Source organism: Callorhinus ursinus, unplaced genomic scaffold (assembly GCF_003265705.2).
Source record: "Callorhinus ursinus isolate GAN/ISIS: 27379988/994484 unplaced genomic scaffold, GSC_fseal_2.0 scaffold21, whole genome shotgun sequence".
In the NCBI taxonomy this organism is placed as follows: domain Eukaryota; kingdom Metazoa; phylum Chordata; class Mammalia; order Carnivora; family Otariidae; genus Callorhinus; species Callorhinus ursinus.
Window position 1 is genome coordinate 1,612,575 of NW_027397083.1, and position 68,554 is coordinate 1,681,128.

At 53.5% G+C, this 68,554-nt stretch overlaps 3 protein-coding genes across 7 annotated transcripts in view; 2 read left to right on the forward strand and 1 right to left on the reverse strand.

Moving 5' to 3' along the window:
* The first annotated feature begins 6,163 nt into the window (after positions 1–6,163).
* SLC43A3 (solute carrier family 43 member 3) lies at positions 6,164–29,390 on the forward strand. 4 transcript variants are annotated; one of them, XM_073904592.1, is made up of 14 exons: positions 6,164–6,251; positions 7,922–8,055; positions 8,883–9,249; positions 9,482–9,611; positions 16,265–16,311; positions 17,483–17,559; positions 17,777–17,869; positions 20,014–20,153; positions 21,450–21,547; positions 22,478–22,651; positions 22,864–22,983; positions 26,715–26,901; positions 27,539–27,662; positions 28,742–29,390. In XM_073904592.1, the coding sequence occupies exons 3-14, from the start codon at positions 9,066–9,068 to the stop codon at positions 28,841–28,843; spliced, it is 1,476 nt and encodes a 491-aa protein (XP_073760693.1). In that variant the 5' UTR covers positions 6,164–6,251; positions 7,922–8,055; positions 8,883–9,065; the 3' UTR covers positions 28,844–29,390. The 4 variants fall into 4 exon arrangements, with proteins under 4 accessions (XP_073760693.1, XP_073760695.1, XP_025734607.1 ...); XM_073904594.1 differs by lacking the exons at positions 6,164–6,251; positions 7,922–8,055 and adding an exon at positions 8,187–8,243 and having other exon boundaries at positions 26,693–26,901; XM_025878822.2 differs by lacking the exons at positions 6,164–6,251; positions 7,922–8,055 and adding an exon at positions 8,187–8,243.
* Positions 29,391–40,912: 11,522 nt separating this feature from the next.
* On the forward strand, positions 40,913–45,041 carry LOC112829192 (bone marrow proteoglycan-like). 2 transcript variants are annotated; one of them, XM_025878642.2, is made up of 6 exons: positions 40,913–41,140; positions 41,674–41,744; positions 43,044–43,363; positions 43,668–43,799; positions 44,512–44,623; positions 44,870–45,041. In XM_025878642.2, exons 2-6 carry the CDS (start codon positions 41,687–41,689, stop codon positions 44,926–44,928), a joined length of 681 nt encoding a protein of 226 aa, XP_025734427.1. In that variant the 5' UTR covers positions 40,913–41,140; positions 41,674–41,686; the 3' UTR covers positions 44,929–45,041. The 2 variants fall into 2 exon arrangements, with proteins under 2 accessions (XP_025734427.1, XP_025734426.1); XM_025878641.2 differs by having other exon boundaries at positions 40,915–41,103.
* An 11,679-nt stretch (positions 45,042–56,720) lies between these two features.
* The window catches only part of P2RX3 (purinergic receptor P2X 3), a 29,500-nt gene continuing 17,666 nt past the window's right edge, over positions 56,721–68,554 (reverse strand). The window contains exons 9-12 of the mRNA XM_025879400.2: positions 60,442–60,535; positions 60,082–60,147; positions 59,367–59,444; positions 56,721–58,986 (exon numbers count right to left, since the gene is read on the reverse strand). Of these exons, the coding sequence (XP_025735185.1) occupies positions 58,873–58,986; positions 59,367–59,444; positions 60,082–60,147; positions 60,442–60,535 (352 nt within the window). The 3' untranslated portion in view covers positions 56,721–58,872. The remainder of the gene's footprint in view (positions 58,987–59,366; positions 59,445–60,081; positions 60,148–60,441; positions 60,536–68,554) is intronic.

Genomic DNA, 68,554 nt, shown 5'->3' on the forward strand with positions numbered 1-68,554 from the left:
GTGGGCGCGAGGGGGCTTCTTGAGGGGATTCAGAGGGTGAAAGGGAAGCAGCAGCCGTTCTGTTGCTCACACATGTTGTGGCTGATGGGCTGATAGACTTCAGGGACCAGAAGGAGCTATGGTTCCTCCTCCTGAGCTGGTTCCTCCTCCAGCTGGTTTAGCTGGTGGTGAAGGATTCTGGCTCCTGCAAAATACCCCCATCCTCAGTGACGGAGGCAACAAAACCCGGGACAACAAAACAGAGGCAACAAAACCCCACAAAGGCCATCCTTGTGGGGTTGCAGTTAGAGCTTATGGGGGCTCCAGCCTGTTCCTTGATCTCCCCCACCTTCCGTTCTTGGCTGCCTGACCTGGGCATTCAAGCTCCAACCTGAGAAGCAAAGACAAGAGTTTTACAAGAGTGCTTAACCAGCTGCCTCGCTGAGGAAGGCCAACTCCCTGTGGCAAATCCACACACACAGTGGTTCTCTTCCCTGGCTGACCCTGGCGGATTCCATCAGTGGGTTCTTGCTCCATTAGAAACAGCTGAACCCATTTTCAAAGTGATGGTTCCTACTTACTCCCTCCAGTTGTTCCAAGTCCTCGCCAGACCTTGTTATTTTCATCCTTCTAAATGTTGCCCATTCTGGTGGGTGGGTATCTGCATTTTTAACGAAGCTCCTCTTGGCATTCTTGTGCAGGACGAGGGATAAGAAGCCGGTTTGGGGCAAAACCTTCGCATTCAAAGGGAACCAGTTTGCTTTTGAATGATCGCTTTACCACTTACTGGCTGTATGATCTCAGTTGACCTTTTCTCTCTCTGGGCTTCGGTGTTTTCATCTATAAAATGAATTATTAAGCATCGCTAACAAGTATCGAGTGCTTACCAGATTCCAGACACTCTTCTAAGCACTTTATGTGTACTAACTCGTGGTGCTCTCTCAACAAATGATGAGGCGGAGGCTATTATTATTTCCAGCCTCGAGATGGGAAACCGACACACTGGGATTCAGACCCAGGCTGTCTGGTTTCCATGTTTTTTGCCATCGGCCGTCCTGCCGTTGCAAAGCTGCGTGAAGATGAACTCATGACATGGAGGTCAAGGCTCTGCAAAGGGCAGTGCAGTACTGATTCTTCTTCAGTGGGTCTCAATGGGAAGTTCCCTTTCAGTTCTCCCAAGTATGCAGAACTAATCTAAACAAACAAGGTCACAAGAAAGGTAGGCACAATCATGATAAATGCAGCCAGAAAGGTAGGCTCTTCTTAGGATCCAGAAAAATCCAGCACTCTCCAGAAAAGAGGACGCCCGTAGGGCTCCCTGCCTTGGGTGTTTTGGCCCCTTGGCAGTTAGGAAGCTTTAGAGGGGTGTGTCAGGCTTTATCTAAGTGTCAATCCATCAGTTCCGTTCACTCTGACACTGTATTGAACAAAGAACCTTCTGGTATTGATTTCCTTTCCCAAAAGTCTATCCTTCCTGAAAGAGATTGTGCTGACCAGTCAACCTCAGGATTCCTGTCTGCTGCGTGGTTTCATTTCTCAGTGTAAATTACTAAATTGCATTCCAGGTTTATCAATCTGTCTCTTGTGAGTCTGTTTAGTGTAGGTCGCTTCCCCCCCACACCTAATCACAACAACTAAACTCTCAGGGAGAGGCTGGGAAAGAAATAACTTCCAAATAGTATAAGAGAGGTGTCCAAGGAATGGTACCAAAAGGTATGCTGTGAGACTGCAGAGGACAGAGAGAGGACTTTTGTGTGGAGGAGGAGAGCATCAAGGAGGGCTTCCTGGAGGAGGGCGACATTGGCACAGGAAGAGGGACACTATAGCATCAAAGTGTAGTTAAAACACAGGCTCTGGGGCCTGCCAATCCAAGTTGGAAGTCTGTCTCTCCCACTTACTGGCTGTGTGATGTGGCCAAGTCACTTTATCTCCCTAGGCCTCAGATTCCTTATTTCTAAAGTGGGCAAAATGATAGCAGCCACCTTATGGGGTGGCTGCAAGGATGAAATGGTTATATATAACATGCATAGCTCTTAACACAACGCCTGGCCCATAAGCAACACTCTGGAAATGGCTGTCATTACACTTGCCAGTATTAATACCCAAAGTGATGTGTTCATTGAGGAGAATTCTAGGAGAAGGGTCACAGTGGAGACCTTTGTATCCCCAGAGGCAATTTTGTATCAAAGGGAGTTGAATCTGTGTTTGCTTTAAGACTCAGAGGGCAGAAAGCCCTTTGCAGTATATGGCTCTTTCCTTGAGAGTGGTCACAACCCATCCTGCGGTTTCACAGCCCGCGAAGAGAGCTTCTTGTACAATCTATATGAACCCATCAGCCTCAAGAACATCCGTGGTTTCTGAGTCACTCTCAGGCCATTTCAGCTTCCAAGCAGAAACTTCCAGGGCATGCGCACCTTCTAGGCCTTTTCTGCCCTCTGCTGTGTGGGGGGAGGGAGGGCAGTGTCAGGAGGCCGCCTGCTGCACCCCCAGCGGACCCCGGCTCACCTGCAGGCCCTGCCTGAGGCCCAGCGGGGCAGCCAGTGAGGGATGAGAGACATCAGCTCTTGCTCCATGATTGCCTGGCTCAGGTGCTCCAGACCCCAGGTCTCCTGCTTCTTTGTCCAGTGTTCTGTCTGTAGATTCTGATGGGCCTTCCTAGTCTCCCCACGAGTTTGATTCCGGCTGATGCAGGGAGGAGGGGGAGAGGGGCCCAGGGGGGCATCCTGGAGGAGCACCGGGGCTTCCATCATATATGTGGAGATCCCACTTGTCTTCAGTTCTCCCCTCTTCTCCCAGTGGATGTCTATGTCCCTGCACCCTACCCCTTTAGCACCAAGGAAACTTCCAGTTTTCTCTCTGTTTCTCTTTGCCTTTCCCCATAACTAGACACTAGAGTGTTCCATTGGCCCCAGCTATTTCTTGTTCTTTATATCCTGGGGAAGCTGGACATCGGAAAAATCCTGTTGCTTTCACACAGGACTCCTGTGCTCTCCTCCTGGGTCCATTTCCTCTTTCCCCCGAGTGTGCCTGTGTGCGTGTGGAGGTGGTTGGGTGAAGAGGCCTCGGAGACACAGACCCATTGCAGAGTAGAAACGAATGCTCCTCTCTTGTTTTAACCAGTGATGCCTTCTGAATGAGGTACCCGCCTCATTCCTATTACTAATAATTGATACTTACTCATAGCAACCCAATTCCAGAGCTCATGCTCTATCAGCGCTTGGGGGAGCCCACTCAGGGAGGCTGGGTGGGGTACTGGTTAAGGGCATGGGCCATAGAGCATCTGGGTTTATATTCTGGCCCTGCCACTTACTACTGGTGTGAGGTTGGGGGAGTTGCTTAATCCCTCTGGGCCTCAGTTGCCTGGATAATGGATGCTAATAACATCTATTCCCATGGGATTGTTTGATTCAGTGAGAGAATAAGTACAAGGCACTTAGAATAGTGCTCCACAGGTGGTCAATGCTCAGTGAACACTGGGTCCTATCGCTACTCACTCTTCTCAGGGGGTGAGGCAGCCCTCGGTGTGGACAGCATGCCCCAGCCGGGTCCTCAGCCCCGGAGATTCAGAGATGGTCAGTGCACCCAGGGTTCTCTGTTCTACCAAAGTCTGTGCAGGAAGTCGAGTTAGCAATCCACGGTGGTTGCTTCATAAGCATGGGATTAGAGCTGAGCGCAGTGCAGACTGGCAATGGGAGGCTCTTGGGGCTGAGTGTGGTGGGGCCCCGGGGCTCCCATTTCCATCACAGGGACTGGCCCCGAAACTCCCTGTTCTCTGCATGGTGGAAGGGAGGGCTGATCTGGCGGCAACATCTGCTGACTCCAGCATCCACCAGGGTCGAGCTGGCTGACCTGACAGGCTGGAGCAGCCCCCTCTCCCTGGCGCCTCTTGGGCGGCCTTTAGGATTCACCCTTGGTTAAAGAAAGGTCTTTCCAGAACAAGGAGGCCTCCTCCTCATTCAGGATTATGTAGTGGCTCCCCACCCTTATCAGAACTCTTTTGAAGGCACTAGGAGATACTCTGGAAGAACTTCTTCCTGTTTCTGTTTACTTTGGTTAGTGAATAGGCTTCCTTCCTGCAGCTCAGAGTATAATCAACCAGCAGCGCCCCCCCTCCCCGGCTATGGACAAGGCTGGTCAAGTGGGGGAGGGTAGCCGGATGACACCAATCTGCATTTGGGTGCTACCTGGAGATCAGTTCTCTGGGGCAGGGCTTCTGGAACAAATGACCAAGCTCGTCCATTATATGATGGTTTTTTTTTTTTTTCTCATTTATTTCTCTTTTAGGTTAGGAGCACTTTGTAATCCTCCTCAAATCTGACTTCATGATTTCCTCTTTGCTTTTCAGTACTTAAATCATTTTTGGTAACAACAATAGCTGCTATTTGTTAAATTTTATTTAGTTATTTTCAGTCATCTCTATAACCAACATGGGGCTGGAACTCATGACATCGAGATCAAGAGTTGCAGGCTCTTCCGACCAAGCCAGCCAGGCGCCCCTAGCTGCTATTTATTAATTAGCCAGTGTACTGACTGGGTGATTTCCTTACCTGATCTTTAATCCATACAACAACCTGATTCCAATTTCAAAGATGAGGAAACTGAAATCAGAGGAATTGGGAAGACCAGTAAGTGGCCCAATATCAGCTTGTGGGTTTTGTTTTGTTTTGGCATTGCCTCAAGATGTTTAGTATTTTTCAGGGCGCCTGGGTGGCTCGGTGGGTTGAGCATCTGACTCTTGGTTTCAGCTCAGGTCATGATCTCAGGGGTCGTGGGATCGAGCAGCGAGTCAGGCTCTGTGCACTGAAGGGAGTCTGCCTGAGATTCTCTCTCCCCATCTCTCTCCCCTCTCCACCGCACGCCCACTCTCTTTAAAATAAATACATAAATCTTAAAAAAATGATTAGTATTTTTCCCCTCAGTTGAAATGAAAGAGAAAATGTTTGCTTACTTTTGTCTTCCAAAACAAGCTCTTGAAACCTCATTCAAGACCCAAGCTGGGAAAACCAAACATTTTGAAATGCATGAACCCAGATCTTGAAAGGACAAGAAGTTTATGTTCTGTTTTGTTTGTTCATTTGGCATATCAACAATTAAAACCCTTTGTACGAATGGCTCACAGTGTATCCACATATAAAAACTTAGGAAGGGATGTGGAGCGGGACAGAGTATGTGGCTTCAGGAAAGAGCTCAGTGCCGGGGGTGGGGGATATGGGTTTGGGGGGTTGGGGGGTGAGGGGTGGGGGGGGCTTGCATTGGAAGGTGGCCCAGCTGAAGACTAGCCACTGCTTATGCCCCAGGGGATAGCTTGGGGCAGCTCCTTCGTACTGCCTTGTTTGGCAAACCATTCTTCCCTGACCTAAATAAATATGCCCCGTTGCCATAAAAACACCCATAGGGTGGAGCCTGGATATCCAGACATGGTCCTGGGAAGGAAAAGCCCCTCAGCACCAGTACTTGGGTGGGAGGCGAGAGATCCAGTTCAGTGCTCCAAAGCAGTAATGTCCCATGGCTAGTGTCCCAGGACCCCGACTGGCCCGCACCAGCTGGCTGACTGGAACTCTGGCCTCTCAGCGGTCAAGTAGTGTCACCAGCTGGGAACCATGGAAATCAAAGGCTGCAGCGGATCAGGGAGGGTGTGGAAGGAGGCAATGTCCGGGTGAGAGACGGTGAGCGTCTGAGCAGGGCAGTGGTCAAGGATGGATAGGAGGTGTATTATGGGGTAGGATCAATAGGACATGATTGATATGGGCCCAAGTCCAAATGCCTTCACTTAGCTTGGCCGCTCCAGCCTCAAGCACTGCCACTCCCGTGGCCAGTCTCCGCTCTCGCTGGTTCCTGAATGTTCTCCCTCCGTCAAGGCTCCATGCCTCTGAATGTGCTGGGCTTGCCTTCTGCTGGGGTTTTGTTGTCTGTCTCCTCAACTCAAGAATGAGATCCTTGAGGGAAGGCGCTGAATCTCTTCTCTCCAAACCTCACCCTGGGCACAAAGCCTAGTTGCACCACGTCTATTTGTCGAGTGAAATCAATCAATAAGAAAAAGACGCAGGGTGAAGGGGAAGGAAGGAAGCGAAGAGCAAAGGAATGAAGACATCGGGCGCCCCGTCAGACCTTGTTATAATCACTCCTCTCTCTGATGTTACACATTAATCCTCATCGGAGCAAGGCAGGGGAGGGAGGAGGGTAGCATCTGCCTCTGCTGGCTGCTGGAACTCGAACCGAATCAAACGGGAACGGTTCAGAGAACATTCTAATATTCTGTCCCAACAGTTTCAGTAAGTCTGCCGCATGGCTAGAGAGAGGCAGTGCCTCCTGCAGACATTGAGGTGGGTTTTGGGGGTGGGGGTGGGGACGCTGAGAACCATGACAGAGAGAACAAGATACAGGGGGACAAAGGCCCTGGCCACCTGTGCCAAGTCCCGAGCTCCAGTCCTGGATGTACAGACAGCTGTGAGCTGGGCCTTTCCGACTGCTCTTGCCGATTTACATTCTAAAATCTCTCTCTCTCTCTCTCTCTCTCTCTTTGCTTTGACTTTTTCTGTTCCTCCCTTGCTACTTCCACACTCACTGATCCCCCAGGTCCTTGGGAGACCAATATGTAAGCCAGAGCAGGAGAGAGGGCTTGAATTAATTTCAGTGTCTTTGTGTCTTGCAGTAAGATAGAAAAATCTGACATCTTAAGGCCTGTTTGTCCCAGGCTGCTCTATTTTCTTATGGTTTGTTCCCATCAATTCATTTTTTAAAGACAAGATTCCTTTTCTCTAATGTCCGAGTACCCGATGTTAAGACTGGGAGGGTTAAGAGCACAGGTTTGGGAGCCGGGCAGACACTGGCGACTTTGTGGAGTGACCTTGGTCAAATTCCTTTGAAGTCCCCGCTCAAAGCTGCTTCTCTGGCTGTTTTCATATCCGGAAACGGGGGAGCCCAGTACCGTCCGCAGTCTGGGGACTACCTACCATACCTGCAAGGACTTCATAAACTCACCTCATATTTCTTGACAAATATTGTAATTAAAGTACTGCAGTCCTCATCTTTCAGGTGGGGCAGCCAAAGAGCATGCCTGGGGCTTTGTGAGCGGTGAGTGCCTGGGTCCAGGCCCAGAGTGCCCCTACCCCATGCAGTCAGTCCCTTTGGTGGTCACACTTTCTTTATCCTTGGTGCTTTTATCTGGAAAATACTCTCTGGTTCTGGCTGCCCGTGGTTCTAACCTCTTATTTCTTTCTCATCCAAAAGAAGTGTGCACTTGGAATAGCTTGAGTCCCTGGTCCCAGGGGAAGTCCAGAAGGCTGGGCATGGAGGTCTGCAGACTGCATGGAATATGCAAGAAGCTCTCCTCCAAATTCAGCTTTTAATGGGGGCAATGGCTGCACAGGCCAAGGAAGCTGTCAGCTCACTTGCTCTGGGCCGGAATGATAGCAACACAGCTGGCTCAGCGGCCTTTCTCACGTTGATCACAAGCTCCAATGGCAATTATATATGTCTTTGATTAATAAAAAATGGAGCAATGAATGAATACTTAATTAACGCAGTCTGGCGGGTAAAATCTTTCAGAACCTGGGCTGGGGGTGAGGCAGGGAGTAATCAAAGGGATCCTTGGGGGTGAAAAGGCAAGGGCACCCCACCAGGGCGGGGGGTGGGGCTGGCTTCTGGAAAGCTGTTCAGTCCTGGTACTCGGCTCCCTGATTCTGTGCGGGGCGGGGGGCGGGAATTGCTGGCAGCCCTGGGAGCCTGAGATCAGGACCGAGGTTTGAGCTGGTGGGCAAATGGGCAAACATGTATTCTGTGGCCACTCAAGCGGGCAAGGTGAAGCACCTGGAATAGGGTGCGCGTGTGCGTCCGTGCCTCCGCAGGTAGCCAGGCGTCCTCCGTGTGTGCTGGGCGTTTGTGCTCTTTTCCGTGGGTCTGCCCGTGCGAGCCACGGTTTTGAAACGAATTTGGTTAGCAGAAGGAGAAGCGAAGGGGCCAGGAGGCTGAATGAGGATCAAGAGAGATGCGGCGATGCAAACAGGCGCGGCTGGGGCCGGAGGGAGGTAACGGAGCGAAGATCCCAGGCCTGGGCGGACAAGCGCTCGAGAGATGGTGAGCGGGGGGGAGAAAGGAACTGCTAGACAACGGGGCCGGTGGACCTCCCCAGACGCCGCCCCGCTGGTCAGGGCCCTTCCGGACGGGGCGGGGGGTGGGGTGGGGGCGGGGCTGGGAGGGGCGGTGAGAAGCGCGAATCCAAAAGGCGCGGGTGGCGCGGGAGTGCCAGCGAGGAGGCCTGCCGGGTAGGGCTCGGGGGCCGCGAGGCGCGGGGTGGGAGGCCGGGGATCCCCGCGGAGCCTGGGCCCGGGGCGGGGGTGGGGGGGCGGCGCCCGCGGGCCGGAGGGGGTGCGCGTGCAGGAGCAGGTGTGCACGGGGCTGCCGGCGCGCGGTGGGGGGGGGGGGGGGGGGGGGGGGGTGGGGGGGGGGGGCGGGGGCGCGGGCCCCGGGGAGCCCCTTGGGCAGAGGGTCACGGAAGGTCCTGTTGGAGTTGGGTATTTTGGGCTTTAGACTGGCCTATGTTGTGACTGACTAGCCCATGTGACCTTGGGCAAGTTGACAACATCCCATGGACCTTTTATTCTCTTGTCGGTAAACTGAAGACAAGACAGCTAACTTTGCTAGGTTGTTTTGAGCCTGCGAAGACCTCCGTGAAGTGTCACCACCGCCCCCCACCCCAGTCGCCCGCTGTTTCTATTTTTGTGGACAGTCTTTAGAACTGGGCTCAGTTTCTGCGTCCCCAGGTGCTGCCATTGTGGGGTATCGAGGCTTTTTGCAGCTGTTTCTAACAGTTGGCCCTTTCTGCACCCCTCCCAGCCCGCTTTGTCTACCTCTGCCTTTCCCACAAGCCCCCTGTACCAAGCAGCCTCTGCTTTCTTTCACAGGATCCAGAGAACTGCCCACCGCTGTTTCTTGCCCAGGCCTGAAAAAAGCCAGAACCAGAGCCTACTTGAACAGAAGGGCTTGCCAGAGGAATTTTCCAAGTGCCCAAAGGCCAGCCCTTGAAGCGCCTGTGGTCAGCCCGGGAGGCCCCCACTGAGATTTGGGGATCGGCTCCACCTCAGGCCATGCCAGGCCAGGGTCTGCCCCTTCGAGTGGCTACCCTGCTGACGGGGCTGCTGGAATGCCTTGGCTTTGCAGGAGTCCTCTTTGGCTGGGCATCACTGGTGTTTGTCTTCAAGACAGAGCATTACTTTGAGGAGCTATGCGAGCCGGACGCGGGGCCGATGGGCAATGTCACGGGGCAGGCTGGTAAGGGACTCCTCTAGGGAAGCAGAGTGTGGTTCCCATGTAGTAGGAAGGGGTGGGAGGGATTCCAACCCCCCACCCTCCACCCCCAGTGCCAGCCTCTCTGGGGTGAGAGGTGAGGAGTGTCAGCCTCCCCACCAACTCCCCAACCTTGGTCTAGGAGGTGGGGAGGGAAGTACCAGCCCCCGAGGCTGTCGCATTTCAGCTCCCTGAGACTTCCCTTTCTCTCCTCCAGACTGCAAAGCCCAGGATGAGAGGTTCTCACTCATCTTCACCCTGGGGTCCTTCATGAACAACTTCATGACGTTCCCCGCTGGCTTCATCTTTGATAGGTTCAAGACCACCGTGGCTCGTCTCATAGCCATGTAAGTCCCAAAGGCCCGGCCTGGGCAGACATAGGCAAGACGGATTCCTCCAGCAGTAGCCGTGCTTGGAGGAGACCCAGCTGGGCAACAGGGTGGCCCTGCCCGGCCCTGTCCCAGCAACTGTCAGAAACAGCACAGGATGTAGACTCTGTCTAAATCCACAAATTGAGCTGGAGCCCAGGCCGATTTCCTTTGAGGGCTGGGTTCTCGCCTGGGTTAAAATAGGGGAACTGAAAATTGTCACTCAGGGATCCTACCAGGCCTCACATCCCGGTCCCTCAGGCTTAATTGTCATCTCATCCGCCACCCCCCGTCATTCCCCAGAGACGTAGTAAGGTCTCCTGGGTATCCCCGACGGTGGGATTTCCTGACCCCCTCACTGGAGTGGAGACAGTGGGGGTTTCACGGAGGGGAAGGGACCTCCTCTTGCTCAGACAGAGTGCCACGGTAGCCAGCCAGCTTCAGCGATGAGCAGGGGCCTGCCAAGGCCTTGATAGGACCAAGAGCAGGAGGCTCCTGGCAGATGTATGGAAAATGAGTTATCAGACAGAGGGACTGGAGGGCTGGCTGATAAAGCAAGTTCCTGCTCTCTAAGCCGTTGGGTGTGTAATGACTTTATCTCAGTCTGTCCTTGGCTTGGCTCCCTGTCTCCTGTTCTTCCCACCCGTTCCTTTGTCCCCTGCCTCCTCTCCAGCCTTAGTATGTTAGGAAAAACTCGGTCTTCCCTGTGTTTCTCTTTTACTTTCACAGACAACCCCTCACTTCTGATACATCTGGTCACCAAATGTGTGGGTTTCTCCCCCACACTAAGCAATTCTTTGATTGTCCTACAATTTAACTCAGTTCTGACACCATCTCATTGGGGAGAGTGTCACATCCTGCATGTTGAGGGCTGGGTCCCACAAGACTGCCCCCCACTTCAGATGCCAATTGCAAGTTGGTGGGTCCCCCCCAAGGTTACCCACACTTCTGTCTGGCTTGGCTGCCAGTCACGGTTCCTATGACCTCCTCCCTCTTGGACTGGATTAGTTGCTAGAACAGCTCACAGAACTCAGGGAAACACTTGTGTTTACCAGTTTATTAAAGGATACAGATGAAAGCGTACAGGTTCGGAAGCTCTCTGAGCCCCATCCTAGTGGGATTTTATGGAGGCTTCTTCACGTAGGCTTGGTCAGTTACTAACCATTTCCAGCCCCTCTCCCCTCTCTAGAGAAGTGGGTCAGGGGAGAGGGGCTGCCAAAAAAATCCCAAACTTCTAATCCTAACCAATCCTTGGTCTTTCTGGTGACCAATCCCCATCTGGGAGCTATCCGGGAACCTACCAGTCACCCCACTGGAACAAAAAATGCTCATTTTGCTCTTATCATGGAGTTTACAAGGGTCTTAGGAGCCCTGTGTCAGGGACTCAGGACAAAGACAAAATATGTATTTCTTTGTGTAAACCACAATATTACAGTGCAGCCCCTGGTCTTCAGACATGGATCCCTTGTGGCAGAAACAATCATAAAGGTCGAAAGGCACTGGCACATTAACAGAAACACAGTCATTAGTAACTATCCAGTCCATCATCATACCATCTGAAAATGTCTCCCAGGGCCGCTTATGCTCATGGGCTTCCATTTGATCTTGTCAGGGTCCAAAAGCAGGAGGGGTCTCAGCAATATATCCCTTTACCCTTCAGGCAGCCGGTATAACTGAGCAAAGAGACAAGATCCTCTCTTGCACTGAGCCTCTTTTGGAGTGTTTACGTCATGCTGGATTTCCCTCCTTGTAGAACCTGCATATTCATCCCCTTACTCTCTGATCTTCCTTCTCTCCATTGACACCGTAACTTTTCCGCCTTTGGAAGGGATGTTGGGTTTGGCCACTGTGCTGGTCTGGAATACTCGTCCAGCAAGTGTCTTCCCTTTCAGGTAGGGCGAGGTTACCCCCGTCGCAGAACTAAGCGGGCTCTCTTTCCCACCAGGCAAGATGGCTGCCTTCCCTGTTTGTCCCAATTTTGGCAGATAGAGGGAAGGTACAGCCTGCCCCACCGGGCACTTAGGCATCATAACATAATGGTTAAGAACACAGTTAATTTCCTTGCTTAGGAATCATCTCTGCTTCCAGCCCTGGTAGTGGTAGCCCTGGTCCTGTGACCACAGCATGAGGGAAAGTTCCTCTAACCACAACACTGATGGGGGAACCATTCCCCACTCAGACACCATATCCATCCCTCATATACGGTCAGGTGAGAGAGAGAGAGAGGCAGCCACTTCACATACAGCCTGTTCGAACATACTAGTTCCTCCCATTTTGTGCCCCTCAAATGCCATAGGGATTTCCATAGGTCTATGCCCCGTATGGCCAAGTTTCCATTGCCTTCCTATAGGACCAAACAGCCAGGCCATTGGCCACTGCCCGTGGGTCCGTAAGAACCCGAGCGTAGGGGCCTTTTCCATGGAGGTTTCTTTCCTCTCTACTAGGACAGCAGCATGAGGTTCCTTCAGCCCACTGAGCTGATCTGTTTTTACTTTTTTGGATCAGAGTGATGGCCTTCCAAACAGGATGTGGTTGTCCCTTCACCTGGGAAGACAGCCAAGTAGCTCTGTGTTGGTCAGTCGGGGGCTCTTTATAGGGCACCATCCAAGTGACAGTAGAATCCAGCCACTCCCCACACATTCCAGAGTCAGTCCTTGGTGGCGGGAGCGGGGCCGGGGCGGGGCGGGGGGGGGCGAAGAGGTTCCTTGGTCGTGGTAGCTCATCCTTACAATTCCCCAGGCAACACGATCCTATCTTACCACTGCTATTTTTAGTATGGAATTCTTCTGGGCATTGCCATCCCCATTAGAGCATTTCTCCGATACCATCCTAGACATTGTGGGTCTTTCATGTTTGAAGATCATTTTATGTACTTCAGTTATCTGTGTGGATTCAATTAGTGTCTGATAGCAAGATGATAAATGCCCCAGAGATGGAAATTCTCTTGTCCAAGGTCCCAGTAGTTGTTTCTGGGAGGTGACCACAGACTTTTGCCATAAGCCCCAGTGTGGGCTCCCCAGAGGGTCACGGCACAGAGAATTCGTGCCTGACCAGCACTCTGCCTTCTCTCCCACACCGCATGGGCTCGAGCAGTCTTACTGGCTCCCAGTGCATATGTCCAGTTGGATTTAGACACCTTCCATCCCAGAGCGCTAGCCGGGGAAGCCAGTCACACGCAGGGTCCAGCCCCATGATCCAGTCACCTAAAGGACGCACAGCCTCTTCTTGGAAGCCTATTCAGACATACGGGTTCTCCTATAAACATTTCCCTTCTTCCAGTAACCCTGACCTTGCTCCCGGCAGCCTCCTTAGGACTTGGTCAGCAGGTGGTTTCCGCAGTTAGGTGGGGGAGGTGTTCCCAGCCAGACTAGTATCTAGTTGTGAAACAACAGGGAAAGGAGACAGCAACTTCTTTATGGAGTGCATGTTTCAACATTCCAGCTTTCATAAACTTACCGACTGGTATGTTATCATGTGCTCTCAGTCTAACTGAAGCCCGTGGCCCGGCTGACGCTGCCCTTACCAAGGAGCCCTGGGGCGCCTGAGTGGCTCAGTTGCTGGGCGTCTGCCTTCCGCTCAGGTCATGATCCCGGGGTCCTGGGATCGAGCCCCACATCGGGCTCCCTGCTCAGTGGGGAGTTTGCTTCTCTCTCCCCCTCTGATGCTTTCTCTCACTCTCTCTCTCATAAATGAATAAAAAAAAAAAAAAAGGAGCCCTGGAAACTTCTCTACTCCCTTCCCATTTGGGCCACTCCTGTGCAAAAGGCTTCGGGGCCAAGGCGAGGGGTAGAGTCAAGGGAGCCTGGCCCTTCTGTCCCTCTGGAACCCGATGAATCTGCTTAACCGTTGCCCCCAGCACTTGCTGGTTGGGTTTCTCATTGTGATCTCTCTGTCTTCTGGCTTTTAATGTTTTTTTTCAAACTGGGACAAACAGATTGGACTTGTTTGCAGGCACTTTAATGCCAGGGGCCGGCAGGGTTCCCTTTGGCCCGCTCAGCCTTTGGCAGTGCTGTATTAACACCTTTTTTTAACCCCAATAACTGTCTGTTTCATTTATCTTACATCTCTATAACCCTCTGGAGATTTCCCCCCAGCAGGGATGAACCCACGACTCTCCTGTACGACTCTCCTGTTTCCTCTTTGTTCCACTCCCATCAATATTTGCTTTATTCCCCTTATTCTTTCTTTCTTTATTTTTTTTAAAAGATTTTATTTATTTATTTGACAGAGAGAGACACAGCGAGAGAAGGAACACAAGCAGGGGGAGTGGGAGAGGGAGAAGCAGGCTTCCCGCCGAGCGGGGAGCCCTATGCGGGGCTCGATCCCAGGACCCTGGGACCATGACCTGAGCCGAAGGCAGACGCTTAGTGACTGAGCCACCCAGGCGCTCCTCCCCTTATTCTTTAGTAACCATTTAAAAATGTCTACCCTAAGACCAGTCTCTTGATTCTCCCCTCCACCTGTCCCCATTCTTCTGTTAATTAACCTAATATATTTATTAGCACTTATAAGACCCAGGAGGGGAAACTGAGCCAGCAAACTCAGTAAGCCTTCCCAAACTGGGTTTTCCCTTTTGCAGCAATGGGTTTTATGGGGTGCCCACGGGAAAGGGGTCCCCTTCATCACAGCATTTACCATGACCTGGACACAGGTCACTGTAAAGCCACACCCACATGGCTTGCATACAAAGCCTATGGGCGGCTCCCTCTGGGATGTTCCCTTTGTACGGGGCATGGGACCTTACAGTGGCCCCTATCTGTGCCCCCAGGAACAGCCTCCTGTGTGTGTGGATCACGCATGAGCTCTAGGTCCCGCGGCAACCCGGACATGCCCTTCCACTCTGCAGCATTCAAAACCAAAGACACCCCCAAATTAGTCACGCTCCCACTCCATCTCAGGAAAGGTTCTCTGGGAAGCTGAGGATACTCTTCCACAAAATGTAGCAGCTCCTTCGCATGGCACCATCCCGCCCTGTTGAGTTTTGTCCTCCTCCCACATTGACGACCTTCTTGGGAACCAGAGTTCTTAGAGGGACTTTTGGTTGTTCCTGCATCATTTTTCCCTTGGGGGTGATTTCGAGGCTAATGGCCAAAGCTCAGACTTCCCCCCATCTGACCCTGGTCTAGCATGCAGGGCTGACCCGGCACTCTCTTTTAATTTCGTGTTAGCTATTACGGATCACAATAACCGAGCGCTTGTATCTTTCAGCTTTCGCTTATTTCTTTGCACTTCCTGTGCATCCCGTGAACCCACTCCTCGGGAGCTGGATCCGTTTCTGAATCCCAAATTGGTAACTTCTCCCTTTAGTGGCTGATTGCAGGGCACCTGCTGTTCCACGCCATGGGTCACCCCGTGGTCACCCAGGAGCCAGGGGCTCTTTATCCCCTCTCTCTACTCGAAGCACATGTTTCTTTGAGCCTGGGCCGTTCTGGCAAATCCCACTTCAACACCAACTCTATTGGAAAATCCTACATACCTCCTCCTGCATTTCTCCTTGACTTTCAACAGAACAATTCACTTCTGACACATCCCATCATGACGTGTGTGTGTGGAGTCTCCCCATACCACGCAATTCTGTGATACCAGCTGAGTGTCCTACAGTGTAACTCAGTTCTGATACCGCCTCCCCGGAGAGCGCCTCACATCCTACAGGTTAAGGGCTGGGTCCCATGAGACTGCCCCCCACTTCAGATGCCAATCACAGGGGATAGGTCTCCAGTTTACCCACAACTCTGGTCTGATGTGGCTATAAACCAGAGGTTCCCATGACCTCCATTCCCTTGGATTGGATTATTTCTAGAACAGCTCACAGAACTCAAGGAAACATTTACATATGTTTACCAGTTTATTAAAAGGTATGATAAAGGATGCAGATAAATAGCCAGATGGGGAGATATGTAGGGTGAGGTCTGGGAAGGTCCCAAGCACGGGAACTTGGGTCTGGTGGTGTCTGGAGTGTGTCATCCTCCTGGCATGTGGTTGTATACACCAGCCCAGAAGTTCTCCTCCTGTAAGCTTGATCACTTACTAACCATTTCCAGCCCCTTTCCCCTTTTTGCAGAAGTGGGCGGGCCCGGCTGAAAATTCCAAGTATCTAATTATGGCTTGGTCTTTCTGGCGACCAGCTCCCACCGGGAGCCATCCAGGAACCCACCCAGAGTCACCTGATCAGAACAAAGATGCTCTTAGTACTCTTATCACTGAAGAATTTACAGGTGTTTTAGGAGCCCTGTGTCAGGCACTGGGGACAGGGACCAGATGTATATTTCCTATTATAAATCGGAACATCACACTTAGGCACTGCTTCTATTATCCCATGCTTTGCAAGATCCCCAAACTGCTAAGAGATCCCCATAACCTTGGGACTGTGGTCCTGAAATCATAGTGCCCTAGAACTTCTAAGTCAGTCATTTCCTTTTATAGTAAAGGCTGCTGAGGCCCAGAGAAGGACAGTGCCTTACCCAAGGTCACACAGCGAGGAGGAATTAGAACTCAGAAGTTTTGCTTTGTAGACCGGGCACTAATCCCTTTCTCCAAGGGATTGGGCTGTTGGGACCCCACGCGGGAGGACCTTGGCTCTTATCTACTCTGCCCTTTGGACAACACTTTCCATCTCCCATTGTACGTTTCAGATTTCTCTACACCAGCGCCACACTCACCGTAGCCTTCACCTCTGCAGGTGAGTGCTGTCAGGTGGGTGGGAGGGATGAAGCTCAGGGGCACCTGCTAGGTGGGGCAGGTGCAGAGGGTGATGAGGTCCACAGGCTTTGAGCTCGAGAGGATCTTTGAGGGGGTTATTGTTGGTCTATGAAACCAGTCTAGTCAACCAAGAAATGCAAAAAATAAGGCCAATGGAGGGACTGCTTCAGAGAGAATTTATTTGAAAGATTACGTTCTTCCTCTTGTGTATGTTAACGTGTTCTCTTCTTAAAAACAAAATGATAGTATGAAGGAGGGTTATTTTAAAAAATAACCTTTATTTAAAAAAATCCTATAATTTAAAAAATAATAATTTTTTTAACCTTTATTTATTTTTTTAAAACCTACATTTTAAAAAATATCCTTATTTAGTAGGGCAAAAGTTGACAGCCCTATTGTGGTCAGAAGTTTTTGCTTCACATTTTACCGATTGATGGACAGAGAAAACTCCTAAAGTCTGAGAATTTCAGTCTGGTTCATCCTCCTTGTCTCGCATTGTGTGGAGGAGAAGACGGGCGGCCGAGAGACGCCTTGCCAAGACTTGTAACAGGACACACTCTTTCCTGGTGTCTCGGTCCTGCTGGCTGAGCATGATGCCTGGCACCGAGGAAGTGCTCCGGGTTTAATGGACCGGGGAGCCACGATCCACGGCCGTTCGTGTTCAGCTCTCACAGCACCCCATGAGATGGGAAGAGCCAGGACTGTGATTCCCATTTAACGGATGAAGTGACTGAGTCACAGATCAGAATCCAGCTCCAAGTCCTGCAGTGAATTAGAGGCTGCACTTGGGGGCCGAATCCAGGTTTCTCTCCCCAACAGGGTCAAGCATGAATGGAGGGGCTGCTTGGGGTTTAATGAGCGAAGGGAGCAGTGGCTTCACTTAGAGTCTTGTCTCTGCCTGTGGACAGCCAGGCCTGCCACAGACCGAGGACCACCTTTGGGCCCAGGAGAGCTCCTCAGGGTCCCTCGGCAGGGACATTTGGGGGAGCCCTGACCACCATCTTAAGGTCCTCAAATGATGCTAGCAGCCTGGCTAGAACTGGGGCCCTGCCACCAGGATTGTTGGGAATTTGGAGCAGGTGGGAGCCAGAGTTTGGGGCTCTGTGTTTGGGTTACACTGTGACACCACCCCACCTCTGTCTTTGTTCCAGACTCAGCCCTGCTGCTCTTCCTGGCCATGCCCATGCTCACTGTGGGAGGAATCCTGTTTCTGATCACCAACCTGCAGGTGTGAGCCCGCCCTGACCCCAGGCACCTGGCCGGAGGTCGGCGAGGGCGGAGGGAGGGAAAAGAGCTGTTCTGCTCTGGCTACCTCCGGTGGGGCAGGCTGGAGCCAGGGCGGTAGCTCCCGGGATGGAGGCGGGTCTGGGTATAATGAGGGCCTGGCCCGCGTCCCGTGGCCGGGAAGAACCAGCTCAGAAATAAGTGACGCCTGTGTTCTTTAGGTTGGGAACCTCTTTGGCAAACACCGCTCAACCGTCATCACCCTCTACAACGGGGCATTTGACTCCTCCTCGGCAGTCTTCCTTGTCATCAAGGTAAAAAGTACCGATGAGCAACATGTATTGCACTCTTCCATGCGCCAGATGCTTATCCCGTGAACTTTGCATGATTTCTTTCCTTCAGCCCTCCTGCAGCCAGTAAATGTGGCCCTTGAACTTGGAGCCCAGACCTGTCTGGTTCTGGAGTGCCCCCTGGTAGTGATTAAGCTCTTTACACCTACCTAGGATTTCTGGGGCGACGCTGTGATGCACTTGGGCTGGTGTTGGGCAGAGGCTGGGAGCCCCATGGAGGGGGATGTTTGCGCCTGTGAGCTTCTGGTTTGGACTAGAAGGTGAGAGGAGGCCAATGGGAGCAACAGGGGCAGACACAGAGGCCTCTCCAGCTCTCCCAAAGGCTGGTGTTGGGGATCCGGGGGCTGGGCTGTTCCAGTGCTGTTAGCGGCCCCCACCTGACCTGACAGTCTTTCCACCTTCTTCATTGCTAATAATTCCACCTGGGCAGTGAGGTGCCCAGCCCAGAGGTTGAATCCTGATTGACCTAAGCCAACGGGGGCAACCCCTCTCCCCCTTGTTAGTGATGGGTAGAGGTGGTCATATTATCCAGTCCTTGTTAATGAGATGAAGGGTGTGTATCCTGGAAGAGTTTAGGGGACATTTCCCCTCCCTGATGGGAGGTGAGAGCAGAGCTGAAAAGCAAGCCTTTCTCCTTGGTCCCCCTGCCCAATTTTTCTTTTCAAATGTTGTGGTGGGATGATGTGGTAGCTGGAGTTGTGGCAGCCATGCTGTGATTATGAGGCCACCAGCTGGAGGACACGAAGGATGAGCGAGTGGAAGGAATGAGAGGAATGCGGGTCCTGCCCAACTTGGGACTTCCCTCCAGGCTTTGTGTTAGGCCAGAGGCAGTGGGTACAGCCCATGGGCTATGGGAGAAGAGAAGAGGATCTCTGGGAGTCACTACGAGACATGAGACTAGCTAGCTTAGTCCCGCGAGCACCTTGGCTTGGAGGGCCACCCAGAGGCTGAGCCCCAGGGGCACTTACTCAAGACTCTCAACCACTGGTACAAGAGCCAGTTTCCTGGTTCTCCCTCCTTCCCCTGGGTGTGCCTTCCTTTCTCTTTTGTCTCCTTAGAATTCGAAGGAGAGAGAGTGTCCGAGCAGGATCTGAGCTCTTAGTTTAATCTGACCTTGCTGCTTCTGACTCTGACCTTGAGCAGTTCATTGCACCTCTCTGGACCTCACTTTGACCCTCTGTAAAAGGAGGAGGGGGGCTAGATCAATGGTTTCCAAACTGGGTGTTGAGGAACCCTGAGGGGTTCTCTGCGGTGTTAGGTCGGTCATCAAGGAGAATGAGCGGGAAGATGATTGGGCCGCTTCCCGCTGATGTGTTTCATAAGTTGAATTTTTGTGTGAAGTTTTGTTTAAGAAAAAGAACTTTGCTGCTATTAAAAAAAAAAAAAAAAAAGGAGTGGGCTAGCAGATCTCTGAGAAGCCACTTTAGGAGAGTCTCCCAGCCTGTGGGGATGGGTGACCATGCCCCAGCTGGTCGAACCGTGGGGTGAGGGTGAGCCTATGTGTGCGTCAGGTGTCCTTGATCAGCGTTCAGGATGGGGGGCAAGAGCCTCTGACAGCCTGGGGTCCCAGCCCCTGCTGCTTACACTGACTTTTCTGTTTGGTAAAACACACAGAACATAAAATTTGCCCTCAACCATTCTGAAGTCTACAGTTCAATGACATTAAGTTCACTCATATTGTGCAACCGTGACCACCATCCATCTCCAGAACTCTTTGCAACCTTGCAAAACTGAAACTCTGTGCCAATTAAACAGTGACTTCCTGTCCCCCACCCCCCAGGTCCTGGCCCCAGCCCCTGGCGAGCACCATTATCTTTTCTGTTTCTGTGACTTGGATGGCTCTGGGCCCCTCGTGTGCGTGGCAGCATGCGGTATTGATCCCTTTGTGACTGGCTGATTTCCCTCAGCATGATGGCCTCAAGTTCACACTGTAGCCTGTGTCAGGGCTTTTTTGGGGTGAATGCTATCCTGTCGTATGTGTATGCCACAGTTCGTTGGCCCATTTATCTGCCAGTGGACATTTGGTTTGCTTCTACCGTTTGGATGTTGTGAATAATGTTGCCACGAATACGGGTGTCATGCTGACTCTTTTCCTCTTCCTTCTGCAGCTGCTTTATGAAAAGGGCGTCAGCCTCAGGGCCTCCTTCATCTTTCTCTCAGTTTGCAGTGCCTGGCACGTGGGGCGCACTTTCCTCCTGATGCCCCGAGGCCACATCCCCTATCCACTGCCCCCCAACTACAGCTACGGGTAAGGACTGTGGTCTGGCGACCGTGGGCCCGAGCCCTCCACCTGATCTGCAGCGGGAAGCCAGGGGTGGGACAGATGTGCTAGCAAGGCAGAGGAGACCTGTCCCAGGACAGCAAGACTGGGCCAGGGGTGTATCAGCTGTTGCTGTGTAACAAACTATTCCCAAACTCAGTGGTCTAAGCCATTCAGCATTTTTATTGTTTTTCATGAGTCTGTGGGTAGCTGGCTAGTTCTGCTGATCAGAGATGGGCCTGGATGGTGTTGGCAGGGCTCGCTCAGGCCTCTGGTCATCTGCTAGGCTAGCTGGGGTAGACGGCCTCACGTGGGGTTTGTCTGGCAGTCCTTCGGGGTGACAAAGATGTCTGGGTCACGTGGCTCTCCTCCTCCATCAGGCTAGTTCCAGGGTTCCAAGACACCATGCAGACGTGCACAGAGTTTCTCAGAATTGGCCCCACATCACTTCTGCTGTATTGTCTTGGTGGAAGCAGCTCCTGGGGCCAGCCCAGATACAGGGGCTGGGGACCCCGTCAGGGCTGCCAAGACCCATTGCAGAGGTTGGAGAACAGGGGAGGTGAAGAAATGTGACCGGTTTTGCAGGCAGCACCTCGGGTGGTGGTGGTGGGGGGGGCATTGATTTGTTGCTCACTTACTATTTGCCCGTGCGCCCTCTGATTTGCATTACACAATAATCCTCTCAGATAAATATCCTTATCTCTGTTTTCCAAGTGAGAAAAAAGGGGCTCAGAAAGGCTAAGTCTGAACCATAGTTCTGTAGTTAGGAGGAGGCAGCGCTGGGATTCGAACCCAGGCCTGTTCTTCCCACGCTTCCAGTGGTTCCCAAACTTTGCTGCATATTAGAATCACTAGAGATCTTTGAAAAAATATGGAAGCCTGGGGGGTGCCTGGGTGGCTCAGTCAGTTGAGCATCTGACTCTTGATTTGGGCTCAGGTCGTGATCTCGGGGTCGTGAGATTGAGCCCCTTGTCGGGCTCCCCACTCAGCGGGGAGTCTGCTTCTCTTTCCCTCTGCCTCTGCCCCTCCCCTTGCTCTTGCTCTCTCTCTCTCTAAAATAAATAAATAAATAAAATTTTTAAAAAAAATTTGGAAGCCTGGATCCCATGCCCAGACATTCTGATTTAACTGGCCTGGGCTGTGGCCTGGGTGGAAGGGCCGTTGAAAGGTGTCTCCAAAGTGTGGTGAACTTCGGGAGCCCCCGCACTGTTCCCTGCGGCCTGAATCTCAGGCTCGGCTCACAGTCCTTGGGTTGGGTTGGGTTGGGGGCTTCTGTGTCCGTAGCCTGCACTCCAGGACTGACACCACTGAGGGAGAGAAGAACACAGCGGAGTCCGATAAGGTGGAGATGCAGTCCAAGGAGTTCCTTCCAGCAAAGGAAGGTGAGCCCCTCTGGCTAACCCATCTGCCTTTCGGACCCTGACTTCTCCCCGCGGCCGGCCTGGTTCTCTGCTTCTGGAGCTGCCCCGGGGACGTAGCATCAGGAAAGGTCCGTCAGAGGACCTGTAGGGGCTTCTCAACCCCTGCCCCTGCCCGCCTCTTACGGAGGGTCCACAGAGGGGCACGGCTTCTGCGTCTTCTCTTTCTGTCCCTCTTTTCTCTCTCCTCGGCTGGGTAGGAGGCTCCCTGCCTCCTTCCCCCGCACCGTCTGTTCTGGGTCTTTGGTTACAAACATCACAAACCACTGCTGGCAAGGTAGAAGCGAGAACAGGATTCTGGGAAGCTCAGAGAACCAAGGGAAACATGAACTTGTCAGGCTCCGGGAAGAGGAGAGCCCGGATGCCTCTGGGGAGCCCCAGACTAAAATCACGGCCGGTCAGTGATCGAACCCGTCAGCCCTGGGTGAGGAACAGGACAGCTGATTCACGGTCCCACCCGGACCGTGAGAACTGAGGCAGGGCCCGGCTTCCAGAACAGACTCAGGATCCCGGTACGGAAAGCAGGGGAAGGGGCGTGGGGCCGCTGGGACAGTGGCTGGCCGCCCCTGACACTCCCCTCTCCTCGAACGTCCACGTTCCCTTCTTGTCTTTCTCTTCACCGTCCTGGCTGCGAAAGCGCTGGTCCGGGAAGTGTCATCGGGTCCAAGCTGCGAAAGACAGACCGGGTTCCGGGAGGACAGAGGAGGACGTGGGTGGGTCACTGAGGGTCGTGGGGCGGGATAACAAAGCTGTAGAGGCGGGACGAGCTGGTTGCAGGCAGCTGCGGGTCCGGGTCCGGGAGGGAGAGGAGGTGAGTTCCCTCCTTAGAGGATCCTGCCCACCCCGCTCCCCTGCTTTCTTGTGATTCATGCCCAGATCTTTCCTTCCCTGCAGAGACCCTGGAACCAGGGAAGAAGCAGGAGCACCGCTCTTTCTGGCGTTACGCACTCTCCCAGCGCTTTGCCTTCCACCTGGTGTGGCTGTCCGTGATACAGCTGTGGCATTACCTCTTCATCGGCACCCTCAACCCGCTGCTCGCCAACCTGGCGGGCGGGGACAGGGCACTAGGTGCGTGGTGGGGGCTGGGGGGCGGCCCACCTGTGTGGCGCAGCTGGGGACTTGGATCCCGGAGGCCCCAGTGCTGAGCTCCGCAAGGAGGAAGGTCTGTGCAGGGGTGTGGGGAGGAGGGACAGGCAGGGCAAGGGCAGGCTGGGAGAGTCCTCTCCTATAAGGCAATGCTGGAAATGTCTTACCACCCAGCCCCTCTCTGCCCTCCGCAGTCAGCACCTACACAAATGCCTTCGCCATTACTCAGTTCTTCGGGGTGCTGTGTGCCCCCTGGAATGGCCTGCTCATGGACCGGCTCAAGCAGAAGTACCAGAAGGAAGCGAAAAACACAGGTGAGGCCTGGGCTGCAGAGGGTCGCGGAACCAGGAGGGGAGGAATCTTCAGGCATGGCCAGAGCCATCTTCTCTTTTGTTCTTAATCCTTTTCTCCTTGCATCTGTCCATCCATGCATCCATCCATGCATCCATCCATCCATCCATCCATGCATCCATGCATCCATCCATGCATCCATGCATCCATGCATCCATGCATCCATCCATCCATCCATGCATGCATGCATCCATCCATCCATCCATCATCCATGCATCCATGCATCCATGCATCCATCCATCCATCCATGCATCCATGCATCCATCCATCCATCCATGCATCATCCATGCATCCATCCATGCATCCATCCATCCATGCATCATCCATGCATCCATCCATGCATCCATGCATCCATGCATCCATCCATGCATGCATGCATGCATGCATGCATGCATCCATCCATCCATCCATGCATCCATCCATCCATCCATGCATCCATCCATCCATGCATCCATCCATGCATCCATGCATCCATGCATCCATCCATCCATCCATCCATGCATCCATGCATCCATCCACTAGTCGATGAGTGTCTGTTATGTGCCAGCCGTAGTTCCAGATTCCACCATGGACCAGACCGATAGGCCCTCATTCTCAGGCCGTCCTCAGTCTAGAGAATGAAGGGCAAGCAATCAGGCGTCACCAGCCGTGAAGTCAGCTCACAGGGGGCGATGGGGACACAAAGAAGGGCACTTAGCCTATTCTGGGTGAGGATGGGCTTGATGTCCCGGCAGGCTTCCTGGAGGAAGTGGCTTCTAAGCCGAGGCCTGAAGGATGAGCAAGAAGAGAGGAGATGAAGAGGAGGGCCCTGGGAGAGCAGCCCAGGAATACAGGGGGGTCAAGGTGATGAAGAGCGAGCAAAACCTTGAAGAATCCCCGAAAGGAACTCGAGCTGTCTGGGGTGCCGAGGAGACGGGGCTGAATGGGGGAGGGGCAGGTGGCTGTGCCTAGGAGCATGGACACGACCCTTGGACGTGCCTGGAGGAACAGAGGGGTGCTGAGGTACCCCCCTTCCCCGGTGCTGCCCCTCCTACCCCTGCTGGGGGTATTTTAGGACAAATCGAAGGAGTCAGATCATTTCATCTGTAAATACTTCAGTCCGTGTCTCTCACAAATAAGGCCCTTTTTATTGAAACATCACCATAATATCATTATCATTTAAAAAAACCAGTAATTCCTTAGTACTCTCTAACACACAGTCCTGTTCAGATTTCCCAAAGTGTCTCAAATATGCCTTTTTATAGTTGGTTTGTTCACATTAGGACGCACACAGGGTCCATGCCGTGTATTCCGTCGATGGCCTTACTCTGTCTTTTTCAATCTGTGTGTCCCCTCCCCTCCCCCCACCTTTTGTTTTTCTGGTTGTTTATTTGTTGAAGAAACTGGGTCATTTGTTCTATCAGATTTCCTCCAGATTGGATTTGGCATCTTTTGGTATCACTTAAAAATGTTTCGCTTATTGGGTATTTCCTGTAAACAGGCAGATTGGAGGCTTGAGGAGATGCCGTTGAGGATTTTTTGGCAAGCAGGCTTGGGAGGTGATGCTGCGGGCTTCCTCTGGCTCCTGGCGGCAGGGCCCCCGGTCCCGACTGTCCCTGTTCTTACGATGTTAGGATTGATCGGTGGGTCCAGACATTGTCAGTCTGATCCACCCAGGACAGAGTTTCCCATCAGCTGCACGGGTAATGATTTTAGTAGCTATGGGTGATCACTGCCGGCATCCATTATTTTATTAGGATTGCAAAATGGAGATTTTCTATTTCTGTCTTTCCTTCTGCTTTTAATTGCTAGAGTTCCTCTAGAAAGAAAAGCTTCCCCTCATTGACTGCTTCGTACCCTGAAACAAGTGCTTGGTTTTTCCTCCATGTACCAGTTTCAGATTAACGACTTGGGTGCCCTAGCAACCTCTGGGGGGATGACTTGTCATTTCTCTTTTATTTAATTTAACTAATTGATTTACTTTTTTTTTAAAAAAAAGGTTTCTTTTTTTTTAAAAGATTTTATTTATTTGAGAGAGAGAGAATGAGAGACAGAGAGCACGAGAGGGAAGAGGGTCAGAGGGAGAAGCTGACTCCCCGCCAAGCAGGGAGCCCGATGTGGGACTCGACCCCGGGACTCCAGGATCACGACCTGAGCCGAAGGCAGTCGCCCAACCAACTGAGCCACCCAGGCGCCCTGATTTACTTTTCAATGTCATTTCTCTGTTATTATTATTCTTAAAGATTTATTTATTTATTTTAGAGAGGGGGAGAGCGAGGGAGCATGGGGAGGGGTGGAGAGAAAGGGAGAGGTAGAGAATCTCAAGCAGGCTCTGCGCCGAGCTTGGAGCCCGGCGCAGGGCTCAATCTTGCGACCCTGAGATCATGACCTAAGCCGAAACCAAAAGTTGGACGCTTAACTGACAGAGCCACCCAGGCGCCCCTAACGTCACTTCTGTTTTAAAGCCTCATTTTAAATATATTTGATGGGTTTCAGTCCGTTTAAGTCATGATTCTTCTGTATGCTCCGATCAGTCCATCTCTGGCTATCGGGCACTTTACCAATGCAGAATCAGCATCCTTTAACACGCCGCCATCAGATTTAGAGAGTGTCTTATTCTCTAGCACAGTGAGATGTTCGGCGCTGTTTCAGGGGGTGCATTTCCTGCCCCCGACCTGAAACAGCCGTTTCTCCAAGTAGCCCTGGGTCCCGTTAAGAGGGAAATGGTATTTAGAGACTGCAGTCTGGATGCTCGGGCTTCCAATTCTCCTGGGTCGTCTGTGCTTTTAGGCCTTGGGTAGAGGTAAGATGTACTGATATTTTAATTCATAGTTTATTTTGATTTTACTCTTGATTATATATCTGTGTCTCTTTTCCTCTGAAGATCATAGTTCCTAACAATGCCATGTACGTATAGGGTAGGTACATCTGCCATATGCTGCTATATACACATACACATATATAGCATTTTATTTATTTATTTTTTAAAAATTTTATTTATTTATTTGACAGGGAGAGAGGAACACAAGCAGGTAGAGGGAGAGGGAGAAGCAGGCTTCCCGCGGAGCAGGGAGCCCGATGTGGGACTCGATCCCAGGACCCTGGGACCATGACCGGAGCCGAAGGCAGACGCTTAATGACTGAGCCACCCAGGCGCCCCATATATATAGCATTTTAAAAAATGTAGTTTATGCATAACGCCTGGCTTCGCAATATCAATGCTGTTAGTAACAATACGACTGTTGAATGCCGCTGCCCCTCCTTCCCCCGCTTCCTCCGTCCGTCCTTCCCTTCCCACGCCCTTCCTTCCTTCCATCCATCGACGTGGATGCAGCCTGGCCTGGGCAGCGGCTGGTCGGCAGCTGTTTGCAGTCTCTTGCCATCACCCGAGTGCACCCAGTGCCCCAAGGCTTACCTGGCTGTGGGCTGGAGGGGCCAGAGCACATGGCCCCTGCTAGGAGGCCACTGTCACAATCCAGGCGTGCGTTGATGGAGACCTACAGCAGGTGGGGGTAGAGAGCGGTGGATGCATTTGAATGGCATTCAGGGGGTGAATGATCAGTGCCCATTGATGGATTGGAGATGAGCCCTGGGAGGGAGTGGTTTCTGCCTGGACGGTGGGTGGATGGTGGCTCCGCCTTCTCCCATCTTTGTGCCCTGTCCCCGCCCTACGCCGTGCTCGCCTCCACACAGCCTCTTCTCCCCTTCGGACCAGGGTCCTCGGCCACGACGGTGGCCCTCCGCTCGGCCGTGCCTTCTCTGGCTCTGACGTCCCTGCTGTGCCTGGGCTTCGCCCTCTGTGCCTCGGTGCCCATCCTGCCCCTTCAGTATGTCACTTTCATCCTGCAAGTGATCAGCCGCTCCTTCCTATATGGGGGCAACGCTGCCTTCCTCACCCTCGCGTAAGTGGGCTTGGGCTGCGTTATCCCACGGGGACGCGCCAGCGCAAAGGGAGGTGTGCTGGAGGTAAAGAAGTCAGGAGGTGAGGATGGACCTGGGGGTGGTCCACTGAGGGAGGCAGGCTCTGGGAGCAGGTGTAGAGGGTGAGGTAGAGCTAGAGGCTGGTGGAGAGGATAGAGCATTCACGAACTTGAGCCTTCATATCAGCTCTCCTCTCTGCCTCTCTTATCTACCTAGCGAACTCCTGTTCGCCCTCCAAGGTCCACTTCTGGTTCAACTGTCTCAGGGAAGAGTGAGGAAGAGAGGGTCTTCCTTCTTTGTGCCCTCGGCATCTGTTCTTGCTTCCTTTGCTAGTGCATGCATCATCCAGCATAGAGTGGCCTGTTTATGTATCTGTCTTTTCCTTGAGACCTCTCCAAGCACAGCCTGTGTCTGGGTCCCAGCACAGTGCCTTCTCTGTGTTCTGTGGCTTGAGTCAAGGTGAAGGGGGGAAGGTCTGTGTGGGCGTGGGAGGGTGAAGCCAGGCCTAGGATGGGGGACTTGGGAACAAGTGGCTGATGCAGGCCCACCACGGCCAGGTTCCTCCTTGGAGGGAGGGTCTGGGGAGCTCAATGGAACCCAGTTTGTCTCTTTCCCCAGTTTCCCCTCGGAGCATTTTGGGAAGCTCTTTGGGCTGCTGATGGCCTTATCAGCCATTGTATCTCTGCTCCAGTTCCCTATCTTCACCTTCATCAAAGGCCCCCTCCAGAATGACCCGCTCTACGTGAGTACGGGGCCGGGGGGGGGGGGGGGGGGGGGGGGCGTGGCCCTGTCCTTAGACCAGCAAGGACATCCAGATTGGGACACCTCAGTGGGGCCCCAGCAGGGGGCGCCCCAAATCTGCCTGAGATGGTTCCTGTAGGACTATTTCTGCACCTGGGTACGTCCTTGGTCTTATTTCTCAAACGGGTAGCAGAGCACCCTGCCCTATGGCTGGGGTACCTGAAACCGCAAGACTAACATGGCATGGCTTCCAAGAGGGTCTATATTATTAGAGATTTGGGGAGAAAATATATTTTATGTGTGGGGAAACACATAGACATATTCTGGAGGAGAATGTAAAATTCTCACAGATTCCAAGTAAAAACCTATAACTTTAAAGACATTTCCTGCTTGTGGTGGGCGCAGGCTGAGCCCGGCCCTGGCTCTGGGGCAACAATACGCATGGGTTCCCACGGTTGGTCCGAGGGGCAGGAGCTCTGTGGTCTCACCCTGGCATCCCCACGCCAGAGGGATGCTCGTGGGCCCAGGCCCTGGGAGGTGGGAGGTGGGCATGGCTCTCCACCTTTTTGCAGATTGAAGACATAGGTTCAGGGATTTGGGTTCTGTGACTTACATTTCAGAAGCACAAAGCTAAGGAGCAGAAGTCTTTTGACTTTGAATTCAGCCTTCTGACCATTGCACAGCTTTCTTAGCCTCATTTAAAAAAGATCAGCAACGTGTAGAGCAGGAGTTTAAGTCAGTCATTGGGAGAAAAAAACAGGACTGAACTAAAAACCAGGGAGAATTTCTTGCTTGTGGTGTCAGACGACTCCAACCGTATTCAGAAGACGCGTGTTCCAGCCACTGTCCCCAACTTCCCGTGTGACCTTGAGCAGGTCATCGAGTGCTCTTGAGACCTCTGTTTCTTCATCTGTGAAATGGGCACACTGTTCCTTCCCTATAACTGAATAACTGAAGGCTTTTCCCGGGCACCGTAGGGTCTGAGGAGAATGTAGAGGTGCACCTGGCCCAATTCTGGCCCCTTTGCTTGTGGGGCCGCTCAGAGTTCTGGACCTCACCTGCCCCATCTCTCCCTCCCAGGTGAATGTGATGCTGATCCTTGCCACTGTGTTGACGTTCGCCCACCCCGTCATGGTGTACTGGGAGTGCCGGCGGGAATGGGGCTCTCCTGCTGCCGTCTAAGCTCAGAAGCTCTCGCTTTCCAGCCCCGATGATGCTTTGCTAATCTGTCCCCACATTTGAGGACCCCGCGTCCAGGAGCACTTGGCCTGTGCAGGCTACTGATATTAAGTAGCCATTACGTTTTCTTTCTTTTTTTGTTTTTAATAAAAGTCATTTAGCTGCTAGCAGTTGCTTGGATTTGCAAGAGAAGACTATCCGGCGCCACGCTGCTTGCTGCCCTATAGGCCCTGAGCAAAGGCGCACGGAAGTTCTTGGTTTCGGAGCAGGAAGCACATGACTTTGGTAGACACCTGGTCTCAGGGGAGGTGATGTGATGAGGGAGGAAGTGTGTCCCCTACTTCTTTGGACCTCTCTGGCCGTGAAGCCTGTGTGTGCCGAGCCCTTTGCGCCAGGTAAGCCTCCAGGTGAAGAATGAGCCGGTCATGACCTTGGCCGTCCCGCTCGGCGCTTAGAGGTGGCTCCCTCCGCGCTCTACCATGGGCATCATATAAAACATTTCTCTGGGGCATAATCTTAGAGAAAAATAAAACCTCTCTGCTGAAGGCAATTCCTTGTGTGGCTTTCCAGGCTTTGGGCTGCTACGTGGGTGCGCATGTGCTCATGCGTGCTTGTCTGTCCCTGAGGGTGCTGCATCCTGGGGGAGCAGACACAGGAGTGGAGTGGGGGAATCTGCCTGCAGCACCCTGGATCCAGAGGTGGAGCTGGAGCCCTCAGACCCTGATCCACTCCCCTGGTCCTGGGGTGAGGGGCTCGAGACCACCCCTCTCCCTCCATTCCTTCCTGTGCCTCCTCTTCCTCCCCACCGACTCCCCAATCCCCAGCTGAGAGCCCTGCATGGGAGCAGAAGGCCCCTGGGAGTCTTAGCGCTGCTGCTCAGCAGCTGGGCGGGTCCTGTAACCCCTGTGAATCACAATTTTCTCACCTGCAAGGTGCAGTTCATTATTTCTGGCCCTGAGAGCGGTTGTGAGAATCTAAAGTAATTGCTGCTAAAAATAAATAAAAATAAAAAAATAAAGTAATCGCTGCTGCTTAGCACCTGGTGGGAGTACATGAGCGTTTGTTCCTTTACGTACTCATGACCAGAAAGGAGAGGGGTAGCAAGGAGGGAGAAGGTGACAGGCTGTGAGGGAGAGAGGGTAGGTGGGCGAGGTGGGAGAATTTGGAATACATTAGCTGTATTATTCCACCTAGCTGGGAGAGGCCGGTGACGGGGAGGGGTTGGCCGGCAGATTGATTGATTGGTTGGTTGGTTCATTCATTCATTCATTCATTCATTCAACAAATGTTTATTGAGCTGCCGCCGTGCATCAGGCCTTGTCCTAGGTGCTGGGGGTACAAAGATGCACGGGAGTCTGAAGCCAGCTCTGCTGTGAACCGCAGAAGGATCATTTCCAGGGGCCTGGGAACCTGGGTCTGAAGACAGACACCGGAGTGTTAACAGATGATGGCTTTTACCTTGTTATCTTGCTCTCAAAGCTTTCGGTGGCTTCCTGCTGCCCACAGGACACAGCTCAGATGCGAGCCTGGCGTGCAGGCTCCCGCAGTGTGATTCCAGCCTCTCCCCCTGCTTTTCCCCTCCCACGTTCAGGAGGACAGAACTCATCCCCGTGGACCCAGGTTCCTGGTCTCCAGGTCTGTGAGCACATCCATTCCTCTGCATAGGCTTGCCTCTGCCAGAGCAGCCTGCCTGGTCCCCTGGGGTCCTGCTCAAAATATCATCTCTAAAAATCTTTCCTTGGGCTCTCTAGCAGCCCTGTGTTCCCAGCCCTGGTCGTACCCTTCCCAGTGACCAGCACCTGTCCCCTTGCATGATGACCTCTCCTCACCTGGGCAATGAGCCCCACGAGGTGGCCACTTGGCTTGGTGACCTGTGCGTGCTGGCCTTCCACGTGGTGTCAGCTAGGGCTTGTTCAATGAGCCGTCACTTAATGGGAGGATTTTCTTTTTCTGGCCTCAGAGCCAACTGGAAGGAGAGAGCGGAGCACACGGGGGTAGAGGGATGACTGTCGGGCAATGGGAAGAACGTGGACCAGGGGAGGGGTGCTTAGGCCAACCCATCTTGGATTCCTTCTCTGTCACCAGTGGGACCTTGGATGGGGCACTTCACCTCTACATCTTGGTTTCTTTTATCAGTGTGACGGGAGAACCAGCCCTGCCTCCCTGGGCTGTTGTAAGGGTTAGAAGTTAGGTCAAGTGCCTAGCACATGGCAGGTGCTCAGTGATCACCACTATCATTACAGGGAATATATTAACTTCAAGAAGGATGCCTGGTGTCCATCACTGGTGAATGGATAAATAAAACGTGGTGTATGCATACAATGGAATATTGCTCGTCATTAAAAAAGAATGAGGCGGATACACGCTTCAACCATGAGAACGTTATGCTCGGTGAAAGAGCCAGTCACAGGAGACTCCTTTCATATGTGAAATGTCCAGAAGAGGCAAATCTGTAGAGGCAGAAAGTGGACTGGGGGTTAGGATTAGGGCTGGGGGAGGAGGAGTGACTGCCGATGGCTGAAGGGGTTCTTCTCAGGGAGATGACAGTTTGCTAAACCTGCTCGTGGTGATACAGCTCTGTATAATACTGAAAGCCATTGAATGGTACACTTTAAATAGGTGATTTATATGGTAGGTGCATTATATCGCAAGCTGTTATTAAAAAAAAAAAAAGGTGTCTGGATTCCCAGGAAGTGCAGAGAACACTTCTATCCAGAGAGAGTCAGGGATGATTTCTGGGGAAAATGAGTAAACTAGAGAAACGGCTCAAGGGCACAGCCTCATATTTCTGTCGCGGGAGCCCCCCTCCTGCAACTGCTTCCTCAAATGGGACCAACCGGCCTTTCAAATGAAGAAATGAGCAACCCAGGGGTTTCATTAAGTTTTGATTTCGCTCAGCAGCAGGGTCCCAGCGCAACCTCTCTCGCTGGCTCTCAGCTTCAGGGGAGAGGGGCTGAGGCAAATCTGCCCCCTGCCTCGGCCGTGGTGCTGAGCCTAGGGCAGAGGGCTCCTAGGAGAACACCTGCCATGTAAAGAACAGTGGGAGGCATGCATTAGGAGGTTGTGTGACAGTCTCCCTTCATCAGCCCCGTTTTACAAACAAGGAACGTCAGGCTCCGAGTGGTCAGTCATGTCCAAGGTCATTCCAACAAGCACAGTGTGGAGCGGGTATTTAAATCTGGATCTGACTCCTAAGGTCCTGTTCATTTTATTTTATTTTTTTAAAATATTTTATTTGACAGAGAGACACAGCGAGAGAGGGAACACAAGCAGGGGGAGTGGGAGAGGGAGAAGCAGGCTCCCCACCAAGCAGGGAGCCCAATGCGGGGCTCGATCCCAGGACCCTGGGATCGTGACCTGAGCCGAAGGCAGACGCTTAACGACCGAGCCACCCAGGCGCCCCCCCTTTTTTAAAGATGGTGCCAACTGTTCTTTAGCTAGAGGCATTGGCTGCCCGCGGACCCTCTTCTCTGAATTTGAAGCTTGGACCAATGACCGCAGCGATTGTTCCTGGAGCTCCTTCTCCTGCCAGCCCCCAGGGGGGGGAAGATGATTCCCAAATGGCACTGGGGAGACAGAGTCTTCCTCTAACATCTCTGGGAGGACACTTCCACCCGGGTTTCAAGGCACACACTCCAGTCCTTGTTCGATGATGAGGAGTCCCGAGGTGGGACGCGTCCGATGGCTCCTGGACACGCTGCAGGCTGGGTCACACTGGCCACCATGAGTCACCCCAGGGCAGGCTGCCGCAGGGCGGTTAAACCCAGGACCACAGCTTTTGGTCGCACCGGCTGCTCTCCACAGGTTTTGATTTTTTTTCTTTCCTAACCTCAAATGTATGCTCATGGGTCCCTCAGCGTTCTGTTTCCTGGGTCCCAGACCCCGGGTGGACTCGTGTAGTGGGCGCATGGGAAGGGCTCTGGGCCTCCCAGGCACAGACCAGCTGTGGGACCTTGAAGACCCCAAACCCTGCAGACCCTCAGTTCCTCACCTGTAGCAGAGACGGGAAGCACCGGGGGAGGGCTGGAGGGAACATGGGGTACAACAAAAGGCACAGGCTTGGCTTCTGTTTGTTTGGACTGTTCAAGACCAGCCTCCAACTCTTCCCCACACGAGCTCTGGGACGTCGAGTCATGATGTCTCAGTTTCTTCATCTGTAAAATGGGGTAGCAACAGCACTACCTCATGGAGTTGTAAGGCTTCTGTGGGTTCATGAGTTCAGCAGGCTGCTGTGCTGGCTTCCGGCACTGCTAGTAACTCCTGTGAGTGCCGGTGCGGGGTGGGGAGGGCGGAGTGAGGAGCGTCCACGGTTCATTCCTGGTGGGGCCAACATGTCACCGTCTTGGTTCAGGACGGAAAGCGCCCTGCAAGCATTTGCCCGGGCTTGTTTCTGCGTAACAAAACAGTACAGATTCCCTTGTACTGTGTAGAACGGGAAACTTCAGAGACAGAAAAATGACTAATTACCCAACATCTTAAGGCAAAGTCAATGAGAAATATCAATCTTTATGTTCAATTTTTTTGTGCTACCCTTTGTTTCTCCAGCAGTCAGTGCAGAAATGTCAACCATCCGGAGGGCGGGGCTGTGTATTCTTTCTGGAGCCCAGAGATGGCTGGAACCAGGGGAGAGCATGGGACGACAGACCAGCAGACAGACAGCTGTGCACCTCCTTGCTGCATTCTCAGGCTGGGTGCCCCTGAACCGGGCACAGACTCGCCTTGCCTGTTTCCTCACCTGAACCGGGGGCTCTAGTGCCTAGTCCAGAGAGTGGTGAGGACCAGTGAGGCTCCACATGAAAAGTCCTTGGCCCTGGCACACAGTGGGTCTTCATTAACAGCTGCTATTAATTTTTCTTAGAAATGCAGAGTCGCGGTAAAAGTCAAGTGCGCTATTTATTTATCTATTAGAGAGGGAGAGAGCGGGGTGGGGGGAGGGCCAGAGGCAGAGGGAGAGAGAGAACCTTAAGCAAGCTCCATGCCCAGCGCAGAACCCGATGCGGGGCTCGATCTCACGACCCTGAGATCATGACCTGAACTGAAATCAAGAATGGGACGCTTAACTGACTGAGCCACCCAGGCGCCCCCAAGTGCACTATTTGAAACCAAAATGGTTTAATTCTCCTTGCTTGGGACACGCCCCACCCAGCCATAGTTAACCTCCATAGTCGACTACAGCTCCGTCAGCTCTCAGCTCTGCCTGCTTTGCTCTCCAGCCCGTGACCAGGCCTCCGGGGGACCAGGCTCCTGGCCCGCCCAGCTCCTCACGGCTGCAGCGTAACATATGGATGAAGAAGAAAATTAACATGCGTCTTCCATTGGCCGGGAGCTCCATGTGGGCAGTAAGTGTATCTTGTACTACCTGCCGTATCCCCGGGGCGTTGCACCCTACCTGCCATAGGATGGGGACTCCAGAAATACCAGGTATATGTGAGAGAGCGAGCGGGAGAGACAGGGAGAGACAGAGAGAGAGAAAGAGAGACAGACAGACAAGGAAAGACAGAGACAGGGAGACACACACACACACACGGAGGGAGAGCCAGAAGAGAGGAAGAAGGGAAAGGAGGAAGGAGCATTGACCTCCCACCACTCTGAGACTCTGTTCCCACTCACAGGGACTTGCTTGCAGAAGCTGCCCGGTAACTTGCACCAGGAGGCCTTGGAGAAGCACGGGGTATTTCTGGGGCTGTCCTATGGGGCGAGGGAAGGAGAGGGGACAGGTGGAGTCAGAACGCTGTCCTCTTACGGCTGGCCAACAGAGGATGGCCTATTTCGGAGGAGACCCTGAGGCACCCAGCTCCCCTTCCCCGGTGGGTGCCCTCCGCCATTTCTAATAGCTGACTGACAGGAGCTGCTGCTAGGATAGTGGGTGTGTGGCCAGCCTGGTGCTGAGACCAGCAGACCCGAAGGCCCATTACACCAGGACCCACGGCCAGCCCGCCTCTCCCATCCGTGTCCTCCTGCCGGGTGGGCGCTCTGCACATAGACCTCCCTCCCTTGCTGTGTCTGGGAAGGCACCCCGCCTCCCACCCCAGGCCCGTCCCACCCACTGAACTTCCGATCACAATCACCATCTCTGTCTTGGTTCGGAACTCGCAGCTGGGGAGAGCGAAGCTACTCTTTGGGGTTCCAGGTGCTCCTGACCTGTCTTCTCTTGGTGGGCTGTGATGGGTCTGTCCCATGCAGCGATGAGTAGAGGAAAGGTGCTCAGAAATCGGAAGAGTTAGACTTCCTTTTCAAGCCACCATCATTTGCTACTACATGAAACTGGGACCATCACGTCACCTTTCCGGGCCTTGCTTTCTCTCTTCCTAAAAGGTGGAAACGGTTCAGGATTGCTGTCTGTTGAGGACCTAACGGGTGCCAGGCGCTTCCTGGATTCTTGCATGACCACCTTCTCGGTTAGGTGTCCCTAAACCCCGTGAGGCTGTCATCCTTAACTTAGCTCCCAGATGGGCAAACGGAGACTGGGGGACGAGGAACCTGCTGAGGGGGCCAGGGTCTTTTCAGTTCCAGGGAGCTCGTTCCCATGCTTCTCGTCTCATCACCTGCCCCACGCACGACCTCACAGAGTGCCCATTGGGGAACGAGTGGGGATGCTTCATGCGAGTTGTGCACTGCCATGGGGGACTGGGGTACAGAGGGGAAGAGTGCAGGCGCTCCGCTCAAATCCTGGTTTTGATGCTTCCCTGACAAGTACCCATTCGGAGCCTCAGTCCTTCTGTCTGTCATTTACAGATGACAGTGGTGCCTGCCTCGTAGGATCGTTGATGAAATTCAATGATAGGGAGCGCGTAGCGCACGGAGCCCACGGAACGCGCTTCCTGACTTCGCTGGTGCTGATGTTACTCTTACTAGAATCCCTGTCCGTGATCCCATTTCAGGGAGCATGCGCCCCGCTCAGTCCGTGGAGATCTTAAACAAGAGTTGCTTTCGGTCGCTCATTCACTTCACCGGCAAAAAAAAAAATAGAGCCCCCAGCGCATGTCCGCGACTGTGCAGAAAGCAGAGATACGCAGGTGGGCGTGCCTCGGTCTGCTGGGAAAACAGAGAAAGAGGAGAGCTGCAGTGAGATAGGGCGGCGCTGGAATAGAGAAACGAGCCCCGCTTAGGCTTCCTTCTACCTCTGCCTGGGAGAGTCAGGGCAGGCTTCATAGAGGAGGCAATCCTTGGTTGAAAGGCAGACAAAGAGGAAGGGTGGAACAGGGGTTAGGGAGGAAAGGGCATTCTTAGATGCAAGAGCGTGACGCCAGAGAGATCGCGCATGACAGGGAAAGAGCAGAGCTTTAGACAGCTAGCTCACTTTGGCAGCCTCTGGACCAAGTATCAGCGGCGGGGAGAGGTGGTAAGGCTGGGGCAGGAAAGTAATTTGGAGCCATTGAAATGATCCAGGTGAAAGATGGTCAGCAGTGGATTGGGAGAGCAGCAGAGGGGAGGCGCTGGGGGTTGACGAGATGCCGCAAAGAAAGAGATGGCCCCAGGGTCCTGGTGCGGGGGTCTGGGTACAAGGGGATGGTTTCTCCTGAGAAAGTGACCACAGGAGAGGAGCGGGTTCGGGTGTGTGCGTGCGTATGTGGGTGTGTGTTTGTGTAGGGGTGAATTCAGTCTGGCATGTGTTGAATTCGCAATGCTTGTGAGACATTCAAGTTGGGAACTTACTGGGTGGCCGTATATGTGAGTCTGTGGTGATGGCCAGACCTGGCGAGGAGCGGGGCTGGGGTTGGAGTGATCGGTACATATTTGGTAGCTTGAAATGGGGGCGTAGATGAGATAACCCATAGAAAGTGTGTAAAATTAGAAAAGAAGGCACCAGGAAACCAGGTGATTGCCAATATTTAACTTTCTAGAAGAGGAAGAGGAGGCCACCAGCAGAAACTGGGAAGGAATGTTGCTAAGGCAGTTTTTAAGAAGGAGGAAGGGAAGAGGTGTCATGTAGTACAGAGGTCAAGTAGGGTAAGAACTGAAGCAGTTCTTTGAGTTTGGCAGTTGGGTGGTCAGTGGGGACTGTGGCAAAAGTAGTGTCTGTGGAGCAATGAGTGGGCAGAAGCCAGATAACTGTGGTGTAGAGGTGTAAGAGGGGGTTGAGGAACTGGCCGCCAAGTCTACACTGCTTGTCGGAGGAGCTTGGCTTTGGGGCAAAGCAGAGAAGCCCCTCATGATTCGACTTAACCTGTAGGAAACACCAAATCATTCATATCCTGGCTCAAATTCCAGCAGCTCCAGGCCATGGTCTGGCCTCCAGAAGGGCCTCCCACTCCTCCTCAGCCTCTCCTATCCTGTCTATTAGTCCATCAGAGCCCACTCGAAGCAACACCTCTTCCAGGAAGCCCTCTCTGCCTGCCCTCCGGGAGCACTGAAAATTTGTATCTTCCGGTTTGTATAAGGTCTGTCCTTCTAAGTGTCCACTCAACACAGTGCCTTGTTTTACTGACAAATAGGTTCATTCTGTTTGTCTAGCTGTCTTAGCTACATTAAGCTAGAGGCTACCCCTGAGTATTTGGTGAATGGATGAATGAATGAATGAGCAAGTGAGTGAATGAACCAATACATACATGAATGCCACAGAACACAGAGGCTGGCTCAGGGCTGTGCCCATGGCAGGTAGAGCTCAGAACATTAATGGGTTTATACTCGGAGCGAAACTCAGCTGGAGTTTCTCCAGGTGTAAAGTTCAAGTTGATTAATTAATGCAACATGTAATTGGAAAACTCCTTCTATGATCTGGGTAGAGTTCTAGGCAGTAAATGAGAAAGACAAAGTCCCTGTTCTCATGGAACTTACTTCTTCCTGGGGGAGACAGACCATCGTCAAGAAACCAATATGTAAGCAAGATCGTGTGATTTTGGTAAATGCTCCGGATGGAAATACATGGAATGATATGGAACAAAGTAACTTGATGTGAGAATGGGATGGGGGGTGGGTTCTTTAGAAAGAGTTCTCGAGAAAGTTTCTCTGACGAGATGACCTTTGAGCTGAGACCTGATAGACAGAAGCAGCCAGTATGAAGGCTCAGCTTGGCCCATGAAGCAGAAACCAGCCTGAGAAGGATCACTTACACCCCTGAGGTCGGGCAAGTAGACAAGAGCCAGACTACCACTTGCAGGCAGTGGGCATGAGTTTGGATCGGTTGTTAGTGCAGAAGGAAGACACCGAACGGGGAGCATGGGGACGTCGGGCTCTGATGTATGTCATCAAGCATGGTGGCCTGGGCTAGGGAGGCGGCAGCGGACATGGAGAGAAGTGGGTGGACTGGGGAGATACTAAAGGGTAGCGAGTGGGGTGGGGGAGCCACGGACTGCAAAGACTTAATGTTGCCCATCCTGTGGCGAGTACTCAGTCTGGGAGAGGAGGTGCCAGGAGGCGATGGAGGGCAAAGTCTCTCAGTGGGAGCAGGGAGAGCAGTGAATCTGGGAATGGGGACATCTGAGTCCAGTCTGGGGCACTCTCCGTGGCTGAGACGTGGAGACTGGACTGGGGCCCTTTGGGCTCCAGCAGCCTTGGTCAATGTCCATCCCGGGGGTGTCCAAAGAGGGAATTGTCAGAGCAGCTGCTGTTGAGGCTGATTTCTCAGAGCTACGGCCCTGGTCCTTATCTCCGGGCGGCTCAGCCTTGGGATGATGCTAGGCCTTTCACCACCTCTTATCTTATCTGCCCCACAAGGATGTTGGCCAAGCCCAGTTACCAGGCAGTTGGTCAGGCCCAGAGGTCCAACTCCTGGAGGACATCACCACTGTGGGGGCAGAGCTTGGAACTAGAAGGGACTTCCCAGCCTGTTACGGTCTAAGGGGGAGAGGGTGGGGGACCTCTGGCCTGGATCGAACCTCTCTTTCTCTGCCCATATTTCCTGACCTACTGACCCTGGATTCTTCTCCAGGAACTCCTCAAGCCCATTCCTTTGGGAAGCCCTGTGCCAATCCCCTCCGCCAACCGCACTAACTATAACTTTCATCCTGGGAAGGTCCGGGTCTTGACGTGCCACACCATCTTATTACTCTTCTATGCCGTAAGACAAATTGACACACATTTAGCAAAATTTGGAACTTGTGAGGCAGGGAGGGAATGTGCGGGTCAGAAAGGCCCTAAGTGGGCCCCGTGTGGGTTCAAGTCAACCTAAATTTATGTCACTGGCACCAGATGTAGACATCAGTCTCTTGAGAATTTGATTAATGTGGGTCAGTCCCAGAGACGTTGATCACTTCTAGACCTATGAACACAAGTAGCTGTCGTTTACTGAGCAGTGACTACATGCTAGTTCTTGTGCTAAATGCTGCCTCAGTCAGGGCTCTGTGGCAGGCAGACAAACCTCTCCCCCAGCAGATCTGAGCAGAAAAATGAATTTATTAGAAGGAAACAAGGTAGTTCAATAAAATTGCAGGAAGAGAACCAGGGGCCAAAACCAGGCCGTAGGATGGTGTGGGGAGGCCCCAGCTGCTGCTGTGATTCAGACCCTGGGGTGGCAGCGTAGGGCCTGGACCCTGGACCACCCCCCAGCACTGCGGACACTGCCACCCAAGAACTGGGTCTACACCCTTGCACCACCAGAGAGAGGTCTTCTTGGCCCCCACTTCTTGGTCACGAGCTCCAGATGCCAAGATTGGATACTCCATTCGATAGAGCCCTAGTCATATGGCTGTGCTGCAAGGGAGGCTGGGAATCTATGTGGCACTTTCTTTTCAAGAACAAGAGGCCTACCCCCCACCAAGATTCACAGGAAGTGGGATTCCAGAAACCAGAAGGCAGTGAGGGGGCTGGGTGGCTCACAGCATGTCCGCTACCCACACACTGTCTCGTTTGTTCCTTCTGACGACCCAATGAGGTCGGGATAGTTGTCCCCACTTTATCAACAATGATAATGAGGTACAGAGAGGTTAAGGAACATGTCCAGGGTCACACAGCTATGAAGTGGTAGACCCTAGATTCAGACTTGGACTGTCTGACTCCCGAACCCACGCTCTCAGCCGCTGCTCTAACCCCCCAGTGGATGTTGACGAAATGGAATTTCTAGGGCCACTAAGCTGTGGATTTCAGACCCTGGATTGTATGGTTTAAAGGAGAGACTTCCCTCAGGGTTGGGGAGCCTGAGCAGCAACTGGCCTCCGAGAATTGGCCCTACCCTGTCATTGTCTCACTGTAATAGCTTTGTCCAACAGGCGAAGTGGCCCTGCAGGGGGGCCTGGGGACGGGGGTGAGGCTGAATACAGCTCAAAGCTCCTTGTCTTCGCTGTTTTTTGAGTCATGTCCTTGGTTCCTGCATTCTGTCTCCTTAAATCAGTGGACACGGGGGGAAGGATATCTCCATTCTTTGGCTCAAGATGGGATGTCCTCAGGGCGCCTGGGAGGCTCAGTGGTTTGAGCGACCAGCTCTTGATTTTGGCTCCAGTCGTGATCTCTGGGTCATGGGATCAAGCCCCATGTCAGGCTCCGTGCTCAGCGGGGAGTCTGCTTCCCTCCCTCTCTTTCCCTCTCCTTCTGTCCCTCCCTCTGCTCACTCTCTCTCTCTCTCTCTCTCTCTCTAAAATAAATAAACCTCAAAAAAAAAAAAGATGGGATGTACTCTGTTTTCCCCACCTCTTTCCAATGTGTACTTTGTTAACTTTAGTTACGCAAGAAAGGACACTGTCCTTTGCTGATGCCATGGTAATTCCATCCTCACTACACCTTTGCTCATGCCCGGAATGCCCTGTTTCCCTCCCCTCTGTTCACCACCTATCCATCCAGGGGAGAGTCAGCTCCTTGTTTTCATGGAGACTTTTGTTTTTACAAACGGGAAAGCAATACGCAACTTTGTAAAAATGTTCTTACTTATAAGTGCTTTTATTTCCAAAGGATAGTCTCCGAAGAGTGAAATTGAGCAAGTGACATGCACACCTTTAATCTTAATAGATATTGACAGATGTATTTCCCAAATGCCTGTGGCAGTTCACGTTCCCATTAGGGAAGCAGAGGAACTGTGTATTCTGGAAAAGCTCCCTGGGAGATTCTGAAGTGCAACCCAGGATAAGAACCACCGGTTCAAGGCTGGCCCAGAACGACCCCCAGCCTCCTAAAAGGGGTCGCAGGAGAGAATCTGGAAGCAGATGAGTGGGCTCTCCAGGGAAGTGAGGAAACACTTCTTATCAGCCCTCCCATTTCCTTCAGGCTGGGGAAAACCTCCTTTCTCTGGGGAACTTCCTCCAAGACCCCTCTATAAAATGTCACTGAGGGATGGAGAGAAGGAGAGTCTGAGCTTTGTGAACTCCTCAGAAGCCAGGAAGACCTCTGGGCAAGTAAGTGCTCTCCCTGTCGTGGTGGAGCTGATTTCGGGTATGTGTTCACCCTCCGGGGAGGCGCCCAGCCTGGGCTGAGAAGTTCTGCAGGGCTGGCTGGGACTGTGTGTAGTGGCTTTCAGGGGTTAGCAGGGGCAAGACTTCTCTTCTCATCCCTGCCTTTCATACTCCTTCTGAGGCACATGACAGCTCTCCTTGGCCGGGGAGGGAAGAGCGTGGAGGACATGGGAGTGTGTGTGGCTTTCAGAGCTTTGAGGCGGGGAAGCACTATCTAAGGGCCATGCGTTGCTGGGAAGGCCGACAGTCATTGGTTCTTGGTTCTCTCTTATTTCATAGACTCTGAGGGGTCCGTTCAGTACAAACCAATAAAGGTAATATTCCCTTCTTCACATGCAAATCCACAGGAAAGCTCTACCTGTCGTGGTCTGGCCTCACTCCATTCAGACAGGTTCCCAGCATCCTGGAGTTTCAGGGACTTCTAGTCATGCCTTCTCTTTTTCCACCCATTCCCAAGGGTTGTGCGTGTGTGCGTGCGTGCGTGTGTGTGACTAACTGGGTTCTTCATTGCAGAACAAAAGCCAAGATGAAAGTCCCCCTACTTCTGGCTCTTTTATTTGGGGCAGTTTCAACTCTCCATCTGGGTAAGTCTCCTTGGCCTTCAGTCTCTCTTTCTTCACTTTGCTCCTTTCTAGAGTAGATGGGGTCGGAGCTACAGAGCCGCCTCCTTCCGGTGGCCCTCCCCCTACATCAGGATCTTTGCACACTCAGAGGAGCAGAGAGGCTCTAGAACCAGGAGTTGAAGGGACTCCCCAGGGCAACTGTGTCTGCGGTCTCTGTTCCACTGTGACATTCTCGATTTTGTCCTTTCTGCATAATACCAATGATGAATATAATAATAGCTTCCTTCTACTTTGAGCTCACTGAGTGTGTCATGCTGAGCATTTCCTATGCATTATCTCTTTTAAACATCATAGCATCCCCATGAGGTATGTACTATTGTGTACTCATATCACAAACAAAAAAATAAAGCTAATAGGTGATGGAACCAGTACCCAAACCCACAGCTGCCTGAATCTAAGTCCTTGCTCTTAACAACATGGGCTCTTAAGGGAGGTTGGGGGTCTCCTCCTGTTGGCTCCGTTCCAGGTTCCTCTCTTTTGTTTTGTCATTAACAATCTTTATTTACCCAGTGTCTAAACAATATCTTTTTGCTGAGATAGAGCCCACATTTTTTTATTTTGTTATGTTAGTCACCATACAGTACATCACTAGTTTTTGATGTAGTGTTCCATGACTCATTGTTTGCCTCTAGCACCCAGTGCTCCATGCAGTACCTGCCCTCCTTAATACCCATCACCGGGCTAACCTATCCCCCACCCCCTCCCCTCTAGAACCCTCAGTTTGTTTCCTCGAGTCCAAAGTCTCTCATCGTTCATTTCCCCCTCCGATTTCTTCCCCTTCATTTTTCCCTTCCTTCTCCTAATGTCCTCCACGTTATTCCTTATGTTCCACAAGTGAAACCATATGATAATTGACTTTCTCTGCTTGACTTAATTCACTTAGCATAATCTCCTCCAGTCCCATCCCTGTCGATGTAAAAGTTGGGTATTCATCCTTTCTGATGGCTGAATAATATTCCATTGTATATATGGACCACATCATCTTTATCCATTCATCTGTTGAAGGGCATCTCGGCTCTTTCCACAGTTTGGCTATTGCGGACTTCTATTATTACTGACATGAACATTGGGGTGCATATGGCCCTTCTTTTCACTACATCTGTGTCTTCGGGGTGAATACCGAGTAGTGCAATAGTAGCTCTATTTTTAATTTTTTGAGGAACCTCTCGGTTGCCCAGGTCAAGGTGGATGCTGTCCATGGTGCTGGGAAGAAACAGGGGTAGATGTGAAGAAGGGACGCTTGGAATTTCTCTCTGCCAGGGACTGTAACGTCCAACTCTGAGAGCTTCTTAGGAGATGAGCCTGTGCCTCAGGATGGGGAGATTTCAGAAAACGAGGCAAAGGAGGCCGCTCCGGGGGAGCTGGCGCTGCTGGAGGAAGAGGAGGAGGAGTACTCGGGAAGGGAAAATGCCCCTGAGGAGGAGGGGGCTGTAGAGTCTGCCTCAGCCCTGGATGAGGAGGACAAGGACTTTCAGTGCCCTAAAGAAGAGGACACAGTGAAACTGGAGAACAGCCCTGGGTGCAAGAACTGTCCCCGCTTCCTCCTAGTGAGGAGCCCCAAGAGATTTTCTTCAGCTCAGGTGAGTGGTCTTGGGGCTGAGGCTGAGGCCTGGGGTGGGGGCGGGGACAGATGTCTCCAGCCTCTGCATCACTATTTGCCTCACTGGAGAGCCTGGGGGCGTAAGCAGGGGCTGGGGTGCGCCCAGGTGTCGGGGTCAGAGGGGAGTGGCATGTGGAAACAGATCTCCAGCCTTCAAATGGCTGTGGAGGTGGGCATGGGGGGTGGAGAAGATGAAGTTTGGAGATTTAGAGACCCAAGACTAAGGTCACATGAATTCCTTTGAGGAGGGCACTCCATTCTTCCTCTTTTACCCTGCCCTGCAGTTTATTTGCCGGAGGTGCTACCGGGGCAACCTCGTCTCCATCCACAGCCTCTACTTCAATCACCAGATCCAGTGCGCAGTCGGAGGGCTCAACCAGGGCCAAGTCTGGATCGGAGGCAGGGTCGTAGGCTGGGTAAGAGGGGTCCCAGCTCTAAGTGGGGAGCTCTCCTGGACCTCAGGCAGGGCTCACCTTGCTGCAGCTCTGTCTGTGCTTCCCCTCTGATCCTCCGAAGAACTGGGGACAGACGGACAACTGGGGCATGATGCCCAGGAGGCTGCCTAGGCACTGGGAGGAGCCAAGGATTCATTGTGAGGAGGTTTGGGGCCAAGTTTTGCTCAGCTTCTGACCTTCTGTCTGTATGACTTGGGTGAGACCGTGAGCCTGTTTCTGCATCTCTAGGATGGGGTTGCAACTCCTGCTTACCTCTTGTTCGGGCCAGAAGGATGAGTGTGTCACTGCCATGCATAGAATGTGATGGTGATGATCACTGTGGATCAGCACTGCAGTTGACCAGGACAGTGTCCATCACGGCCCAATGATCAAGGGCAAATGCCGGGTGGGACAGTTCCAGCTCTGCCTTTCTTTTTTTTTTTTTTTTTTAAAGATTTTATTTATTTATTCATGAGAGACAGAGGAGGAGAGAGAGAGAGAGAAAGAGAGAAGCAGAGGGAGAGGCAGGCTCCCAAGGAGCAGGGAGCCCGACGTGGGACTTGATCCCAGGACCCTGGGATCATGACCTGAGCCAAAGGCAGATGCTTAACCCTCTGAGCCACTCAGGCGCCCTCCAGCTCTGCCTTTCTGCTGTCCCTTCGCCCCCGCCCATCTCTTCTCCTGCCTCCTCTAGGGACCCTGGAAATGCTTTCAATGGGTTGATGGCAGTCGCTGGAACTTTGGATACTGGGCTCCTGGCCAGCCCCGGGCCAGGGGTGGCAGATGTGTGGCCCAGTGTACCCAAGGTGAGGTGGGAGTGGGGACAAGGGATGAGAAGACCTGGGGACCGGGTGGGGGGCGGTGGGGGGGGTAGGAGGGGCTCACAGAAGAGGTGCTGGGAGGGGCCTGTGCCTCCAGGGGAGGGGCCTGCTGAGTCTTGAGACTCCCTTTCCATGGAGGCAGGGGTGGGCTGGGATGGCGAGGGAGGCCCTGTTGGGGCTGAGTCCAGGGAAACCAGAGGCTGAAGGTCCCTTCCTGTTCTGCCTTCACAGGAGGTCGCTGGTGTGTAACTTGCTGCCGCAGGCGCCTCCCCTTCATCTGTTCCTACTGAGCTGGACCCAGCCAGGAGTCCAGAGCCGCCCCCTCCGGGGTAGCTGCCTCCCCTCCCCTGCCTGCTGCCCCTGCTTCCAGCCCCCAGCAATAAAACTGCTTTCCTGAAACTGACTTCTTTTTTCCTCTGGTCATTGATTCTCTCTGCTTAGCCCCACCCATGAACTTTCTGCCCAGCAATGACCGCCCCCTCCCCACGCCTCGGTCTCTCATAACAAGGAGGCTGGAGCATGGGGTGGGGTCCGTGGGGCCTTCCTGAAGATGGAAGAATGGGCTCAGGTAGCTCTTTTCACACGACACCCAGTTCCTGGCACCTGAATAGCAGGAGCTCTCAGGACCCCACCTGTTTTTTCATTCCGGGTGGGCTCTCGAAGTCCGGGGCTTGCATTTCCACATCCAAGGGCCTTTTCTCCTTCCCACAGAGTGTGGCCACCTTAACTGCCCGGAAATTAACATGTCCCTGGGAACAGTCCACAACATGGACTGGGAGTCTGAGTGCCCTGGTCCCTTGCCCTTCAAGTGGACTGATTCTAAGGCACGTATTAGGTACTGTTTCCCAGGGCTTCCCAGGGGGATCAACTTCCAGGTATCCCCTGAGGCAGCTGGCTTTGCAGCACACATGTTATTGGCTGTCTTCCATCATCCATCTGAATTCTCCTCTTCCTTACAAGTGTCCCTGCACCTCCCAAATAAGCTACTTGCTCTCAAATCCTGGTCTCAGGGCCTGTTTCTGGGGAAACCCAATAGAAGACAGCATGTTCAACTCTCTGTAAGACCTGGGAATACAAGACCCAGCTTCTGGCCATTCGGGAACATACAGTTGTTTGAAATAGAAGCACAACAACATCTACTAATTGTTACTGCTTATTGCACACCCACGAAGTACCCCCAGCTGAGGCAGGCACCTTGCAAAGGTGACCTTGTGTGATCGCTAATTATGACCCCATTGTACAAAACCAGGCTTAGAGAAGTTATGGCCTTTGCAAAGACCGGCCCAAGGCAGAACCTCTAAAGGCGACCAATGTTGTGACTCGGCCATCTGTTCCAGAGTGTGTTCTTTCAACCATAGGGTCCTGTGGCTGGTAGCACTGACTGCTTCCAGGACAGGGTCACCTAGGGATGGAGCACTGTGGAGAGGCAGGACACATTCCCTGACCCTTGGGTTCATCTTGGGACATAGGACTCCCACCCAGTGGGACAGGAGGGAGTCCCAGTCAGAGGTGGGGAAGGAAGGCATTCCAAATCCTCACTCCACCAAGGAGGTGAGCGGAAAATAAGGTGTCAATGCCCTAAAGTGCCTTTTCCTCCTGGACTCCTCAAATACATAGGGCTCTAGAATCCCAGAGGCAAATTAAGAACCTGAATTTTTTGAGTGTGGCCCAGACTGGGGAAGCCACTTGCTCAAGGTTGCACAGTTAGTTGAGAAAGATAGAAATCAGACTGAAGCCCATTGTAACTGCTGTTCTATGACAGTCTGCTGACTTCAAAGACAGAGGAATTCTGGGATGTTCTTCCGGGTTCAGCCTTGGGCTGCGTGCTGGGGAGGATGCCACTTAAGTAGAACTTTCACTCCTTGTCCTCATAGACTATATTCTGCTGTGGGAAGGCATGGCTTCCCTATATTCCAATATACCTAATAAAGAGTAACACTACTTCCCATTGATTAAGCATTTACTAGGTGCCAGGCTTTACGCTAAGTGGTAAGTGGACTTGGTCTTGGTCCTCACCGATCTCTTCTGTTGGGGTTGTGTGTTGTGACAGAAGTGGGCCTTCCAGTCCATGGAGATCCCCTGTGGGGGATTCATGTCAAGGAGCCATGAAAGAGGCATTTGGGTTCCTGGAAACATTCTGGGTCTTGATCTGGGCATGGCTCCAAGGGTACATTCACTCTGTGAAAATTCCCTGAGCAGCCCACCCTCCAGTCCACTTTATAGGATGCATGTTATATGTCCACAAGAAAAGTCATATAAAAGTAAAAAATGAAATAAGAGGACTGGCCTTGCATCCCCAAGTGTGGGTTTGTGTGTCATTTTTTCATCTCCAACAAAATGTTAACTAAGCTCTCTGAAGCTAACTTGCATTTTTGGGACGGAATCCCTGGAGTTCGTTACACTCTGCAAAGCACAGAGCAGGAGCTCAATCAACACACAGTGCTCATTTGTTGACTGGGGTCACAGTTCCAGGCCTGGCTTCCTGACAAGGGCCACCTCTCAACCCCATGAGTCAGGCACTGTTCTGGGAGTTTGGCGCATTAGATGGAGGTCCTGCTATGAGCCTCTGCTTTTGGATGAGAAAACAGAATGACAGACGGGCTGCATTTGGACTCTTGATTCCAGGACACATCACACTACGCTGCCCCTCAAGACAGAGAGACCCGCCCTCTGCACGGTGTGGGGCAGGGCTGAATCTTGAGACAAGAGGCAGTGTTTGAAACCCCTAGGAATCGAAGTGCTAACAGTAAGCCAGAGGATTGGAGTCTCATGAATGCTGGACATGTTAGCCAGAATGTCTGGGGCTAACACAGTTGGGCCTATCAAAGAAAGCAAGGATGTGGGAGTCCGACAGACAAGGGTCACACGTGCCGCTTCTTACTAGTTGTGTCTACTTGGGCAAGTAATTTAACCTCTCTGAGCTCGAGCAGTAGATATGGAGGCTAGAGATGACAATACCTAATTTGCAGGATGATTGTAAAAATTAAGTACGTAGGATCGTGGAGATAAAAGCCTTAATGAGACATAGTGTTTGGTCTGTGGTGGACCTTCAAAAATATTATTTTGGAATCAGACAAGCTTCACTGTGGTCAGTGAGGAGGTCACTAAAGTTAATGCACTGTCTTTGCCCAGGGTTTGTGTGTAAAGAAAGTGGGGTGAATGCAGAGAGGGGCAAGTTGTAGAGAAGGGAGGTCCATGAGAGGCGGCAGAGGGAAGGGAGGCGTGGGGTGGATGAGAGGCTCGAAGGCCTGGGTCTAGGCCTGTCTCTGACTTGCTGTGTCTTAAGCTCTCTGAGATGCCATTCCCTCACCTATGAAATGGACTTTCCAATGAAAAGACACATGTAAAACTTATCATGGTGCTAACTGACTTTACTGGTCACCCCAAACACTGATGAAATGATACCCCTGTCTGGGCCCCAGGATGGGTTAGAAAAATGGGGAGGGGGTCTAGCCCTCCCACTAGGGAGATCTCAAGTTCAAAATCTGGAGACTGGGTTTTAGGGGCCTGGAATTGGCCCAGGCCCCAGTCTCTGAATCAGGAAGAGAAGCCGAGAGTCAAGTCCGTTGGGCTGGGGAGATAAGGGGCAAGACCGTTACCCTGCAATTGGGTGCAGAAATGAGCTCTCAGATATTTCTCCATTTGTAGGTCCCCTGAGAGAGCAGAGGAGGGGAGGACCCAGGCCTTTTCACCTTCTGGGCTCCCTGTCTGGTGCTCTGGGTACTGGAGGGCTGGGCTGGAATCCGATAATCAAATATGCATTGCCCAGCTAGGAAGGCACAGAGTTGAGACACCCACCCCAACAAGTCCTCTAGCTCTTGGTGGGAATATCCAGCAAAGTCAGGGCTCAGCACTTGCTGGCCTCTTCTTGGATTACAGTTCATTTGGCCGGAGCTTGATCGATTAAAAGTTTGCTATTTTGTTCATCGTGGATTTTTTGCATGTATCTTGAGTTCTAAGAAAGATCACATTAAAATATTGTTTCTCTTGACTACTGAATTCTTTAGTGCCCTCTTAAATTTTGCAATGGAGGCAAGTGCCTTGCTCATGTCCCCCTAGTCATGGCCTTGGTGGTGATAGAGAGCTGGTGGGAGACGGGGAGTGGGGGCGGGTAGAAGGCTGGCCCAGAGTGTCTGAACGACTCTGCATGAAGTTTTCCATTGCAACTGCTGCCTCCTGGCCAGAAGATATGGCTTGAGATTGGACAAAATGGCATGTTCTACATGTTCTAGATCAGTGATCCCCCAGCCAGGGCAATTTAGCTACCCAGAGGACATTTGGGACTGTGGGGAGACATTTTTGATCATCATAACTGGGGGAGGTGCTACTGACGTCCGGTGGATGGAGGCCAGGGATGCCGCTAAACTCATTACAATGCACAGGACTGCCCCCACCCCCCAACAAGGAATGATTTCACCCCAAGGAGCAAGAGAGCAAAGGTTGAGAACTTGATCTAGAGCCACATCATAAAAGAACGAGCATAAAAGCTTTCACATATTAAAGATGAGAAAGAGGGAGAAGGAGCGGAGAGGGAGGGAAAGGAAGAAAGTGAAGGAGAGAGAGGGACAGAGTCAGACAGAGACAGAGACGGAGAGTCAGAGAGAGACAGAAGTGTGTCGGGCCAGAAAGACTTAGAAATCCCAGTTCTCCTACTTCTTGTGCGACCTTGGCAAGTTGCCTTCCCTCTCTGAATCTCATTTTTCACAACTGTGAAGAAAGGATAAGCATACCTTCTCATGGAATGAGGTGAAGGTGAGGATTCAGGGATGTGAAGCATGGAAAGGACCTGGTCTCGATAAGCGCTCAGGAGGGCTGAGGCTCCCGGCGGCCTCCTACCTGCCCCCCCCCCCCCCACATGGTCTCCTAGCTCCCTGGGATTCCCCACCTCATTAGCTGGGTTACTGGCCAGACGAAGGCAGCTCCTGGGGTTAAGGAGTGTTGTTCAGACTGGGGCACTTTAGGGGCAGTAATAATGCCTGGACAGTAGTCAGCCGGGGTCTTCTTGAGCACACCAGGGCGTCTGGGTACCCACATGAGAAGGGGGCCCCGGGAGGTAGGTCTCTGCAGTCCCAGCAGACAGCGAGCTCAACGGTGGGAGGACTGAGCAAAACTCTTCTGATCAGCTCCTCTGCTCTCCACCCCAGCCAGGGGCAATCATCCTGGCCTCTCCCCACTTCCCCAGAAGCCCAGTATAAGAGCTGCCTCTGGGGCCCAACAGCCAGAAGCACCGAGAGTGGCGGCCTCAGACTCTCGGAGGCGAGTGCTTGACCCAACATGGCATGCACCTCCAAAGCCCGTCCTCAGGACTATTATGGCCACCATCCTTTCCCCTCATTCCCTAGTGTGAACGAACGTGGCCCTGACTCAGAGCAGGCCTGTTCCTGCAGGGGCAAGGGTCTGAGCTAAGGGCCGTCCAGGAAGCAGGGATGGGGCTTTCGGGAAAAAGGGACTTTTGTACCTGAGCTGACATCCCACAGCCTTTTCCTAATTCTCCAGTTCAGGGTCTGTTCACCGGGGAGGAAGCAGTGCTCTAATCAACACTTTGCCCCTTAATCAACTGGTTAAACAAGCATTTCATCCCCTATGTGCCAGGAGCTGTGCAGACACACAGGACACCCACATGGAGGGAAGGGGGAGATGTGTCCCTGTCCCAAGCTTGAGTGGACATGAAAGGCCCCCCCTGGGCGCCTGGATGGCTCAGTTGGTTGAGCGACTGCCTTCGGCTCAGGTCATGATCCTGGAGTCCCGGGATCGAGTCCCGCATCGGGCTCCCTGCTCAGCCGGGAGTCTGCTTCTCCCTCTGACCTTCCTTCTTCTCATGCTCTCTCTCTACCATTCTCTCTCTCTCTCAATAAATAAATAAAAATCTTAAAAAAAAACTTACAAAAAAAAAAAAAAAGATAGGCCCCCTGCTCCTGCCCCTTCTCTTGCTGGGGACGGTTGCTGCTCTCCATCTGGGTAAGCCTCCCCTTCCTGTCTCACCAACCTTTCTCTTTTCTCCTCTTTCCTGCAGCTTTTTTGCTTCATGGGGCCAGGGCCCAAGCTGCCCCCCCTTCAGTTGACCCAGCCCATCTCTGGTTAGATTTCTCCTGGACTCCGAACTGTGACCCAAACTTTCTGTCAGGGCTATTTCACAGGAAACCCCCCCCACCTGTGAAGATGAAGGGCTTCTCAAAGGTGCTTCCTCCCACCTCCACAATACACAGCTGCGGTCTCAGCCAGAAGTCAGGATCTCATTCATTTGTGCTTATGACCTAAGCGTTCTCACCTCACCCAATGCTGAGGAGATCCTTCCAGTATTGACTGTAGATGGTGGCTCTAAGAAGGCCTGCATGGGCCTTCAGAGTTGTCTGTGGTCCTGGGAGAAGGGAGACCCCTGACCTGATAGCAGGTTACCCCTTCTTCCCGGAGAATAATGGCCCCAGTCTGGACAGCCGAGAGACACAGGCAGACCTGAGTCAGAATCTGGAATGTTCAAGGGAGCAGGAGGGAGACTTGGCCCTGACCCAGGAAGTGATTTCAGTCTGAGGGAGAGGAGACCAAGCCTTCTGGATATCAGGACACATTTGAGGATGAGGAGGCCATGGATTCTGACCCAGCTGCCCTAGACAAGGACTTACAGTGCCCCGAAGAAGAGGATACAGTCTAAATCCCGGCAGTACTGGGTGCAAGACTTGCTGCTTCCTGTTGGTGCGGAGCCTCGAGAAATTTGTAAATGCTCAGGTAAGTGGCAGGGAGGCTACTGTCGAGGACTGGAGGCGAGGAGAAGAGACTGGACTCAATCTTCGCTTCCCTTTTAGATGAGTGTTTCTCCAAGCCTGGTGTGTGTCAGGATCTCCTAGAGGTCTTGTTAAAATACATTTCTGGCTTTGCGAATCTGGGGCGGGGCTTGAGATTTGCATTTATAACAATTCCCAGGTAATGATGGTGTTGTTGGTCTGGGGACTGCGCTTTGAGAAACACTGTCTGGACGAAAGGCTTTGGTATTAGATATGTCTGTGTTCAATCTGGCTCTGTCTGTCATTGGCTGTGTTACTGGGCAAGTCAGCTCACCTTTTGGGGTTTCAGAGTCTTCGTTTGTCAAATGGAGATATACAGTACCAACCTGTTAGGGCTGTGGTTGAGGATTAAATCAGATAATACATGGAAGTATTTGGAATAGTCCCTGGGTCACTAAAACTCTCAGCAAATGGTAGCTATGATTGTTCCGAGTATCATTAGTTTTTGCAAAAAGTTCTGACCACAGAGAAGGGACACAAGATGGGATTGAGAGGGGCAAGTAGGTCACTGATTTCTGACCTGCAAAGGGATGAGAAGCTCTCTCCTGGAGGCTCAGAGACTTGAGAAAAACCAGCGAGTTCTCTACCCTACATTTTCGTCTTTCTGCCGAATGTCTGCAGAAGGTGCTGCAGGGACAACCTTGTCTCCATACACAACTACAACTTAGATTACCGCGTCCTGTGCACGGTCAGAGGGTCAACGAAGGCCAGGTCTGGATCGGAGGCATGCTCAAGGGCTGGGTAAGCGAGGCACCACCCTCCGCGGGGACAGGAAGTTCTCTCTGACCGCCTCCAGGGAGCCCCTCCTGGCCGGCTAGCCGCATCTCAGCAGCGGAGGCCAGCCTCGAGCAGCGGGCAGGGCTGCGCTGGAGCTGGCTTGGACTGGATCAGGAGGACCGATGATTCTGGGCATCTTGTCCCAGCTCCATGCTCACGGACCTCATGCCTGTAGCTTGAAATCTGCCCCCCCGTGGACGTACGCACACCAAGGAAATGGGCAGTTGTTGTAAATCGGGGTTCCTCCCGCCCTTTGTGTTCTCACCGTCCCCCAGAGCTGGCTGCCGAACGTTTCCCGGCGCATCACTGGAGTCAGGAGATAGGCTCCATGGCCAGCTTAGTGACCTACTAGCTGGATGACTTCCTTGGAGTCCCAGTTTCTTCATCTCTAAAATAGACCACTTCTCTCAAGGCAGCTCTGGGATTGTGGATGAATAGGTGCCATTATACTTGCTTCTCAAGCGTGGTCCCTGGACCAGCAGTGTCGGCAAACCAGGTAGCTTGTTAGGAATGCCCGATCTTGGGCCCCGCCCTAGAGCTCCTGAATCAGAACCTGCATTTTAACAAGATCCCCAGGAGATCTGTATGCACAGGAAAGATGGAGAAGCCTGCTCTGTGTGATGGCCGGGGGTACTGGCATTGCCTGCAAGCCCTCAGGCATGGGTCTCTAGCGACTCTGGCTCCTGTCTGGGTGGGCGGTGAGAGGAGGAAGGAACACTCAACGAGCCTTCTCTGAGGCTCCTGGATCTGTCTCCCTGGACCTCAGCCCTCTGACCCAGCCTATCACTTCGTTAGTTCCTGTGCCAGAGATTTCATTAGACTGATGGGAGCTGCGGGAATTTTGGATACTGGGCCCCAGGGCAGCCTGCGAATGGGGAAGGCAACTGTGTGGCCCTATGCACCAGAGGTGAGGGGAACTGGGGACCAGGGCAAGGGGAAGGGGGGACAAGGTAGACTCTTACACACTGTCCCTTTGAGGTCCCTGAACACACCTCCCCAAACTCACACCTTCCCCCAACTGGAGAAGCCACGTCCTCTGTGAGGGGGGCTGAAATGTAGGGATTCCTCAAAGCAAAACCAGGCGATGGGGGGCCCTGTATGGGAGCTAGATGGAGGCTCTCCATCCTCACCGGCAGCGCTAGGCTCGGGGCCTGGGGGCTGCTTTCCTTCCTCTGATATGAGGGCCACGAGGAGTGACTGACGCGACAGATGACAGGAGCAGATGTGAATGCAAGGTATGGACAAGGGACGAAGGCAAAATGTGGGAATCAGGGCTGGCTGACGGATAATTCACCAGTTTGAACAGCATGGAAGCCAGATGTGAGGGAGCTAGCACCATGGCTAAGACCGTATGTGCCGGAGGAAGCCTGCTGCCATCCACATCCGGCTCTGCCTCTTGCAGGCTGAGACCCAGGCAAGTTATCACCCCCACTAAGCCTCACTTTCCCCATCTGTGAAATGGGGATGATGATAACATCTACCTGTTGGGGTCACTGTGAGGATCAAGTGCAATAGCCCACAGGCAGCACTTAGCACACTGCCTCCCTCCTCCCTCGGGAAGAGCCGGATGCACCTTAGCTAGAAGGGACACGCGGGGAGCACAACTGACAGTCCTGACCACGGCCAGCTGGAGAGGGAACGAGGGCCATACGCCGCACAGGTGGCAGCTGATGTCACCGTGCTCTCCACTGCTGGGGGGACACTGACAGTGGACTTCATTCAAAAGGAGTCTGCCCTTCGTCTGCTCCTTCTAAGCCCGAGGCTCGAGGCGCGGAGCCCCTGTCTTGGAGCCCCCTCCCTTCACCACTCCCGGCAGCCCCCAGAACCCCCAGGCTGTCCCCCAGCCACTCCTGGCCGTAAACCCAGACTTTCCCGACTCTGTCTCATTATCGCGCACATTGGAGGGCTGCCGGTGGAGCTGTGGACGGCTCCCTGCCACGGGGCGGGCCGGGAAGCACAGCTGGAGCAGCTGGGGCCCCCGGGGGGTGGTGGTGGGCTCCCCATGGCTCTTCTCCGCCTGGCCTCCTCCACTTCCACCCACTCCCCAGGCGCCGGGGGACCGCCTTATTTGTGCACCACGCGAGATGGGCCCTCTTGCTTTTTTGGCTCCCGTAAGGGGTGCCGGGGGCGGGGGGCGGGAGTGGGACAACTTTCCAATGTGGAGGGGATGTCACTCATTCATGAACTGGGGTGTGCATGGGGCGTAGTGAGATCCCACCTGGGGGAACCACGTGGGAGGGAGGAAGTCTCCTCTAGGGCAGCCGGCTCCTCTAGCCCTGGATCTTCCTGGCCTCCCAGACACTGGCCCCTGTTTTCTATTCTCCCAGCCACCTGTGGCTGAGTTCCAAGTCCCCCGCTCCTGAGACGGGTCCTCCACTCCTTTCCCAGGTGTGTCCCCCACCCCAATCCCCTCTCCCTCTCCCCTATCCCCCGCTGACCTCCCTAGAGAGAAGACATTCTCAGATGGGAGCTGCCTCCCACCTGGAGGGCCTTGGGGCAAAAGTTACAGCATCAGGGAGCAGTGTGGCTCCCGTCCCTATTCTCGAGCTCTAGCGACCCCCCCCCCCCCCCCCCCCCCCCCCCCCCCCCCGCGCCGCTGCTTTCCCTCACCTCACTGTCTCAGACTCCGGGGACCCAGATAGACAGATGGAGGGAGAACACCGCTGCAGCTCTTCGTTCCAGGCAGGATGCTGGGGTTGATAGGCAGGAAGCTCGCACCTGAGACTGGGTATTAAGAGGGCAGAGAGCCCTGGGTTGTTGGGGGGCGGAGATTGCAGGGAGAGAGGCTGAGGCACAGAGCTAGCTAGCTAGATGATATGCATAAATCTGTACGAGCCTCCGTGTATTTATGGATACACCTGGGTGTCGTGTTCGTCTGTATCGCTCTGCCCCCTGCCTGTGTATGTGTGTACCGGTACGTTTGTGAGTGTGCGTATATGTGCGTATATGTGCGTACGCATGTACAGGTCCACGTCTGTGTGTACATGTATCTGTCCAGGCACGTGATGGGATGCAGAGTTTCAGGAACAAAAAGAACAGTATTCTCAGATGGGCTTTGCTGCTAAAGGGGCAGGAGTTAATGGCATAGGTCAGGAATGGAGACCCCCAGGGGAAGGAGGTGGTGAAAAAGCAGGAGATGAGACAGTGAACATGAGCAGGCCCCTGGCAGCAGGATGGGCCTGGGCATTGCAATGAACATCACCAGTGCTGGGCCCAGGGACTGCCTCTAGTGTAGAGGCCTCTCCTCAGGAGAGGGGTCTGTCCATCTGCCCTGGATGGACACTGAGCCGGGAAGCTAATCACAGCATGTTGGTCTTCCCAGGGGCAGAGACAGGGGGCTCCCTGGGGGTCAGACCCTCCTCCCCCCAGGTCCCTTCCTTGCATACTTTAACAAGCTAATTCTTGACTCTCTGCTTCTGGAAGGACAGTGGAATCCCGCTGGGGGTGGTGGGAGGATGCTCGGTAAGGGAAGATCTGCATAGGGAGCTCTGGGACCGGTATTTTTGCTTTTATCAGCCTCCACTTATCTCCTGGATGGGGAATGAGCAGTAGCCAACACCAGTAGCCCAGTATCTTGCCAGCCAACGCAAGAGATAGAGGCAGGGAGGGGAACTGAGCAGGGCTCAGACCCCTCCAGACTGAGGCTCTCTTGAGGCAGGACAGGGGAGATAAGATATCTCTCAAATACCCAGCACTGTCAGTTACGGGGCTTCAACTTCAACCATTACGCATTTATATCTTTGGCTGTTTAAGGCCTTTCAGTCTTGTATAGCCCTTGATTAAAAGGCGAATACTCTTGGGAGAAGAAACTCCTGAGGGTGTTATCTATTAAAACCTCTGGGAGGTTGATGGGTAACTGGTGGAGAACAAGGTTTTGTGAGAAGGAACACAGGAGGGAAGGGTGTGTGTAACTGTCAGTGGCCGTGGGCTGGGGGGGGGGTTGTGGAGAAGAGGGGGATAATGCAGCGGAGGGTGCTGTGTGCACCGTTCCCTCCTCCCGAGGACCCAGGAGGACTGTTTCCCAGTCTTCCTTGCGGTGAAGTTGGGCTCTGCAGCCTGCCACTGAGCCTGGCCTGTGTGGTGGGTGTGGAGGTGCTGTAAGCATCTTCGGGGCCTGGCCTTTCTGGGGTCCGTGAGCCTCCTGTTCCCCCTTCCCTATCCCCGTGACCCGGCCTCCCTGGGTCTCGGATGGGACAGCCACCAGGCAGGGGGAGCGGGCTGTCTGGCCCACTGTGTGATGTGAAACTTTTGGGTTCTGCTATTTCCTTGGTCCTGCAGCCCAGACACCTCGTTTAGCCCAACACATACCGAAAGGAAGGGGCCCATGGATGTCCTGGTTTTTCTCAGACAGCCGTGGCACAGAAGTCAAGATCGCAGACTCCGGAGCCATAAAGCTCGGGGCTGGAGGCCCAGCTCTGCCGGCTCAGTCTCTTCCCCTTACTAAGCCTCAGTCCCCCTTCTGTAAAAGGAGGGTCACAGTAGACGACCCTTGTCGCGCACCCCGCCCATTGCTCAGCAGAGGTGAGTTGTCTCTAAATGTTAGCTTTTATGCCGGGTAACTACAGACACAACTGCTAGGAGTGAGTATGGGCTCCAGTTCAAACTTCCACGGATTCCAGATTTCTTTTTCCATCCGGTAGGATTAGTGACAAGCCACGGCAACCCCAGCAGGGTTGGCGCGTTGGGGATGCGGCAGGGTCCAGCCAGCGGCTGTCGCTACTACAGACGACAGCTGTCCATCTAGCGCCCAGAAGCCGTGGCTCAGCTCCGTGTGGCCCGCATGGCGGGTCGCCGCCCCGAGTTCACACGCTTGCTGGCAGGCCCGGGAGTGGCTGCTGTACCCGCGGGAGGGCCACCCCGGTCCGGAGGAAAGGGAGGGCACGGTTGCTGCAGTCTCCTCTGCAGGGAACACCCCTGTGCCCCTGCCGGGGCTGCCTGTGGGCCTCCCGGGTGCAGAACACGGCCTCCGCTGATGTCTCTGCTGCTCAGACCTCTGGACACGGCCTGATGCCCGAGGCCACCCCTGGGGAGGTGTGATCCCACCAGTCTGAGGATGAGCTGGGGTGAAGGCCGAGCAGGGGAAGGCGCGATGGGCCTCCTGCGACGGAATCTGAGCCCTTTCCCCCAGAGGGGGGCATCACTGGGGTCAGGCCTTTGCAAGTGCCCGCTGCCCCTAAACCAGTCCCTTCCAAATGACTTCCAAAGCTGTCCCCCCCATACCCCGCCATCTCCCTGCGCCTTCTGTAGAGGGGCCGGCCCTCCATCTGCAGGCAAGCTCCTTGCAGCTCAGACCACATGGTCATGCCTGCACTCCAACTTTTCCAGACGCCTCCAGACAGTGGGGCTAATGAAATTCGTCCTTCAGGGCCACCCTCATGCATGAGCCCCTTCTAACACCTAATTTCGTATTATTTTGAAAAGATGCCCTAAATTGTATATGCTTCAGTCTTCCGAAGACCTGGGTCTGCTCCTGAGCTCTGCCCTGGGGAGACTCCCGGGCCTCTCACGGGAGGAGAGCACAGAACGGGGAGGGGACGCCAGGCTGACAGAGGTGTGGGGGGACTAGATGCTCCCACAGCAGGCTTTCTGGCTCCTTGCTCTTGCCAGGACACCTGGGTTCTCGTTTGGCCACTAACTGTGTGACCCAAGTCATTTCCCCTCTCTGGCCTCGGACTGCTCATCTGTAAACAGGAGAGTGGGACAATAGGGATTCTAGCACTTGAACACTGACCACCGATTAGGACCCCGTGGGGGGTGTCCTGGCTGACCACCTGCTCACAGGGCATCGGGCCTCACTGCAGCCTGTTCACCAGCATCATAAAGGAGCACGGCCCGCTGAGAAAAGGGCCTGGGTCTGGGAATCACGCCCACCCTAGGGGTGGCCTAATTCCACTGCTGGAGTGGGGGGCCCAGAGAGAGAACAGAATGGCCCTTCCCTGGTTGGGGACAGAGCTAAGTCATGCCTCCTCTTTACTTCTGAATTGGGGATCCACCCAAGTCAGAGAGAGAGACCTGCATCACTATCTAACTGGTCTCCACTAAAATGGGGCCCGAGTTCCTATTGAAAGCACGGGGCTTACTCTTTATTAAGCAGAACCTAATCCAGGTCACTGTGGGGAAGGCTGAAGCCACAGGGGCCGATGACCCCTGGGAGTTCACTCTTCTCTTGTGGGCGTGGGTGATGGAGTTAGATCTGGGTTCAAATCGCAGCCCTCTTGCTTCTTGGCTGTGTGGCCTTGGGCAAATGACTCAGTCTCTCTGAGCCTCAGTTCAGCTTCAAAACAGGGAAACTATTATCTACCTCATCGGATTATTCTAAGGGTTAAATGAGATAATGTGTGTGATGCTGCCTGGCACTTGGTAGTGCCTTGTGACCACCTGTTATTACTATTACGCTCTCTACTCTTCAGAAGGGGGACAACTCAGGTGCTGCTGCCCTGGGGCTCCTGGGAAGCTGACAGGGGCAAGGCAAGGGGTGAAGGGGAGATGGAGGTCTTAGCAGGGCTACTACCTGTCTGCCAGGGCACTGGGAAGCCCAGACACCTGGGTCCGGCGTGGCTTTGTGGGGTAAGCAGCAGAAATGAAAGCCTCGCCCCTTTCCATCCTCCCTCGCCCGGGTGGGGTGCCCTATCGGGAGGCCTGGAGCCCAGGGGTGAGCCTGGGGCCCTGGAAGAGGCCTTAGTGGCCGATGGAGAAGGCCCCCGAATCCGTGGACTGCTTCTCCTCGGTGGTCTGGTCGCTGGGGCACACTGGGTGGGCTGAGGCAGTGACTTTCAGCATTGTCTCATCCACCTGCAAGCAGAAGGGCTGGCATTATCATCCTCTGAGCGTCATTGTGCTCACTATCAGGGAGTTCCAGCAAGTCTGTGTGACCCCAGCAGTCCTTCCATGAACCTCATGGGCCAACAGAAACCTGAGCTAACCCATAGCTGTCCTGCCCCAGAAATGGAGAGGGGACAGTGAGTGGATAGGGGTGTCGGCGGTGATGAGCCACAGAGCCCCCCCAGAGCCCATTCTTGGCTGAATCCCTCAATTTGCATTGAGGTCCCATGAACTCCCCTTAAGAAGCCCCCAAAAGGGGGAGCCACTGAGAGCCCCTTGGGGTCTAGTGCCCCTCCCTGCCCTATCCCTTTACCTCTCGTGCCCCACCCCAGCCCTCCCCTCCAGCTCACCTCCTCAAACTTCTTGGCTTTGTACTGGTCGGCCCCCTTGAGGAAGTTGAGCAGGATGATGTCACAGAGGACAGTCCCCTGCAGGAGAAGAGGCCGAGTGGGCTCAGTGGGGTGGGAAGCAGCAGGCTCAGGTGGCCATGGAGTGGCCCGGGCAGTGGGCAGGATCGCCCTCAGGCAGACAGCAGGCCAGGGGTTGGGGTGAGTCCTCCAAAGACACCCGACTGATGTTTCCACTTGGAAAAACATCCAGGGGCTTTGCAGAATGTCTTCATCACCCACCTCTCCAGCTCTTGGCAGTGACCGCAGACAAAAAGGCAGAGAGAGGACTTGGTGGGAGAAGCAGAGGGTGAGGGGGTAAAAGTCCCTTGGGAGCAGGGCTCTGTTCCTTTGGTCTGTGGAACCCTGGAGTCTCCTCCCTCACCTTCATGGTGGGGAGCAGGAAATTTATACCAGGTGGAGCCTCCTGCAAATGGGGAGGCTGCTGTGGGAGGGCTTTGCAGAATGTCTTCATCACCCACCTCTCCAATGAGCTCTCCGTGACCAGAGACGTTCACTCAAGGACTGACCCAGCAGGGAGGCGGTGAGGGAGACTGAGGCACCTGGCCAGAGGTCAGGCTTTCCATTCTAGGCAGAAGCAGGGCTTACCTGCCCCCACCCCCAGCTGGGGCCCCACCTTGATTGGTCTCCTGTCTGAGCCTGGAGGGGCTGAACTCACCACTCCCACGGAGGTGAAGGCTGCCACAGAGCTGATGATGGTGGGGATGATGTTGAACTTGCCAGCCTGCAAGCAGAAAGACCAAGGCAGGTGGGCCGAGGGTCTAGCACGAGGTCCTGAGGCTTGAGGCTGAATGTGGACTCCCAGCCCAAGAGACCGTGGAGTGGAGGTTTCTTGGTAGACCAGGAGGCCCCAGCCCTTGACCGCATTGGTGAAGAGACTAGAGATGTGATTCACTGAGGCTCTTAGAGCTGGTCAGTGGCAGGACCTTGGCCCCCGGGAGGAGGTTCTTGAGGGCCCAAGACTGGTCCGGGTTTCCTCCCCTGTCCTCCCCCTGCTCTCCCTGGCCCAAGGACTCACGTTCCCATACACCAGCACGTCAAAGCGGATGCCAAAAGCCTTCAGGAGTGTGCGGTACTCACTGCCATTCTCCATCTTGTAGTACTTGGCAAACCTGGAAGCCAGAGGCGGAAGGTGGGTCCCACTGTGGCCTCCTACCTGAAGCTTCAGGGTCCTCTAGAGCCTACAACCCTCACTTACTGAGCTACTCTTACTGATGGTTTGCTGGACACCTGCCACAGTCCTCCCTGTGCGGTTAGCTGACCCTCTGCGCAGATGTCATCCTGGGGGCGTGTTACCAAGGCCGATTCCCAGCCCCACCCTGAACCTGTGGAACCCACATCTCTGTGGGTAGGGCCCAGGATTCTGCCTTTTAAGTAATTTCCCTAGATGATTCTGATGTGTGCAAAAGTCTGAGTCTGGACCCCAGGCTTCTTTGGTTTTATTTGTTTGGGTATCTCTGGGCCCAGCTCACTACAGATGCTCCCCTCCCCTTGGCTTCTCAGCCTGCTTGTGTTCAAAGCCTGGCTCTGTCACTTACCAGCTGTGCAAACTTGGGCCAGTTACTTAACCTCTCTGAGATCCAATTTCCACTTTTATTATCGGGAATAACATAGAAGTCCTGCTTCACAGGGGTGTTGTGAACATTGAGGGAAAGCACACATACCAGCGATCTAGAGCAGTGCCTGGAACACAGTAAGCACCCAGGGAATGCATGCTGGTATTGGCTGTTATTATTGCTGAAGAAATACATTCTCGCATTTATAGAGCAGTTTTAAAAGCCCTGCGGGATAGGGATGTGACTGCTCGGTTTTTAAGTGAGGCTCTGAGGAGGTTAAGAGACTTGTCCAGGGTTGCCCAGCTGGCTGAGACTCAGTGCTAGAGTTGCCCAAGACTTTATCTAAAGCCAGTGTATTGCCCCTACGGCCCTGCCCATTGTAGGCAAAACTCTAATATCAGCAAAGTGTAATTTCTTGGGGCTACCATGGACCCGCAGGGGTGACAGGATCCCAGGAGCATGCGAGGGGTAAGTGAGGTGATGGGGAGAAGGGGCTCAGAAAGCTCCGTAACTCTCTGGGCTTGCCATGGATCTTATTTGGTGCCGGATGTCTCCCCTTCAGTGTTTCTGATGATCCCCAGATCCCCAGGCCTCTCCCACAGAGATGGGGAGTCTGGGAAGCTCCTTCCCGGAAGGTGTCCAAGTGTTCTGTGACTGTGACGCCCCTCCCAGGGCTATTTGCCTTTGAGCATGCACAGCAGGGAGAGGGCAATGCTCAGCCCAAGGGCGCAGATAGCAGAGGGATCGATCACAGGCATGGGAGCAAGATCCTTTTGGGGAAGAGTCATCGAAACTGATGCGATGTCAGCCATTGTCTGCTCTGGCTGTCTGAACGCTGGAGGCAGGCAGCAAGGAATCTAAATCCTGGCTCCACCCCTTGCTGGCAGTGGGGCCTTCTATGTGACTCAGAACAGCTTCATGGCTCACGTCTGTGACCTCGGGGTGCTCATGCCCCCCCCCCCCACGGGTCTGTTAGTGAGAGGGGTAAACACTGAGACCCACCATTTAAGACGGGCCCTGTCGAGATCCGGGGTTGGGCCTTCTGCCTGTCCCTCCACACAGGTTCTCTGCCCGCCCTTCCCCGCAGGGCCTGGGAGCCTGGTCTGCAGACCTCCCCTCCACCAAGCACCCTGCCCTCTGGTTCCTGGTGGGCTCAGCAGTGGGAGGCATCCATGGGCCATCAGAGAGCGGGAATGGAAGAAGAGTTTATTTAACTGGGTCAGGAAGGAGTCCGGGCTGCATGTTTTCATGCCTGCCTGTGCCTGGGCATGGCTGGAGCCTGTGTGCCCACATGGTGCACCTGCAGCCCCAGGCTGAAAAGCTAAGGCCGAAAGCTAGTCAGTGAGGGAAAGGTTCCCCGGGGAGCCTGACCTGGGAAGGTGTGTCCCATGGCCTTTGCAGCCAAAGGGAGAGGCAGGGGAGGCAGGATGATCTTGAGACTGAGACCCAGAGTAAAAATGGGAGTGGCCCCAGGAATGAAAGAAGCCCAACGACTTATGCCAAAGAAGCAAAGACCTGGAGGACAAGGAGAGAGGGGAGGGGCTGGACCAGCTTTAAAGATGTGCTAAGTTAGGGTCTGGGTGGCGGCGGCAGAGGGCTTCACAGACCCAGGCAGAATGGAGTGGGCCGGGCTGCACCAGCAGGGGGACCCATTTTACAGATGGGGAGACAGAGAAGAAGGTAACTTGCCAGAGCCGGGATTCCAGTCTCTGCTCTTAACCGTGAACCTGCTGTCTCTGGGATTTGGGTGGCCGGTAAGGAGCCAGATCTCAAAGCCCTTCTGTATTCTGTGTTCTGTTCACATCACTGGAGAACTCAGGTTCCCAGTCCGGGAGATGTGGTCCCTGATGTCCTCGGGGACCGGGCAGGGGTGGGGAGGAGGGTCACGGATGTTTGGGGCAGGGCAGAGGCCAGGACTGTACTCCTGAAGTCTGCATTCTGGCCCGAGGCTGTAGGCACGAAAAAACGCTCTCACCTCGCCTTGGAGAACAAAAAGTCAGCATCCTGGGCACTGCGTTCAAAGAGAAAGCTGGCTAAATTTATCTTGGGAAGGAATGTGAAGGAACAGGGAGAAAAACCAAAGCGGACTTGGTTTTTCTCCAGCACCTGCCTTCCAAGAGGCAATAAGTATGATAAGATCATTATCTCACCAACCACCCACCCTCGGAGGAGGGTTGGCAGGGACTGGTTCTCTTCCTGGGAGGGAGGGAGGAGGCAGAACGGTGCTCGGGGAGGGAGGGCCCCGGCTGCAGGAGGGAGGGGCCCAGGAGTCCTGACTACTGTGTTCAAGGGTGGCCCGTGAGGGTCACGGAATCCAGCCCAACCCTGTGGCACTGGAGTTTGGGTTATCTTATCTCTTGGCACAAGGCTGGACTATGCTGCCCACCCCCTTGCAGTGAGCTAGGTGGGGCCCTTGACTAGTAATGTGAATGCAAGTGAGGTCTGGCACCTGTGGGCTGAGGCGTGTCAGAGCCTTGTGCCTTGTTCACCCTCCCCGTCCTCATGGCCACTTGCTCAGGAGCTAGTGGTGAACTCAGGCCCTGGGGGAGCCTGATTCAATAGGTGACAGGAGCCCTGCTCCCTAGCGCCCCACCTCCCCCGACCACACTGACATTTGGGTGAAGCCTCTGAGCCGAGGGGGTTGTTTGTTACAGCAGCTAGCGATAGTTACCCTGACTGTTACAAACACCCCTGATTTTCCAGCTGAGGGAACCTGGGGTTCAGGGAGGAGAAGTTCTCTGCCAAAGGATGAAGAGTGAGTTAAAGTGGGGAGTTTTTCAAGATTAGCCCACAAGAGGGCAATTCCCAATGATGACGCATCCCTAGGCTTATTCCCTCTAAGAGTCTTGGAGGTCTGGGTATGGTTGTGTTATCTTTAATTAGCTTTTCCACCCTGGACCAGTGAAGCCTCTCTGAGCTTTCTGCCTCAACTGAGCAATGAGAGTAGAAAGAGCCATGGGGAGGATGGATGAAATAATGTTAACAAATAGGAAGTCCCTAAAGCTCGTTCCTTTTCTTTCTTTTCCTGGGATCACGATAAATGCAAGAATATCTACGTTCACCTGAGCCACTACAGTCTCCTGCTTCCTAGAGAGAATCCCATCAGTGGTAAGAAGAGCCAGCACACACCAAGCGCTTACTGTGTGCCCAGCACTGTGCCACGTGCTTTATACTTCCTATCTCTTTTAAGACCCAGCCCCATGGAATTGAGTTCTATTGTCCTGCCCATTCTACAGATGAGGAAGCAGGATCACACAGATTAGGCAATTTGTCTAAGGTCCCCAAACCCAGCAGTCAGTAACCGAACCTGGGATTCAAACTCAGGCAGTTCCAGTGCCAGAGTTCACACTCTGAGCCAGCATTCTTTCTAGACTGTTCTTTTTGTTGCCTGATTTCTATTAGGTCGTGGCTGATTTCTTTCAGTTCTCCAGCTGGGGGCCCTCTTGCATTGGCAAGGCAGGTCTCCACACCCAGCGTCATCGGCTGGGAGTAGAACAGAAGAGCCATGGAGTGTGGGAAGAAGGGTTCCCCAGCCTCCTCAACTGAAAAGGAGATGGACGGAGCAACACCCTGGCCAGCCCTGATTTCTCCCAAATCCCCTGATTCCTACTTCTCCAGCTTTAGTTTTCTTGGTTGGGAAATGCAGTCGGCGAGAACACCACCACCAATACCCTCCTGCCCAGTCCACCTTCCTCACCCGTCGGAAGAAGCCCCCTCCGTGCCATGCAGTTTGAGTGCCAGCCACACCACTCCGCCCGCTTTCTTATTTCCTGAACACGCCCCTCAGACGTGGGCTTCTTGCCTGTGCCTACGCTGTTCTTCCCCTTCCCACCTTGCAAACTCCTATTCAGCCACCAGGGCCCAGCAGGTATTTAGAGCACACCTACCCTATGCCAGGCACTGTGCTAGCCCCACTGACACCTTGGCAACAAGCTCTGCTCTCATCAGAGGGAGAGAAATATGAATAACCACACACTCCCATAAATAGCTAAAATCTGATGTAAGGGCTGGAGAAGAGAGAGCACCATTCGAAGAGCACATTTAGTGAAGACAATCTGACCTAGGCTGCGAGTCAAGGCAGGCTTCGTGTAAAGTGACGTTAGAGCTGAGGCCTGAGGGATGGAGGGTTGACAGAGGTGCGAAGGCCAGAGGTGGGGGCCGCTTTCCTGGCTGTGGGAACCACGAGCCCTCTCCTGAGAAAGGGCATAGTGTCTCTGAAGAAGCTGTAGGAGCTTGGTGGGCTGGAGACTGGGACCGGCAGAAATGGCTGGGTCCACGTGGTCCTGCCACTGCCCATATCTCTTCCCAGTTCCACATTCAGGGACTTCACATGCAGCTTGAAATTGACAAGAGGGGTATATTTACACCAGGGAAATTGGCAACCACCATGAATCAGGTATTTCCTTTGTCTGTTTCCTTTTCTCCAGAGCGGTTTATCAGTGTGCGGGGAGGCTGTCAAATCGACCACCATGAATCAGGTGTTTCCTTTGTCTGTTTCCTTTTTCTCCAGAGCGGTTTATCAGTGTGCGGGGAGGCTGTCAAATCGCCCGGAGCTACCTTTCCTGCCACTGCTGGGCCCAGGTCTCTCCCTCTGTTCCCACGCACCAGACTGCATGTAACAGTCTGCACTATGGACGATGCGCCAGATCTCACCGCCTTTGTCCGAGGGCCTCCCTGGTGCCGAAACGGGCAGGGTAAACGCTTTCTGAAGGCAGCCGTGGATTCCTGACATCTCCCAGACTGAGTTTAACGATGTTGGTCTCCGGGTTTCCTCCTCCTGACTTGGCTCCTCTAAATTCTCCCAATCTTCGGTGGAGCCAGTGTAAGGTGGTAGCATCAGGCTGTTTCCCCCCCGCCCCCAAGTAGAAAACATTCAGATCTGGCATGTGGCTGGGTAGGCGCTATGGGTGGGAACCGGCCCCTGGGGAGGGAAACGGGGTGGGGAGAGCAGAGACATAATCTGTGTGCCCTGCTTACCCTGCTTACTTACTGCCAGGCTGGAGGCTTGCACACCTGTTCCTACATTCAGGCCTCACAACGACAACGGCTCGGTGCTGCGGCTATTGGAGGAGGAGCTTTGGAAGGAGACAGTCCTGGGCTTGAACCGTGGCTCCAGATTAGCTTACGTAAGCCGAGGGAAAGTCCTTCGCCTCCCAGAGTCTCCGTCTCCCCAGATGTGAAATGGGGGTACTAGCGAGAGCAGTGGGCTTGTGCCAGAGGATTCTGTGAGCTGCTGGCTGTGAGGCGCCGAGCTTTTGGTGCACGCCACCTGGTGCTCATCGGGCTGGAGAGAAGCCTGGCCCATGGCTATAAAATCTCCTGGGCCTGCCAGGGGCACAGCTGGGATCTGAACTCCAATGCCCACCCCCGCCGCTCCCCTGAGAGACGAGCCAGAAAGGGGACTTCAGGGCGGCCTCGGTGAGCAGGCACTTGCGAAGCTGGTGCCTCCTGCGGAGAGGCTGCATGGCCCCGGATGGTGGGGATGCACCGAGGAGGAGAGAAGGGCGCCCGCCGCCTGCAGCCCTGGGCCCAGGAGGGGCAGGGAGGGGGGCGCAGGGCAGGCCAGGAGCTTCTCTGATAGGCCCAGCTGTGGGCAGCGGTGGAAGGAGGGCGGAGAGCCCCTGGCATGCCCACCACTCTCCACTGCTGACCTCCACAGGCCGCCTGCCTGCCTCCCTTTCTTTCTGGTTAACGCGGGGCTTTGGGGAACGGGGACACTGGAGGGGCCAGAGGGCGGGCAGATGACCGGTATGTGGCCCACTGCTTCCCTGCGTGGCTAGGGTTCTCTCCGTGGTTGTGCTGCTCTATGACTGTCGCTCTTGTCAGGGACTCCAGCTCTCGGCCGGGCTCCCGTTCCTCCCCTGGGGCTGGGGGCTGGTGGTGGGAATGGTTTCCCACTCTGTTAGGCTCTGAGTGTCTCTGCTCCCTCGCTGGGTGAGTTTCTTCACAAACGTCGGCTGAGAGGGCTTTCCCATGAGGACCCTCCCGGGGACACCTGTGCTGTGACCAGACAGGACAAGCCCAACGTGGCACTGAATCCAACAAGCCGAGGCCTGACAGGGCTGAGACACTTGTGTGTGTGTGTGTGTGTGTACATGTGATCCCTCATGCCACGGGCAGCAGCAGATAAAGAATGAGTAAGTACAAACATCAATTACCATAATAAATCATTTGTCAGATGTGCTTCTGCCGGGCAGCGTGGAAGCTACGTTCCAATGTGACAGGTCTATAAATAATAGTGCACGCTTCAGCAGCGCATTTCCAGAGCCTTCCCCAGACACCCACATGCACTCATTCAGACTTGAAGGGACCTGATCACCTTGAAACAGCCCATTTCACAGAGGAGGAAACTGAGGCCTACGGAGGGCCTGAGAATTGCTGAAAAATCACACTGAGCATTCGTGGCGAGGCCTCAACCACAGCCTGTGGGCCTCCTGACGTGCAGCCTGGGCTCTCCCTGCTTTACCTTTGCTTCATCTTAAGATGAATAATTAATTATTCTCGGCTTGCTCCAGCACAAAATATTTTGCGTATAAATATTTCGTTACTTGGGTTCAGGTTTATCATTTCCACGTGATCATAGGAACGGGTCTCGTTCGTGTTTGTGCCTGACAGAATCTGGCATTGGAAGAGATCTTCAGAGCCCTCCCCTGGTTAGCCGCAAGAGGTTTGCTGCCGCTGCCTGGACCGCCCCAGAGAGAGGAAACTCGGAGCACCCCAATTTCAGCCTTGGGAGGCTCCGGCCTGCAGGAACGCTTCTCCACGCCGGGCTGACATTTGCCACAGTCGGCAGTCCATAAATGTCTGTTGAATGGAGAAGGTTTTGATCACAATGTACGAATCCCTTGGAAGCTCTCAGACATCTGTTTAGAAACGATCCCATAGAGTGATGGAAATTCCTTCCTAAAGCAGGGACACGTAACTGTTACAGGAAAAATAGCAACAAACTCGCGGGATCCAGGTTGGACTTGCGAGGGAAAACTTGGGCCTGGGATTTGAGCGTCTGAGTGAAGGAAGTGGTGTTCTCTGTGAAGCTTTTGGCTGGTGAGAAGTGATTTTGCCAGCTGAAATATACTTTTACAGTTGATTTTATACTGATAGGAAAATATCTCCTGGCAGACTCATTGCGTGGGGGCGGGGCAATGTCCTTGGAGCAGGCTGGGACTCCTTCCCTTAGAGAAGACCCTGAGCCATGTTTACTGACGCATAGTCTGGGAACCTAATCAGCTTCAGGGGCTGACATTTAAGCAGTGGTTGGTTGTTGACCTTTTTAAACAGATTACTATTAGTTCATCTTGAATGAGGCAGGGAAAGATAAATGGACATGGAGCTGGAAGATGTACCTGAGAGCCAGGTGGCTAGCTGTTTGTTCCTGGGACTTAGCCTTTTTGGCCTCAATTTCCTTGTCTGTAAAACGGGGGGTAACTATACCGGTCCTATAGGATACTCGTGGTCACCAGCATAGGTTCCAGAGGCTGCTGGAATTTGAAATCCAAGCCAGCACTATTTGCTGGGTGGCCTTGGGCAGATAACGAAAACTCTTGAGTGTTAGGTTTCCAGCTATAAAATTCTCTC

What these genes read in the sequence shown, in the direction of transcription:
- SLC43A3 (XM_073904592.1), top strand. Translation starts at nt 9,066, where the DNA reads ATGCCAGGCCAGGGTCTGCCCCTTCGAGTGGCTACCCTGCTGACGGGG. An exon ending in GTTCCTTCCAGCAAAGGAAG is followed by an intron (nt 21,548 to 22,477) that starts GTGAGCCCCTCT and finishes CCTTCCCTGCAG; the next exon opens with AGACCCTGGAACCAGGGAAG. An exon ending in GGGCGGGGACAGGGCACTAG is followed by an intron (nt 22,652 to 22,863) that starts GTGCGTGGTGGG and finishes TGCCCTCCGCAG; the next exon opens with TCAGCACCTACACAAATGCC.
- LOC112829192 (XM_025878642.2), top strand. Translation starts at nt 41,687, where the DNA reads ATGAAAGTCCCCCTACTTCTGGCTCTTTTATTTGGGGCAGTTTCAACT. An exon ending in AGTTTCAACTCTCCATCTGG is followed by an intron (nt 41,745 to 43,043) that starts GTAAGTCTCCTT and finishes TCTCTCTGCCAG; the next exon opens with GGACTGTAACGTCCAACTCT. An exon ending in GAGGCAGGGTCGTAGGCTGG is followed by an intron (nt 43,800 to 44,511) that starts GTAAGAGGGGTC and finishes TGCCTCCTCTAG; the next exon opens with GGACCCTGGAAATGCTTTCA.